The following is a 71,750-nucleotide window of genomic DNA, read 5'->3' as shown; positions in this document are numbered from 1 at the left end:
AGAATAGTAAGTGAGCATTGGCTTCAACTTAAAATCACCTGCTGAGGTAGCCCCTAATAAGAGAGTCAGCCTGTCCCTTAAAGCTTAAAGCCAGACATTGACTTCTCTTCTCCAGCTATTAAAGGTCTAGATGGCATCTTCTACTAGTAGAAAGCTGTTCTGTCTACATTGAAAATCTGTTATTGAATGTAGCCACCTTCATCAATTACCTTAGCAAGATCTTCTGGACGACTTGCTGCAGCTTCCCCATCAGCACTTGCTGCTTCACCTTGCACTTTTATGTTATGGAGATGGCTTCTTTCCTTAAACCTCTGGAATCAAGCTCTGCTAACTTCCAGGTTTTCTTCTGCAGCTTCCTCACCTCTTTCACCTTTTTCTTCTGCAGCTTCCTTCACAGAACTGAAGAGAATTAGGAACTTGCTCTGGATTAGGCTTTGGCATAAGGGAATGCTGTGGCTGGTTTGATCTTTATCCAAACCATTCAAACTTTCTCCATATCAGCAATAGGGCTGTTTTGCTTTCTTATCACTTGTATGTTCATTGGAGTAGCACTTTCAATTTCTCTCAAGAACATTTGGCCAGACGCAGTGGCTCAAGCCTGTAATCCCAGCACTTTGGGAGGCCGAGGCAGGTGGATCGCCTGAGGTCAGGATTTCGAGACCAGCCTGGCCAACATGGCGAAACCCCATCTCTACTAAAAATAGAAAAAATTAGCTGGGCTTAGTGGCCGGGGCCTGTAATCCCAGCTACTTGGGAGGCTGAGGCGGGGAGAATTGCTTGAACCCCGGGAGACGGAGGTTGCAGTGAGCTGAGATCACGCCATTGCACTCCAGCCTGGGCAACAGAGTGAGACTCCGTCTCAAAAACAAACAAACAAAACCATTTCCTTTGCATTCACAACTTGGCTAACTAGTTGGCACAAGAGACCCAGCTTTTGGTCTGTCTCAGCTTTCAGCATGCCTTCCTCACTAAGCTTAAGCATTTCTTGCTTTTGATTGAAAGTGAAAGACCTCTGACTTCCTTTCACTTGAACTCTTTGGGGTGATTATAGTTATTAATTGGCCTAATTCCAATATCATTTTATCTCCGGGAATAGGGAGACCCGAGGAGAGGGAGAGAGATGAGGGAACAGCCAGTCAGTGGAGCAATCAGAACACACACGTTTATTGATTAAGTTCATTGTCATATATGTGCTGTTCATGGTGACTCCAAACAATTACAATAGTAACATGAAAGATCACTGGTCGGCCGGGCGCAGTGGCTCACGCCTGTAATTGCATCACTTTGGGAAGACAAGGTGGGTGGATCACAAGGTCAGGAGTTCAAGACCAGCCTGGCCAAGATGGTGAAACCCCAGCTCTACAAAAATTAGCCAGGCGCAGTGGCAGGTGCCTGTAATCCCAGATACTCGAGAAGCTGAGGCAGGAGAATCACTTGAACCCTGGGCAGCAGAGGTTGCATTGAGCCGAGATCGTATCCCTGCACTCCAGCCTGGGCAACAGAGTGAGACTCCGTTAAAAATAATAATAATAAATAAATAAAATCACTGTCACAGATTACCCTAACAGATATAAAAGTCATGAAAAAGTTTGAAATACTGTGACAATTACCAAAAATGTGACAGAGACCAGAAGTAAGCATATGCTACTGGAAAAATGGTGCCAACGGACTTGCTTGACACAGGGTTACCACCAAACTTCATTTGTAAAATATGCAGTATCTGGAAAGTGCAGTAAGACAAAGCACAGTACGAGGCTAGTACAAGGTGCACTTGTATTAGCCTAATACTGATGCTGAAAATAATGACATACAAAGACAGGGAAAGAGAAGGTACCCCTCAGTTCCTTTTCCTTTCAGTCCTTCCTTACTAAGCCAAAGGTACAGTGATGGTAGGATATGAGCATATTAAGAAGTGAAAAAAAAAGTCAGTGCGGAGGCTCACACCTGTAATCCCAGCACCCTGGGAAGCCGAGGTGGGAGGATCACCTGAGCCCAGGAGTTCGAGACCAGCCTGGGCAACATAGCAAGACCCCATCTCTACAACAATTACAAAAAATTAGTGGGGCTTGATGGAGCATGCCTGTGGTCCTAGCTACTCAAGAGGCTGAGGCAGAAGGATCACTTGAGTCCAAGAGTTCAAGGCTGCAGTGAGCTATGATGGCACCACTGCACTAAGCAACAGAGCAAGACCCCATCTCATAAGAAGAAAAGTGAAGAGGCCCTGCACAGTTGCTCGCACTTGTAATCCTAGCACTTTGGGAGGCCAAGGTGGGCAGATACCTCGAGGTCAGGAGTTCAAGACCAGCCTGGCCAGATGGGGAAAACCTGTCTGTACTAAACGTACAAAATTAGCCAGGCTTGGTGGCACATATCGGTAATCCCAGCTACTCGGGAGGTTGAGGCAGGAGAATCACTTGAACCCGGGAGACGGAGGTTGCAGTGAGCCCCTATCGCACCACTACACTCCAGCCTGGATGACGGAGCAAGACTCCATCTCAAAAAAAAAAAAAGTAAAGAAAAAAAACTTAGTTACTTGTATGTAGTGTTTCCCCTGTTCTAGTAAAAATAAAACATATATCTATGCATAAGCAATGAAATAGAAATTGTGTAATTTAGGTGATTCCGCATCTAAGTTAAATGCGCTTATCTTTCCATTGAAAACTGCTATTGCACAATGTAAAGCCAAGTGGTAAAAATTCATGCGAATAATTTTAAATTGTAGTTTATCTCTACTTAAAACAATTTTAAATAGCCAACAGAAAACACCAAGACAAGTTGGCAGAGAGGAAAAAGACATTTGAGTACCTTTAATGGTACTGTTTTTTGTGTTTTCGGAAGGGGCTATATATGTGTACTTTGCCCTGGGCCCTGTGAATTCCAGAGCTGGCCCAGGGCTGAGCTTAGACACCTGCGTTGTAAAACCACTGCCAGAAGATTCAGGTGCACAACTAGAGCTGGGGATCTTGGGTCTATTTCAAAGGCTTCGGAGTCCTCTACTCCTACCTGCCCGCTTCACTGCACACCTGGCCCCTCTTCACGTTTGCCTAAGGCAGTCCTGAACTCAAAGTATTCTGCCTTGCATAGCGGCAGCTCTCTCTCAAATAAGACTTACCCTATGTGCTTAATTTTTATTTTTTTATTTCTATTTTTTGAGACAGAATCTTGCTCTGTTGCCTAGGTTGGAATGCAGTGGCACAATCTCAGCGCATTGCAACCTCCACCTCCCGGGTTCAAGTGATTCTCCTGCCTCAGCCTCCCAAGTAGCTGGGATTACAGGCACACATCACCACACACAGCTAATTTTTGTATTTTTAGTAGAGATGGGCTTTCACCATGTTGGCCAGGCTGGTCTCGAACTCCTGGCCTCAAGTGATCTGCCCACCTCTGCTTCCCAAAGTGCTGGGATTACAGATGTGAGCCATAGCGCCTGGCCAAATGTGCTTAATATTAAAGCCTACACTTGCCCAGCTGCTCTGAAAGGACAGCTCGGTTTTAAAAGCACCATGTCCTGACTGCAGGTGTTACACATTTTTATTCCTTGAAGTAACAGGCTCTTTTCTCTCGGTTTCCAAATGCTCCTTGACTTCTCAACTAAGTGTACATTGATACAATCACAGTCATTTTCCTAATCAACTCCTAATCAATAACAGGTTTTCCATCCTTGGAGGTCCTTGAGGCTCCCTGAGGTCTTCCCACCTTCTTCCTCCGGTGAAGAACATCACCCTTGGTCTTAGCAGGGCTGGCCTGGCTCCACCCACCAGGCCATGATGCCCCCTCTCTTCCTGCCTCTGTCTCCTCCACCCCTTTCTGTTCACCCTCCCTCTTCTGCCCTGTTCCACCCTGGTGTTCTGCTCTCCACCCTCTGCCCTGGCATCACGGGATGCTTCCTCTTCACATCAATTCCTATTACTTCTACTAAAGCAAAACCCTTAGACCAGACTGTTACTTTCTTTTTCTTTTTCTTTTTTTGGGATGGAGTCTCACTCTGTCTCCCAGGCTGGAGTGCAGTGGTGTGATCTCAGCTTACTGTAACCTCCACCTCCCAGGTTCAAGTGATTCTTCTGCCTCAGCCTCCCAAGTAGCTGGGATTACAAGCATAGGCCACCAGGCATAGGCCACCATGCTCGGCTAATTTTTGTGTGTTTAGTAGAGATGGGGTTTCAACATGTTGGCAAGGCTGGTCTCAAACTCCTGGCATCAAGTGATCCACCGGTCTTGGCCTCCCAAAGTGCTGGGATTGCAGGTGTGAGCTAAGCCACCGTGCTGGCTGACTGTCCTTTTCTCTGGACAGAAATGTCATCCTGAAAGTTTCAAATCACCCTACTGATGGTTTTGCCCAAAGAAACCAATCATTTCATCATTCTGAGATCCCCTCTACTGAACCTTTTTATTTGCATTTTCTTCTATGGCAAACCTTTCACCTAGGCTTAGGATGAGAGGTATCTTACGGAACTTTCACTGATTTCAAATAGCCTACACTGTTACTAGATCTATATGTATTATTTATGTCCTTAGAAAGTTAGAGCTTTCAGAGGCCTAAAATATCATCTAATCCAACTCTATGCTTTATTGGCAAGAAAACTAGCTCAAAGAAGTTAGTTTACTCCTAGCCACCTAGCTAGTATTATGCTGGCCTAGTGTCATAGTTAGGTCTTCTGGAGCTAAGCTCAGTTCTCTTCCTTCTGTATCATGGTGCAGCTTTGGTTACTGCATATCAAAATCACAAAAAGCAGAGTGAAGCTTCTTCAGAGTGTTCTACTTACGTGAGCCCAGAGGGAGAAGGAGAAAGCAGATGAGAGGCTCTGGGTGGTCAGCCCTTTAGTAATTAAGAACTGGTGTTGGGCCGGGTGCGGTGGCTCACGCCTGTAATCCCAGCACTTTGGGAGGCCGAGGCGGGTGGATCAAAAGGTCAGGAGTTTGAGACCAGCCTGGCCAACATGGTGAAACCCCGTCTCTACTGAAGATACAAAAAATTAGCTGGGTGTGGTGGCATACGCCTGTAATCCCAGTTACTCGGGAGGCTGAGGCAGGAGAATCACTTGAATCCAGGAGGTGGAGGTTGCAGTGAGCCGAGATTGCACCACTGCACTCCAGCCTGGGTGACAGGGAGAGACTCTGCCTCAAAAAAAAAAAAAAAAGACCTGGTGTTATTTTCAGCATTATAGGAATGATGCCAGTGGTTAAAAAAATCACACAGCTTAGTTTCAGGGATGATGATGACCTCATCAGCACTATAACAGCCACCGCTATCTCCAGCCTACAGTCCCCGCCTGAAGCCCTCACACTACTTCCTTGTATAACATCATAGGAGAGAAGTAAAGACAGCATTAAGGATCGGGGGAAGGGAACTTTGCTGCTGCTGTTGTAAGAAACGGGAGAAAGGCAGACTAGAGGTGTAGGAAATAGGCGAGGCCAGGACCCAGCAGGACCAGCTCAGAGGCGGACTTGGGGACAATCACCTCCCAGGCGGCAAGTGGAAACCAGAGTCAGAACCTGAGCCAGGTAGATTTGCTCATCTAAGATCCAACAATAACATGCATTTGTAGGTCAATCAGCTTTGCTCTAAAACTCTAAAGAGTTTCTACATTGTTACCTCATTTAATCCTCAACAACCTTGAAATTGAGATATTTGTTTTTTTATATAATGAGAAATGAACAAGCCCAGATTTAGAGATGCCAAATGACTTAAGCAGCTACAGAAGTTCAGTTCTCTTTCCCCTGTTTCCTTAGTGTTTGTTGTTGTTGTTGTTGTTTTTGAGACAAAGTCTCACTGTTGTGCAGGCTGGAGTGCCGTGGCACAATCTCAGCTCACTGCAACCTCCGCCTCCCAGGTAGCAGTGATTCTCATGCCTCAGCCTCCTACTCATGTGTAGCTGGAACTACAGGCATGCGCTACCATGCATGGCTAATTTTTGTATTTTTAGTAGAGACAGGGTTTCACTTTGTTGGCCAGGCTGGTCTTGAATCCTGACCTCAAGTAATCCACCGGCATCGGCCTCCCAGAGTGCTAGAATTACAGGTGTCGGTCACCGTGCCCACCTTCCCAGTGGTTCTAAAATATCTCCCAATGCAATGTAAAAAATACATCAATTTTTTAAAATTCCAAACATGGGAGTGTAAGACTCTGGAGGAGAGTTAAGGGAAATGCAAAGGGAAATAAAGCCCAAGGGCAAATATGAACCTGTCATTGAGAGTAAAAAGGATGAGAGGCCAAGGGCAGTGGCTCATGCCTATAATCCCAGCACTTTGGGAGGCTGAGGCGGGAGGATCGCTTGAGCCCAGGAGTTTGAGACTGGCCTTGGCAACATAGAGAGACCCTGTCTGTACAAATTTTTTTTTTTGAGACGGAGTTTCGCTTTTGTTGCCCAGGCTGGAGTGCAATGATGCGATCTCGGCTCACTGCAACCTCCGCCTCCCGGGTTCAAGCGATTCTCCTGCATCAGCCTCCCGAGTAGCTGAGATCACAGGCACGCACCACCACACCTGGCTGATTTTGTATTTTTAGTAGAGACGGGGTTTCCCCATGTTGGTCAGACTGGTCTTGAACTCCCAACCTCAGGTGGTCCCCACGTCTCGGCCTCCCAAAGTGCTGGGATTACAAGCGTGAGCCACTGTGCCTGGCCTGTACATTTTTTTTTTTAATTAGCCAAGTCTGGTGGTGTGCACCTGTAGTCCCAGCTACTCAGGAGGCTGAGGTGGGAGGATCACTTGAGCCTGGGATAGTGAGGCTGCTGTGAAATATGATTGTCCAGCCTGGACAATAAGTGAAACCTTGTCTCAAAAAAAAAAAAAGGGTAAGAGCTCAACTTTTCAAAAAAATATCCATGCTATCTGACCTAACACCCTGGCTTAGTAAAGGGTATTGCCATTATGTTTCTAGCTCAGATTTCTCAATCCACTGCCAAAGCCCCAGTTACTATCACCCAAACCTGTAACCAAGTGTCATCTTCATGGACAGAATATGTTGCACTTAGCAGCTGCATTATGATAATAGAGTTCCCCGCAACTGAACTGTTGTTACTTCCAGCATTAGACGCAGGCATTAATTTACATATACCTGCAAACACATCACTGGAAACGAGCCTGAGTCCAGATTCTCCTTTTGCAGAGAGATTTGATAGCCCCTGGATGTGGGTGTGGAGCTTCACATCCTGATGCCCGGGATGATCATCCATAATGCACAATGTGGAAAATGCCCTTCCAGGAAACCAGGCTGTTGTGTGTGAACCTAGTGAGCAGGCATAGAAACAGGAAGGCTGAGATTAGAGCCTGCTCTACAGCATTTTGATGTTTCCCGAGCCACTGCTGAGGCTCTGAGAGCTGATCAAAGGTACCTCTGCAGGCTCAAACTAACACAGAATTGGTGAATCAGGCCAGCACCTGCCTGCAAATAGCAGCATATTTCACCAAATCAGGTTAATCTTTTCATCAAGGCAGGAGGTGGCAATCCTTTCATAAAACTTTCACAAGTTAAGTTTATTCTTGTTGTACCTTAGCTTTCTGAAGGAAAAGTAATGAATGGCCTGTTCAATATTCTTCCCTTGGAGGTACATATTTATTTTAAAGCTGATCTTTACCTCATGGTATATACCACTGAAGACCTCCAGCCCTAAAGAACTTGCCTTGTTTCAAAAATGGTGGAGGTTTTGGGGTTGAAAGAGAAGAACGGGAAGGCATTGTCATAAATCTTCACTTTCCTTTTAATGCAGGTGGGATTTGTAACTTCAAGTATTTGTATAAGAGCAGTACCTCACCTGTTTGGGGAAATATAGCTAAAAAGCCATAATTTTTGCAGAGAGAAAGCAGAAAGGCGCAGCACAGAGTAAACTATAGCCACTAGGATAGACCTAAGATTCTAACAGAGCTCAAATAAAAAACAGAAACTTACTTAAAAAAAAAAAAAGGTACTAGCGTAAGGGTGCAGGCTCAGAAAACTGATACCTAGAAAGGGAAATGAAATGCATCGAATAATAGATTAAGTGTTAAGTTAATACTTACGCAGAGAAGCTTCAAAACAGATTTCTTGCCTTGGAGGAGTTCATTATTTCAGGCATTGGCTAGTCATAAGACTTAGGAAACCAAGAGGATGTGTCAGATCCTGCAAGTCTCTCCAAGAAGCAGATGTGGTCACAAGGAAATGGAATGGGGGAGGGGAGGGAGGAATTCGAGAGAGCAGAAAAATAAGTTATTTGGAAAATAGAGCTTGCATATGATCACCTGCCAAAGCAACCCCCAAATTTTTATTGAACAGTATAATAAAAATGGAGACAGTTCCAAGTTGTTTCATCTGGGATAGGGTGTGGAAAGAGTGTGAGCTCATGGAATCACCCCAAGACAGCTGGTAACCACAGACAAGCTGAACTTTGAAGAGTCTGTTTCCTCAGCTACACAATGGTAATAACACGTCCCATTAGGGTTGTGAGGACTAAATATGTATATATGGTATTCAATAAATACAATAATAATATAATAGATAATAATTTAATATAAGGTGTTTGATAAGTATATCTTTTCCTTCTCAAATTAATCCAACACTTTCACTTCAATACTGGGTTTACAGATGATACCAGAAAATAACACTATAATGTAATGGAAAGGGCTATTTTTATTTATCTATTTGTTTTTGAGATGGAGTCTCATTCTTGCCCAGGCTGGAATGCAGTGGCGTGATCTCCTCTCACTGCAACCTCCACCTCCCAAGTCCAGGTGATCCTCCTGCTTCAGCCTCCCAAGTAGCTGGGATTACAGGCATGCACCACCATGCTCTGCTAATATTTGTACTTTTAGTAGAGATGGGCTTTCACCATGTTGGCCAGACTGGTCTCGAACTCCTAGCCTCAAGTGATCTGCCCACCTTGGCCTCTCAAAGCACTGGGATTGCAGGCGTGAGCCATCACGCCTGGCTGGGCTATTTTTTTGTTTGAAGTTTCTTACTTTTATTTTTTCAATTAACAAAAGTATATATTTATGTTATACAACATGGTGTTTTGATACACGCATACATTGTGAAATGACTGAATCAAGCTGTTAATTAGAGAATTTAAAATAAATGATATTCTAGATTGTGTAGATTTATTGTACAAGCAGCCTAGGGGAAAAAATGTTTTGTTTCGTTTTGTTTTGTTTTGAGATGGAGTCTCGCTCTGTCGCCCAGGTTAGAGTGCAGTGGCACGATCTCGGCTCACTGCAAGCTCCGCCTCCCAGGTTCACGCCATTCTCCTGTCTCAGCCTCCTGAGTAGCTGGGACTACAGGTGCCCGCTACTACGCCCAGCCAATTTTTTGTATTTTTAGTAGAGATGGGGTTTCACTGTGTTAACCAGGATAGTCTCAATCTCCTGACCTCGTGATCCACTTGCCTCAGCCTCCCAAAGTGCTGGGATTACAGGCGTGAGCCACCGCGCCTGGCCAATGTTTTGTCTTTTTTTTTTTTTGAGACAGGGCCTTGCTCTCTTGCCCAGGCTGGAGTGCAGTGACGCAACCATGGCTCACTGCAGTCTCAAACTCCTGGGCTCAAGCAATCCTCCTATCTCAGCCTCCCAAGTAGTTGGGACTAAAGGTGCACGACACCACGCCTGGCTAATTTTTAATTTTTTTTTTTTTTTTTTTGAGACGGAGTCTCGCTCTGTCGCCCAGGCTGGAGTGCAGTGGCGCAATCTCGGCTCACTGCAAGCTCCGCCTCCCGGGTTCACGCCATTCTCCTGCCTCAGCCTCTCGAGTAGCTGGGACTACAGGGCCCCCACCACGCCCAGCTAATTTTTTTTTTTTTGTATTTTTAGTAGAGACGGGGTTTCACTGTGGTCTCGATCTCCTGACCTCGTGATCCGCCCGCCTTGGCCTCCCAAAGTGCTGGGATTACAAGCGTGAGCCACCGCGCCTGGCCAATTTTTAATTTTTTGGTAGAGACAAGATCTTGCTATGCTGCCCAGACTGGTAAGCCCCAATGCTCAGCTGGGAAAAGATGTTGACTAATGTAACACACGTTGGCTTTTCACAGAATCATTTAAGTAAATCAAATTTCAAAATGAAAATCAGGCTAGGCACAGTGACTCACACTTGTAATCCCAGCACTCTGGGAAGCCGAGGCAGAAGGATTGCTTGAGCTCAGGAGTTTGGGACCAGCCTGAGCAACACAGCAAGACCTCATCTCTGTTAAAATTTTAAAAGCTAGGCCTGGTGGAGCTTACCTGTAGTCCTAGGTACTCAGGAGGCTGAGGCAGGAGGATCATTTGAGCCCAGGAGTTCTAGATTGCAATGAGCTATGACCACATCACTGCATTCCAGCCTGGGTGACACAGCAAGATCCTATCTCAAAACAATAACCACCACCACCAAAAAATCCCTGAAAATCATTGGAAAGAAATTAAAAGCAACAGCCCAGCGTAGTGGCTCACGCCTGTAATCCCAGCACTTTGGGAGGCCGAGGCGGGTGGATCACGAGGTCAGGAGATCGAGACCATTCTGGCTAACACGGTGAAATCCCGTCTCTACTAAAAATACAAAAAATTAGCCGGGCATCGTGGCGGGCGCCTGTAGTCCCAGCTACTCGGGAGGCTGAGGCAGGAGAATGGCATGAACCCGGGAGGCAGAGCTTGCAGTGAGCTGAAGAGATCGCACCACTGCACTCCAGCCTGGGCAACAGAGCGAGATTCCATCTCAAAAAAAAAAAAAAAAAAGAAATTAAAAGCAACAAAACATTAATAATCAGACTAGGTAAAAAGTCAAAAAGTTGTTTTGACTTGTTAAACAGGATAATTGTTTAAGAGGCATATGTAAAAATTTAAATGTGTTACCTTTTGTTGCATTTCAATATATTTACAGTCTCTGAAAGCCCTATCTTCACATTACAATTTATATGGAGATAATTTATGCCTTTCAAGTATTAAAATATATATTAGCAAAAATCTGAGACAAGATAGGAGAATTGAATTTGTCCTAAGATCATAAGTTAGAATGATCTGATCAAATAAGAATATGTTCAAGTTTCAGTAATTTTCTTTATAAAGAAAATTCTTTATAAAGAAAATAATTTGGAGGTTGGGCATGGTGGCTCATGCCTATAATCCCAACACTTTGGGAGGCCGAGGCGGGTGGATCATTTGAGGTCAGGAGTTCAAGACCAGCCTAGCCAACATGGTGAAACCCTGTGTCTACTAAAAATGCAAAAAAAGAGTGGGACGTGGTGGCACACGCCTGTAATCCCAGCTACTTGGGAGGCTGAGGCAAGAGAATTGCTTGAACCTGGGAGGCGGAGGTTGCAGTGAGTCGAGATTGAGCCACTGCACTCCAGCCTGGGTGACAGAATAAGACCTTAACTCAAGAAAAAAAAAAAAAAAGAAAATAGTTTGGAATATTTTTTAAAAACAAAACAAGCTGACACTTCCTAGAGTAACAATTTGTCTTCTGAAATCCCTCCATAGTTTTATTTTCCTTACCTGTATGTTAAATGTTTGTCTATAAATATGTTCCTTCTAAACCTGAGTAAATTTCCATCATTGGATTTGGTTTCCTTTGTAAGTCACCCACACTGTGCTTCAAAGGTTGCACATTCTATTGATGTCTGTAACACATTTCATTCAAAAACCCCATTTCCTTGATATTTAGTTAAATCCCTGTACTACTTATTATTTTTATTCATTGATTTCTCATGCTTCCTTTCTTTGCCAGCTGTGCTATTGTAACCATCATCCCTAAGTTGCTGCTCTTCTTTCAGCCACAAAGCATTTGTTGAACGTCTCTCTTTTCAGCCTCCGAATCATAAAACTCAGCCCAGAACATAGCCTGTTTTTGGAGGTCACGATTTTTGGAGGTTAAGACTTGACACATTCTCCTGTTAATGAGCTGAATGAGACCTAAAACTGATTTCTAAACATTGCTTTTTGCTCTCTGCCCAGTTTCCAGAGATAAATTTTACTTTTTGATTTAATACAAATGAATATTTTGTATTCCTGCAGTAAGTTTTGGGGTCTATCACTCAGAGGCTTAGCTTTACGTATGGTATAAGCTACGTGTATATAGTGCTAAATATCAAATTTATGCTAAACTATAATTGAACAAGCTGACCTGGGTGACAAAATAATTCTACAAGCAAATTACATTTCTGTAAGACTCTAATTTTCAGTCCTTCTGTCCAAACAAAAGGACTACAGAAACAATTTTTGTTTTGTTTTGTTTTTAGGTCTGGAAAAAGAATGGTCAACTCCCCATGTTCTGGATAAGGAGAGAAACAATGGCTCATTTAAAGAATTATTTAAGGCAATGGTTCTCAATCTTTGGAATCACTAAGAGATCTTCTAAAAATTCCCAACTCGAGGCCACAGTATTTTTTTTTTTTTTTTTTTAGCTTTCTAGGTGATTCCAGTGTTAAGTTTGAGAACCACTGATTTGGAGTTTCAAAGTAACTGTAGTAAAATTCTAGTTTCTAGTAATAGTGGATTTTTTTTTTCCTTTTTCAGACTAATTCCCTCCAGGTAACAATCATAAAGTGTGAATGAACAAAAAGTTAAACAAACAAAAAGCTAGTTGAAGGCCTGAAGAGTAACCAAAAGCAGAAACTGGAGGTTTGTCTCCCCCAAAAGAAGGGAACTTCAAGATGTACAAATGTACCTTTATGCCTGAAGGCAGTCCTCATTCTTCAGAAGGTTAGGGGTGGCAGAAAACTGCAACTTCAGTGGCTTGAGATGTTAAGGACAGAAATGGGGTGGGCAGAGCAGAGCAAAAGTTAAGAAAGTTAGGAGAAGAATTCTGGAAAGAGGGGAACTGAAGAAGGAGCAAATCTCAACCTCTGAATAGAAATTTTGTTCAAATCCCTAGTTGGTTTGTGCAGCAGAGGAGACACCAGTGGGTCCATTGAAAGGCAGCAGCCAGAAGCTGAAAACTGATCAGAGACTTCAGCTGCTATCCATTACGGGATGGTTTGAAGTTTCAGTTCAGGCGAATGAGCTGCTTGAGGACAAAAGTTAACTGTTCTGAGGAATGTAGCCGAATCCATAGTCTTTATTAATGTACCATCCTACTGTCCAGCATATAATAAAAAATCACTAGACAAGAAAAAAAAAAGTGACCCCATATAGAACTGAAATATAATAAATGGAAACTGATTCTGATTAGGACATGTTACAATTAGCAAACAAGTATTTAAGGCAGCTATTATAAATGTTTATAAAGATATATATTCATAATTAGTAATGAGGAATCTCAGAGAATTAGGAATGCTAAAGAATCAAGTGGAAATTTTACATGTGAAAAATACTAGCACTATAGTGAAAGTCCACTGGATGAGTTCATGAGCAGACTGAAGACAGTAGAAGAGTTAGTGAATTGCAAATAAATTACACAAATTATTCAATCTAAAACAGAAACAAGACTGAAGAAAAAAGAGCTTCAGAGACATGCAGGACAACCTCAAGTGATCTAATGTAAATTTGCTGGAGTTCTAGGAGACAGGAAACCAAGAAATAAATTGAAAAAATGGCCAAAATGTCCCCAAGTTTGATTTTAAAATAAATAAAAATAAAAACTTAAGATTTACAGATCCAAAAGCTCAATGAACCCCCAGCTAAATAAGTACAAACAAACCATACCTAGGCACATTTTAGTGACACTGCTGAAATTCAAAAATAAGACAGCCCGAGAAAAAGACATAGTATTTATGAGAATAATGATACAAATGACAGCTGATGTCTCATCAGAAACAATGGAGGCCAAAAGACAATAAATGCCTGCCAAGTGCTGTAAGAAAAAAAGCCATCAACCCAGAATTCCCCATCAGTGAAATGATCCTTCAAAGATTAAAGTGAAATAAAGTCATTTTCCATGAGCTCATTTTCAAAGCGTTTCAATGAGCCTAAACTTGTCACTGGACTACAATTCTCAAAGAAATCATTCAAGCTGAAAAGGAAAGACCTCAGATGTCACTCAAATCTATAGGAGACAATGAAGAACATCAGAAATGGTCAATGTTTGGCAAATATAAAAGATACATACATTCTTTTTTCTCTTAATCATTTAAATGACGCTTGTTTTAAGTGAAAATGATAGCATCATACTGTTGCGTTTATTATGTATGTAGCTGTAATATATGTGAAAAACCAAGGAAGAGAGGAGAGGGAGGGTGAATGGAACTATACTGTTGCAAGGTTCTGTATTTGATGAAGCTGTATCATATTAACCCTAAGTGGATTGTAGTAGGTTAAAGATGTATGTTGTAATACCTAGAAGAACCACTTAAAAAATATGGTGTATAGCTTATAAACCAAAAGAAAAATTAAAACACAAAACTGCACTTGTACCCTCTAAATCTATAAAAATAGGCCGGGCTTGGTGACTCACATCTGTAATCCCAGCATTTTGGGAGTCTGAGGAAGGCAATTCACTTGAGGCCAGGAGTTCAAGACCAAACTGGGCAATATGGCGAAATCCCATCTCTACTAAAAATACAAAAAGATTAGCCCGGCATGGTGGTGCATGCCTGTAATCTCAGCTACTTGGGAGGCTGAGTCACAAGAATCCCTTGAACCCAGGAGGTGGAGGTTGCAGTGAGCCAAGATGATGCCACTACACTCCAGCCTGGGCAATAGAGCGAGACCCTGTCTCAAAAAAAAAGAATACTTTTTTAAAAAGAAAAATTAAAACATAATCAGAGAAAAAGACATTTTATATATGAGAATGGTGATATTCATTATATATCTTAATATGATATATATAATAATGATATGATATATGAGAATAAAAATATTCAACCTGAAAGAAGGCAGGAAAAGAGGAGCAAAGAAAAAAGCCAAATGGTAAACTCAATCTAAGCATATCAATAATTACAGTAAATGTAAATTGACAAATGCTAAGTAAAAGGCAGAGATCATTAGACTAAATAAAAAAGCAAGACCCAAACTATATGCTATGGGATGAACTTCAAAAACACAAACAGGTGAAAAGTAAACAAATTAAAAAGATATATTGCACCATGTAAATTATAAACATAAAAATCATTTCTATTTGGCTTTGATATGAACAGCTTTTTACATTTATCTTTTCAATTAAATGTACCTGTTTTTAAATAATGGATTACATTCATTCAACATCAGCTATTATCCACCACGACCTGTAACAACCTCAATAGGGAAAAAATGAAGCAAAACATAGGGAATTTAAGGTGACTTACAGTTTTTCTTTTAAATGAGTCATATGGCTCCTTTCCTTCCCCTTCCAGTATGAGTGATGAAACACCGTAACAGGGCAAGCCCTTTAGGACTTGCTCATTTCCCTCATCTATACTAAAGCAAAATGTTCAGCCTTTCATCTAGCTGTTGGAGCAAGTAATGATTCTTGATCACCTTTGTGTCATTCATTTTTATTAATGTTTATTTTGTTCCTTGTATTTACTTTACTAGTACTTTTTGGGTTTTTGTCTATTTCTGTGACTCTCTGAGGTGGGGCCAGACCATTCTAAGCTGATGTGCCCTACAAAGCTGCACCCCACAGGCTAGAGCACAACATTCCCTCACCTAATTTTCTTACACCTCTTGGTAGTCATCCAGCAGTTTTCTTCTTTCACTTACAAGAGAAGTCTGACTTTAGCTCTTTCTATAGTAGGGACTTTCTAAAATAGTTTCAAAATTAGACAAATTTGTGAGTATTTTTCTACATTCTTGAAACAATACTGAAGCTCTGATGCTCCCTCACACTTAGACAATTCATAGCTGGGGCAGGGCTGGAAAGAACATGACTGTAACAACAAAGAAAGCTCGTACTAAGCATGACTACAAAGAATGGTTTTGTGGCATGTGACAAATCTGCTCAACCATACAAGTGAAAGGAGCAACACCAATTCCCTTCTGGCCATCTGGGCTTTGTTAAGTGATTGTCTATCCCAACAAACTCCACTTGTACATAGCACCATTTTTTCACAAACCGTGACCTTGGAAAAATACTCACCTAATAAACTAACAATCCCACCATAGACAGAACCCCACTGTTTATTTCATCATTTTAGAAAATATTTTGAGATGTTTTAAAAGGTAATTTCTCTGCAAATACTATGCAATATTGTATTCAAATACTATTTGAATACAAATGCCTTAACTAAATGTACCACTGAACAAAGGTTAAAGGGTAACGTGGAAAAAGGGCAAGAGATTGCTTGCGTTGTTTTTCTTCTGAAAACTTAGCAATAACCGGATGCTTCAAGACTTTTCTTTACAACACAGCCATGTTTTAAACTATGCAGGACAGATCAGTAAGGGATTTAGTGGCTAGCTAAACACTGAAATGATTCATTTCAATTTGCCATGCAGTTTAAGTAAAGCTCTAAGGGCCTACTATGCCTCCTATCAAGAGTAAATATCACACATCCTGTTTATGCAAACTGGTTTGTTGTCCACAGGTTTTCAAAGAGCTGGTGACACCCCCTAACACTGCACCCTACCCCCCCAGCTTCCTGCTCACTGGGGTGCTATATTCCTACTCATTTTTAAGAAGCGCCTCCCTCAACAGAAATACTCTGAATTACAACAATTTTTAAAGAAAATACTTTATTATGTCATGAAAAAAAGGCATCAATCAACTAGATTCATACTTGTTTGAAAAAAAATTGGAAATTTATTAATTAGACAGTATGTGGGCATCCTGTTCCACATGGGAATGAGAAGATGCTATAGGTTCTCTAAGTATTGCACAGTCTGAAAAAATAACAAAAAAGGGGAAGGGGAGGAAAAAAAATCACATGATATTGGGAACCATCTCACATTATGAATAATCTACCAAGAAACATTTAAAAAAGAAAACCCTTTGTTTCTACAGTAGCTTTGAGTTTATAGTTCTTGGAATGACTGTATTCCATTGAAGACATCTCAGTAACAGGAAGCTGTTTTAGCAATCCCATGTGCAAATATTAATAAAAAATATATAAAATAATGCAATTCATCTCTTGCCTTCACCCCGGCAATCATGACATTTCTGAGAACTGTTTTGCTTGAAAATGGGTTAAGCTGTAAGTTTTGCCTGAAGCTCCATCTCTGCAGCCCGTTTGAGTGCAACATCCACTAGAAGCTGAAATCCACTAAAGTCCTGGTTGAGGTCCGGTGGAGTAGGGGGAGGAGTATTGAAAAGACCACTCTGTGTGTTTGTACTTGGTCCAGATTTACACGTGTCCTCTGGGTACATGAGAGAGGTGTCTGTAAAGTTGTTGGCCGCTATCTGCTGTATATCTGTGTTTTGTCCCACACCAACCGACTGACAAAGAGAGAAAGGGACATCTTTTAATGCAGTCACAGTGGTATGGCAGATCACTGATGGACGAGCCAAAACTGATCCCGGGGATGACGGCTTAGGAGACAGTGGCCTCCCTAGGGTTGGGTTTGGCCCAGCTGTACAGGAATGAAACGGGGTCTCCTCTAGAGCTGGCATGAAGTTTTTGATGCCCATCACGGACTCCACAGAGCTCGTTTCAGAAATCTTGGCCCCACGGCGGGAAATTGTGAACTGATTTGGATCTTTGCCATCCTTTCTCAGCATGTCAGGGAGGAGCCTGCGGCGGGCGTTGATGAACCAGTTACAGACCTGAAATCATATCGGTACGCTTTAACACTTTCCTCATTCACTCAGCCAATGGGTTCTGAGAATGTTCTGTGGGGTACCTAATTGATCTTGCTCTCTGTATTAAAGAAAGCATGAAAAGGCTTATCTGAACTTACAATGTTATTTCAAGGTATTTGAGCTCCGCCAAGAAAGCAAGCTACCAAAAAATAAAAAATAAATAAATAAAAGAAAGCAAGCTACCACCTGTCATAAACCTTCTTCTAGTTTCTAATACAAATTTCCTTTTTTGTCTCTTCATACTTAAAACCTTTTCAGGACAAAGAAAAAGATATAAAATCTCAAATGCTTAAAAATGATTTGAGAGAGAGGTTTACCTTTTAACTCTCCCCATTTTAACCTATCACCTACTGCCCCAACATTTAAGTTAATCAACTACAGGAAAACCTCTCCTTATGAAAAGGGCCACTCCTCCCAGTAACTGATTTTTCCCAGTTCAAATGACTATGTCAACAGACATAACATGAATTACCTCACTGAAGTCCTCCTTGTTTAAATATCAAACCAGTTTCCTGGACAATAGAGTAAGGTTTAACCTCCTTTTAATGTCTGTTGCATAAAGGAAGGTTCTTTTGGGCATTAAAGGAAATGCTATCTGATAGGTGACTGTCAAGTGTTTCTGTGTTCTCTAAATAGCTAGTTATTAGCTTTTAACACTATCACATTTACAATAAAAAGATATTCCTTCTGTCTTTGAGTGGCGAGGAGCTTAATGACTTGACACACACAGGAATGCCATAAAATGACTTTGAAAATAAAAATGCATCCGTAAACCTCATGCTCTCTTTCTTTACCTGTAGTGTAGACAGGTGTGTTTGCTGGGACAGCAATGCTTTTTCTTGCTCCGAAGGATAGGCATTGTAACGGTGCTCATACAGCCAATCCCGAAGAATCTGCACAGACTCCTTGGGTAGGTTGCCCCTTCTCCTTCTCTTGCCTGAGCCAGCGGATGAAGAAAGGTCCAAGGGAATGTCCATGCTGTCCTCATCCTCAGTCTCACTGCCAGATGCTGCAACAATACCTAGGAAACGACAAGGGCCAGTTGTCAATTGTTTTATAAGCACAGCAACTATTGCAAAGCTCACTTACACTGACCATTCAATGTAACCATGTTTTCCCAACAACTGAGAGCGAGGAGAAGGAGCAGTGTTTTCTGTCCTGAATTCAGGGTACAAGTAAAAGTAATTTGACTAGCACCACATGGGAGGTTCTCAACCAAACACCAGATGCCTTTTCTCAGCCGCTTTCCTCTAGGATTCATTAACTTCTCACATTCCTTTTGAATGATGCTCAGAAAACTCTTTTGTCTAATCATTGGAGGAGACAAACTGCACCCAAAATGAATAACCTGCCACATTTGAAACAGGAAGGGTGCTGTGGCAGTTGGAATGTGCCTACCAACCGTCTTTCTAAGATCAGTGCTAACTAGGAAAAGCAACCTAACCAGTATCCTAATGTACATTTTAAATGTTACTCTTCCTCCTTCCTCTACTGAAGGTTTGAAAAGGGAGCACTCCTACTTTTTTCACGGATATAAGGAAGGAAAATTACATACTACACTGAACCCCGTTAGTATTCTAAAGGTAAAACACATGTTAAAATTTTCTAACACCATGCATGGTCATTTCTTATTCATTGCTATGTACATTTATTCAAAGTTAGACATCTACTTTAAATGGGCAGTACTAGTCACCTTTTATTAAATACGACCACTGATGTTTTCAGTTTCATCACACAAAAACATTTTTCTACTACTGGTACTTTAGGTAAGGTCAAAAGATGCCTAATACTAAATGAATTAAAAATGTCTCCTAGGCTGGGCGCGGTGGCTCACGCTTGTAATCCCAGCACTTTGGGAGGCCGAGGCGTGCGGATCACGAGGTTAGGAGATCGAGACCATGGTGAAACCCCGTCTCTACTAAAAATACAAAAAATTAGCCGGGCGTGGTGGCGGACGCCTGTAGTCCCAGCTACTCGGAGAGGCGGAGGCAGGAGAATGGCGTGAACCCGGGAGGCGGAGCTTGCAGTGAGCCGAGATAGCGCCACTGCACTCCAGCCTGGGTGACAGAGCGAGACTCCGTCTCAAAAAAAAAAAAAAAAAAAGTCCCCTAAATTTCAGCTACCAGTTTGATCTCAACCTGGAATAGAATACTACATATCAATAAGCAGAGTTTAGTCTTAAATGATTACATGACAAAGGAAACTGAATATGCAAGCCCCAGAGGAAGCTCTTTTGGCTGTAAGTACTTTAATCCTGTCAGAAATTTTAAGAATTCACAAGCCATAGAGAATATTTAAATCACAGATGGACTCGGTTCAATAAAGCTTCAGAACTGGCCTTTACAGATATTTAAACAGCATTCTGAACTTTAAAAAAAATTAAATAACAAACGCTATTAATTCCACCTTTCAAAAACTACAGCAGCCTACTCCGAATGACTAAAGAAATACATTCTTTTGCTTGTAGACAACCTAGAATCTTAAAAACAGAAATGAATTACAAACAATGGCATGCTTGAAAAAAATCAGTACTCTATATTAGGGGAAGTAATTAAAATAACAAAACTGTAAAGGTAAGCATTTTTAGCTTTTATACTTTCTTTCCTCTGTAGTACGTAATTTTGGTTGAAAATATGACTTGACCTTAATTGAGCCAGTTCCCCTTGACAGGAAATAAAAACGGAATATTCCTCTTAAGCTAAAGACCATGTTTTTTAAAGGAATTTTTCCCACCCTTTTAATTGACTCTGACTTGGTGACACATTTTTAGTTTTGGACTGCAGGGGGCAGAAGGTGCTGCAGGGTATTCCTACAAAAGGCAGAACTCTCCAAAGACGAAAGTAAAGCAAGTTCTAACAAAGAGGTGGATGAACTTGCAAATTAACTTTAGCTCACAGCTTAATAAACAGCTACGAATAAACCGCACAAGAATCCTAAGTTTTAACTGCCATGTATTTGAAATTCCCCTCCCCTGATGATTTAAGTTTTTAAAAAGTTTTTCAAAAGTGCCGATTTAAAACTGAAACTACTTTCACTATTGACAACATGAGACTTTCAAAACCCATATTGAAATTTGGGTGAAGAACTATTAATAAAATAGCTTAAAGAAATTATAGCTGAGTTCCCGTCTCACATTGGCTTTAATAATTAAAGAAATCGAACTTTTAAAAAAAGTGTCAAGTTAATTAAATGACTAAAGCAAATTTGAATAAAGCAATTTGTTTAAACTCTCCAACGTCTGAAAAGCCAGACATTCCTCTCAAGGCTATTATCTCCTTCCTTTTTTTAATCTAGAAAAAGTGTGAAAATTTGCTCATTGAACAGTGAATTCCCAACTGTAAATTGGTAATCACAGAGTCTGAAACAAAAAAAGCCCCTGAAGGCTGCCCTTTGATCTGCTTGCCTAGTTTGACAAGAAGCCTGATCTTTCAGAATAGGTTAGTGACACACAAAAGCAGGTTTCAGTTAAGCAACACCAAACTACAGCGCGACTTTACTCTGTTCTCAGTTCATTTAAATAAATGAATGCCAGGCCTCTGGAACTCTTAACAAATATTTCCAATATGTGCACAAAAGCTGAAGTAACAGGAAGTTAAGACTTCAGTGCCTTGGCTACGCCAGCTGATATTTCACTGCAGTAAAACCACGTTTGCTGCTGTCAGGACTGTTTTCATTAAAACTCTCCCTCCTGGTTGTGGCTCAGCTTGGAAAAACAAAGACTTTTTTCCTTCTTACTCATTTCCTATTGTAACAGCGCTTTTGAAAAGTTTCCCGGTTAAGACTTGTTTCCAAACGTCTTGCTTTGCTTACACTTTTAAAAATGTGGCGGTGGGGAGGGTGGGGGCAGAATCACAAGCTTCTTTCACGCTATCCGCATGCAAGGAAATGTTGTGTAGAAAGCCACAACATGGCCTGAGGATCCCGCCGCTCTAAGCAGCGACTTTGTTCCTGCACTTTCTTTTTTTTTTTTTTTGAGACGGAGTTTCCCTCTTGTCACCCAGGCTGGAGTGCAATGCCGCAACCTCGGCTCACTGCAACCTCCGCCTCCCGGGTTCAAGCGATTCTCTTGCCTCAGCCTCCCGAATAGCTGGGATTCCAGGCAAGAGCCACCACGCCCGGCTAATTTTGTGTTTTTAGTAGAGACGGGGTTTCTCCATGTTGGTCAGGCTGGTCTCGAACTCCCGACCTCAGATGATCTGCTCGCCTAGGCCTCCCAAAGTGCTGGGATTACAGGCGTGAACCACCGCGCCCAGCCCTGCACTTTCTTTTCTGAATAGCTCGGTAACATCATGAGACAGGGAGGCAGGGAGACACTGATTGTGAAGTGACTCTAGAAAAAAGATTGCTGGGAAAAGTCGAGATGCACAATTAGGAAAAAGCAAATTAACCCAACAAGTTTCCTGACCAGAAAAGTTCTCCTTTGAGCTGGGAGCAATGTCTCTTGCCTGTAATCCCAGAACTTCAGGAGGCCAAGGCGAGAGGATTTCTTGAGCCCAGGAGTTCGAGACCAGCCTGGGCAACATAGCCGGACCCGGTCTCCAGGAAAAAAAGAAGAAAAAAATCAGTATCTCCTTGGGAGAAGCAACAGGAATCGAACACTCAAACCACCAAATCCAAGGTGTGGTTGGCTACCCCAGCCAAAGAGCAATCCCAAAGAAGGAATTCAACAGTTAAAAACTGGGAGCAAAAAGACTTAGTGGGTTTTCCTTATCAATCTTTCAGATTATTTTTAAGTCATTTTAGGCGATCTTTTGGTGTCACTCTCAGCTTTCTGGGAGGACACACTATTATCACAAACCAGTCTTACCAAACCCCGGGCTCAGGAATGGAGCTGAAAGTGCACTTGTTTTAAGAAAACTTGAATAGATTTGCAGACTTTTATAAGACAAGACAGTAAGGAGGGCCCGATTCCCTCAGGAGTCTTTCCAGAGCCGACGGGGAAGGCTCCCCCGTCCAAGGTAAGTTTTAGAGGAGGACCGCGGAGAAGCACGAGAGGGAGGGGCCCAAGGAGGAAAAGCAAGTAGCTTTTGTTCTTGAGAGTTCCTCGGCCTCAAGTGAAATAGGCCAGCCCGCACACTGCACGAGTTAGCACAAGCAAAGAAACTCCAGGACCCAAGAAACTATAAATGAGGCCGTGAATCCCACTTTCTCAGGGGCCTGCCCACCCCAGACGACTCGCCAGGGAAACCTAAAAGGGAAAAGAAACCCGGGTAACCTCGGCAGCCTCGGCTCCCCTGACAAGCCCTGAACCAGTGGCAGTTTCCCCTTCAGCCCGTCACCTCTCATTGTTTCCATGAGTCGGCGCCGAGGAGCTAGACCCTGTGCGCCCTGGGATGGGGACCGCGGAAGTTCCCACCGATGCGGCCGGCGGGGCCCAGCCTTGGTCCCCAGCTCCGGGGAGAGGGCACGCGGCTGTGGGCGGCGCGCCGGTGGTGGCGGGGCGGGGGGGAGGCAGGAGGACCCCGGGAGTGCAGAGGGGGTCGCCAGGGAGGACCAAGGTGCTGGGGGAAGGTAGGCCAAAGTGCCGCGGGAGAGTCGGGGGGACGCCAGAAAAGCCGTGGAAAAGGAGCACTGGGGATTCCCGGGTTGGGGGGCGGGTCATGGAAAGTAATCAGAGCCGCCCCCGCCAGAGCCCGAACAATGCGGGGAGCCCACCCCGGCGGACGCCCGGCTCTGCGCTAGAACCAGCCTCGAAACACAGAGCCCCTCACTTATTCCGGGGAGGCCCACCACAACAGACAGCGAGTCTCTCTAGACCTGTCAGCCCTCCCAAGGGTCGGCACGGCTTTCACGGGGCGTCTCGGACGCTCCCCGCACGTTTTCTCCCAGAGCCAATTCCCTGTCCCGAGTCCTCCCTCCGTCCCGCGGGGAGGGGTCCTTAGGGCGTTCTACCAACAACGACTACCAGTTGATCCGATTTTCACATTTAATTTCACTCTCGCTGGGAAGGCCTGGCGGCAGAGGGAAGCTCCGCGCGTTTCAGGGCCTTCCACAGAAACGCAGACGAAGGAACGCCGCGGGCCTTGCGGCTATCCCCTAGGAACGCCCCCCAGCGGGCCGGGTCTGAAAGAATGTGGAGTTCCAAACTCCAGGCGGCTCCCGGGCATGCGCAGTAGCGCCGCCCCCGTCCGCTTCCCGAGTGATTAACTTCTGTTTTGAACCACTCCACATAAATCACAACAGAAACGCCATCTCCAGCCCACGGTGGAACACTCGGGGGACCTCCCAGCCAGGGACTCAAAAGTTAACTTCAAAAGGGACTTCACATTCTTTGACCTTTCGGGGTGTTGTGTGTGGTTTCTACACCGCCCGTCCCCCTCCGGTGTATTTTGTTTTTAAACCAAACTGACGGCAAGTTTTAGTTGTAAAGCTTCCAGAACGCTTCGTGGAAACAATGACAGCCTTGCTCTTTGCACTTACAACCAAGCCTGCTTGTCACATTTGGACGCATTTTGACTGCATGTCGCTTGAAGCTGCTGGCCCTGGGTCCTAACTCTTTCTCCTGCCCCAAAATTCATCGTGGGAAAACTTTTAGAGACTGGGAATTTGTAAAAGTCTGGCTTTCCAAAGCTGTTTACACCCGAGGGCGATGAGGGGGTCCAGAATCGCATTCCTTCGATCGTAAAAACACCACATCCCTAAAGAACAGTGCTAGGGCCCGGCTGGGAGTAGGGGGGCGGCGGGGGCGGGGGGAGCCTAGGAGTGGAACTTTCAGACAAAGGCGCGGCGGTCCCGCGGCCCCGGCCGCCTCGGGTCCGGATCGGGAAAAACGAGGTGCTGGGTCCCTCCCTACTCGGACCCCATATCCCCAGCACGCGAGAAAGAGCGAGAAGCCACGCGGCGGCTGGGCCGAGCGTGGGGTGTCGGCGGAGACAATGAAACTTGCAGGCGCACAAACAAGGCGCTGAGCGTGTTTCTTGACAACGTGCCAGCAGCGTGGAGCAGCTCGCCCCACAACAGCCCCTCGTGTTGTGTCTAGCAGGAAAACAACCGCTGCCGTTTCAGACGCAGCCTCAACAAAGAGCACGGCCGCCACTCCAGAATGAGAGCCCCTGGGCGGAAAAGTCCAAGTGACTCCGCGCGGCACGGCCCGGCCAGCACGTTTCCCCGGACTCGCGTCTCCTGGTGCGCGCAGCCCGCGGCCGCCTTACCTTTCTTGCCTTTCATTCTGGATCTCCCCTCCCAGCGCAAGGCAAGGCTGGGGTCTGGAGGGGCCAGGAGCGGGGACACAGGGGACAAGCGAACGTCTCCTTCACAGCCGACTCTCCCGTAACTTGTAGGACGTGCTCCAGCCGTTATTGCTAAACAGGGCGCTCTGATCCCAGGCGCCCGCTCCTTGGGTGGAATTCAAGTGACACTTGGGCTTCCTCCCGCCGGGATCTTCTGGCAGCCGGCCGGGGGCTCTCCCTCGCCCAACTCTCTCCCCTCCCCTCTCCGCTCCTTTGTTCCCTGCTCCTGCTCGGCGCACCTCGGCGCTGTCAGAGTGAGAGAGGCGAGGAGGGAAGGTACAGGAGGTCCTGCCTCCGCCCCCAGCCGCCCGCCCCGTCCCCCTCCCGCCGCTCCTCCGCCCCTCCCCCGCACCTTCCAGCCGGGAAGACTGGACCGAGCGCGGCGGCCGCTGTCACTCGTCCCTCGGGGGCAGCGGCGCGGACGCGGGGGGTGGCCGGGTCCAGAAACACGATCCTTTCCGCCTGCCGCGCACTGACCGCCCGCATCCCTCGCCCGGCGGTGGGGGCACAGCCGAGCGCCCCAGGTTTCTCCCTTGGGCCTTTCTTCCCGGGGCTGGCGAGGGTGCATTTTGTTCGGAAACTGCAACAGATGGAAAACGGGACACCTCCCTCCTTCCCTCCTCCACCCCAGGGAAGAAAAGTTTCCCCGTCTCGTTTTTGACAGCTGCCCCGAACTCTCCTGTCCCTGCTCTAGCCGCACAAGACAGCCGCCTCTGATTCAAGGGGCGGGGCACGGGAGGAAAAGTATTCGAGACAAGAACCAACTTCTTCCAGAATGCGCGGCTGCCATTGACACGCGGGCGCGGCGCGGCGCACCCTTCTCCTCCCGGGGCTCTTCCTCCAGCAGCAACAGTGGGAGGTCGGCGGGGGTGGGGGGGGGAGATGATGAGACACAGCCTAAGCGAACGTCTGTTCCCCCGGGCTAAAGCTGCGAGTTCCGGACTGGATTGCAAGGCAGTTTCGAAATCTGACACGTTGCGGACAGACACTTGTCATGCTCACATGCTCTTTAAACGTCTCTGCCTGGGGACGGCCGGGCGCGCGCCCGCCTCGCCAAGACTCCGCCTGACACCCCGAGTCGCCGGACCCCGGCAGCGGCCACTTTATAGCTAAGGGGTGACCACGCCGTGGCTGCTTATCTGTTTCGGTCGACAGTGTCTACTTTTAGGACTGGAACCCTGCTAGGGGATCCCTCCTCCCCTGCGGTATTTCAAACAGAAACTAGCCATTAAGTAAACACCCGTTCCTGCTGACTTATTTTGGTCCACAGTTAGGAGGGATCCAACAGGAGTTTCTTGATGAAATTGCGCTTTCAAAGACCAGATGCTGTTTGACTGACTTAAAGAAACGCATGCCCCCTCCTCTGGTTCTAGTTTTCGCGTGGTTACGTCCTGTTGTTTTGAAGCAAACCAACTGTCACATGCCACACAATGAGACTTCCCCCACCACTAAAAAAAGGAAAAAAAAGCCCCAAACGTAAATAAGCCTAGCAGAGACAGCGCCCGGGTCTGCCTCCAGTCTGGGCTCTGTGCTGTTTTTGTTCGGTAACCTCGGTGGAGATCCCGGCAGAAGAAACTCTGTGGAAATAAGATTAAACTCGAGGAATACTAAGACGGCCAAGGGATAACTAACTCGACTTCGGAGCGTCTGTTTCAGGATTACGCCGAAAATTAGAGCTAGCCTGCCACCCTCCCTCAAAAAAAAAAAAAAGACACCCCCGCCCCTAGAATGCGTGGAGGCCAGAGTTTAAAAAGCCTGGCTGGTTTTTCCAATTACAGGACTAAAATGAATCAACAGGGAAAAAAAGCGTCTCTCTAAGAAGGCAGCAACCTTATGATTTTTTTTTCTGTGGTTTGCTGACTGCTGGGCACAGAAGAGAACACACATCTAAAACGGCTCGCGGGGAACGTGGTCCTGGGGAGAAGCCACCCGCCCCGACGCTGCCCTGCAACTGCCGGGAGCACAGTTCCTTCCCGGACCTGGCTGCAGATGAATCAGCTGCTGCGCCCGGTGCGGGGCAGATGTGGCGCAGGGAGGGGGCCAGCGCCCCTGCCGCCCGTTAGAGGGCCGCCTCGCTATTTCGTTTGAAGGGTTGTTTGTGGCTGGGATTGGTGGCTCATATCCGCTGGGGAGCCGGGAGCGGAGGGAGGAGAGACGCCGGGAGGAGGAGCCGGGGGCTGGGCGACGCTGCGACTCCGCGGCCTGAGTGGCAGGAGCCTCGTCTGGAACCGGGCGGTTACTGGGGAGACGCTTTGTTTGCTAACTTCGAAAGCGGCTTCGGCTGCCTCGGCCGCTTTCGAGGCCACTCCACAAAACACGCCTTCGGTCGGTTGAACCCTGCCACCCCCCGCCCGCTTTAGCCAGCTCGAGACAAAAATGTTTCCCTCTTCCCCGTGGTTCTCCTTGGCCACGCGGTGGCTCTCATTATGTACACAAAGGTAGCTTTGCTTTCGTCCAAGCGGACTTGGCTAATGACTGCGATTCTCAGGCAACCAAGATGGAAACTGAGAATTAGAAAGGGTTCATAGCTTGAAAACAAACTTTCCAGGGGAAGGGGGGAGCGGCGGAGACAATTAAAAGCCTCTTTTAATGGAGGTGTGAACTCACCTTGGCTAGAAGTCAGGCTTGATCGGGCCAATGCACACCTTTTGCCCGAGCAAGTCATATCCAAACAGTTATTAAAGCTGGCGAGGCACTCCAAAGAGAAACACTGGCCCAATTCTGTGATGCAGCGAAAGCTTATTATAGCTCAACCGCCCCCGTAGATGCACCCCCACTGCCTCCCCCCCACCAACGCTGATCCCAAACTTGGAGTTTTGGATTCTTGGTGCATTCTGGGAAGAAAGTGCCTAGGGTCGGCGCAACGTAACAAAGGGAACAGCCTCAAAAAAGTGGGCTTTAGATACCAGCAATTGCTTAGGGGTATTTTTTGTTGATTCGTTTTTCTGGAGGTGGAAAAACAAGTTTCAGTTCTAGCTCTGTCAGTCCCTTCCAGTCTCAGGGCCTTGCTATAAAACGGATTCAATGACTTTTAAGATTCTTTCCAGTGCCTTTAAAAAAAAAAAAGCATATAGATTCAAATTTGCTACATATTATTTGCTGATTCATATGAATGTTAATTGAGTTGGGAAATTGCTTGAGTAAAATTGAGGCGTTGCTTGGTGCTGGCGGAGGCTGCTGATAAACATTTTTCACCATTATTTTTTTTTCTCTCCAGGCACACATAGTTCCTTTTGGTGTCTTATCTTCTGAAGCTGCCTCAAGGCCAAGCAAAGAAAGTTGTTAAAAAGTTAAGTTACTTTTCACAGCCTGCAAACCCTTCAAAGGCAAGAACTCGAATAGAAACTTGGAAAGGCAGATAAGCCAGAAAAGTGTACTAATAAGTGCACTTAATATGATTATTTTTTGATGCCAGGTCCACCAAGTGAAGATTGGAGGATGTATTTGTTTCTTCTACTCAACAACAATTGATGAAGCATGATTTCCATCAAGGACTGTGTTCTAGGTGGAGAAAGGATGACTCACCCAGTCATTGGATCTCTTTTACTTCCAGTCTCTGGAAGGCAGGTATCTTTATAAAATATGCAGACAGCTAGGTTCTAAACACTGGACAAGAGGTCTGTAATCATCCAGTCACATCTCAGGTCAGAGGGTCTTGGACTGCTTAAGAAAGAGCTGACCATTGTCTTAAGAGCCTGGGGCTGGCCTAGAGCCATCTTGAGGTGATTTTATCAGCCCCATCAGGATAATTCTCCTCATCTTCCTTGCATGAATAATGTAACTGGTGCTACTACTTTTGTTTTTAGTCAGTTTTCCTAGCCTGCACTTCCCTTCCCAGCCCTCGTTTCTCCTCTGTAGCCAAGTCATCACTTCTCTTTACCCAAATGAGTTTTGGAATCCAGGGGATAAAACGGAAAGATAGGCTAGGCGCTGTGGCTCACGCCTGTAATCCTAGCACTTTGGGAGGCCGAGGTGGGTGGATCACCTGAGGTCAGGAGTTTGAGACCAGCCTGACCATTATGGTGAAACCCCATCTCTACTAAAAATACAAAAATTAGCTGGGCGTGGTGGCGTGCGACTGTAGTCCCAGCTACTTGGGAGGCTGAGACAGGAGGGTTGCTTGAACCTGGGAGACACAGGTTGCAGTAAGCTGAGATCGCGCCATTGCACTCCAGCCTGGGTGACAGAGCAAGACTGTGTCTCAAAAACAAAAACAAAAAAATGGAAAGATAATTCCTTGAGCACAGGCTTCACTCTCCTTATTCTCAACATCTGTGTCTATATTATTCTTTACAGTTTATGAAACACTTATTTAATCTCACTTAATGCCCAAACTAGTGATGTTAGTTATTTTTTTAAAAAGTCAAGATCACTTAACACATCCAAATATAATAAAGTTAAAAGGCATAAAACTGGGTACCGAACATAAATTATCTGATTATAAATCAAGTGGTCTCTGGGAAATCTTGTCATTTCAGAAGGTCAGATGGATGTGGAGGGCAGAAACTGACCTCAGATTATGCCAGGGACGCCAGGGCCTCCTGAACACTGCGGGGTGGGGGGGGGTGTTGTGCTCTGAAATCCAGTTTTACAAGAAGCTCTCTTCCAATCTGTCTGCGTTTTTTTTTTTTTTTGCTTTTCTTCTCATTTTTTAACTACAAAAAAATTTCTCAAAAATTGAAGCAAGAAAGAATATACTAAGTGAGACATGGCCGACCTGGTAACTGCCCCCTTCCATTCTTCATTTAGGCATTTGTATATTATGCACAAATGTAATGGGTTTTCCGTTGTTATTTGTTCCCACATCCCCTCTGCCCCGATGGTCCTTCACGGTTTGTTGCTCCTCTGGCAGTTTCTCACCAGTCAAGGCTAGGCCTAAATGTTACTTCTTAGAGGAGTCTTCGCTGATCACCTGACCTAAATTAGGTAGCCCCACTGCCATCGTGTAGCTCAGAGGTTCTCAACCATAGCTCTATTGACATTTGGGGCTGTATCATTCTTTCTTGTGGGGCTGTCCTGTGCATTGTAGGATATTTAGCAACATCCCTGGACACTAACCAGTGTGTGCCAGTAGCATCCTTCCCCCAAGTTGTGACAAACACAGATGTCTCCACATGTTGGCAGATGTTCCATGGGGATAGAAATGGGGGAGGGAGATCACCCCTGGTTCAGAACCACAAATCTAGCTCAATCCTTCATTTCTTCCATAACATCACAGTTTTCAATTATTTTGCTTATTTGGCTGTTGGCTTGGTTTTTTCCCTCTGACCTCCCACTCAAATGTATGTTCATTATTAAATCTTTTTTTTAATTTTTTTTATTTAAAAAAAATTTTCATTATTAAATATTTATGCACTTAAGTGAACCGAGATCGCACCACTGCACTCAAGCCTGGGTGACAGAGTGAGACTCCGTCTCAAAAACAACAACAAAAAACAAAAACAAACAAACAAAACCTTTATGCACTTAACACAGTGCCTAATACATCATAGGTACCCAATATTTATCAAATGAATAATGCATGAAAGTGAGACTATATGGGAGCTAAATGATAAGAACTTACGAACACAAAGAGGGAAACATCAGACACTGGGGTTTACTTGAGTGAGGAGGGTGGGAGAAGGGAGAGGAGCAGAAATTTTGGGTACTGGGCTTAATATCTGGATGATGAAATAATATGTACAACAAACCCTGTGACATGTTTTCTTATTTAAGAAAACTTCACATGTACCACCAAATGTAAATTAAAGTTAAAAAATTATTAAAAAGACACTAAAAAAAAAAAAGAAAAGAAAATGAGACTATAAGAATAATTAAAAATAAGAATATAGGCTGAGTGTGATGGTTCATGCCTGTAATCCCAGCATTTTGGGAGGCCAACGCAGGTGGATCACGAGGTCAGGACCTCGAGACCAGCCTGGCCCATATGGTGAAACCTGTCTCTACTAAAAATACAAAAATTAGCAGGGCATGGTGGCACAGTGGTGGCACGCGCCTGTAGTCCCAGCTGCTCGGTAGGCTGAGGCAGGAGAATCGTTTGAACCCGGGAGGTGGAGGTTGCAGTGAGATCGTGCCACTGCACTCTAGCCTGGGCGACAGAGCAAGACTCCCTCTCAAAAAAAAAAAAAAAAGAAAGAATATAATCATTTATTGTATACAGCATGCCAGGCAGTATGCAAATACTTTCCTTCTTTTATTTTATTTACTCCTTAAAACAACCCTAAGAAGTACTCATGGCCAGGTGTAGTGGCTCATGCCTGTAATCCCAGCACTTTGGGAGGCCAAGGTGGGCAGATCATCTGAGGTCAGGAGTTCGAGACCAGCCTGGCCAACATGGTGAAACCCCATCTCTACTAAAAATACAAAAATTAGCCGGACGTGGTGGTGGGAGCCTGTAATCCCAGCTACTCGGGAGGCTGAGGCACGAGAATTCACTTGAACCTGGGAGGTGGAGTGAGCCGAGATTGCGCCATTGCACTCCAGCCTGGGTAACAGAACGAAATTACATCTCAAAAAAAAAGTACTCATTATTATTATTTTCATATTACATTGGCTGGGCTTGGTGGTATACACCTGTAGTGCATAGAGTTAGAGCCCGCAGAGCCTGGAAGTTCAAGGCTGCAGTGAGCTATATTGCACCACTGTTCTCCAGTCATGGGAGACAGAGCGAAACCCCATCTGGAAAAAAAAAAAAAGTATTATTATCCCTATCTTACAGATGAAGAAGTTGACGTCTGTGGGAGTTAATTAATTTATCCTGCCAGTATAACCCGTGGGCCAATAATCTAAACAATACTAATATTCTGCAATTTGCTTTTTCATTTATTTTCTTAGTAATGAGCATTTAATTGTTTCCAATGTGTAACTCAGCACAAAAAGATAGTGCAATTATATTTGAAATATTTAACAACTGATAGAATATGTGCATCAACCAATTAGACGAGCCCCTTCTGATTGTGTACTGGGGCATACTGATAATGAACCAGCTGGGCCCAACAGAATGTTAGTTTGCATACAGACCTTTTGGGGCTTCTGTGAGCATATCTGTAGGAGTTTCTGGGAGGTGGAATAGCTGCATCAAAACGTGTTTCATTCAGAATTTTGAGAGATATTGCCAAATGGCCTCCAAATGATCTTACCTATTTAAAATCTCACCAAAGTTATGTGAGATCTCTTTCTTTGTGCCCTCACTAACGCTGAATATTATCAATTTCCTATTTGTCTATCTCCCAGGTAAGTAAATGGAACCAAATGTTTTTATTGTTCACATTTCTTTGAGAGGGTGAGCCCATTTTTGTGTATGTATTAGTCATTTTTATTTCTTCTTCTTGCTTATTCATAACATTATTTTTAAAATATTTTTTATTTATTTAATAAAAGTAGAGATGCGGTCTCACTATGTTGCCCAGGCTGGTCTTGAACTCCTTGGTTTCAAGGGATCCTTCCGCCTCAGTCTCCCAAAGTGCTTGGATTACAAGTTGAGCCACTGCACAATCCTGTTCATAACTTTTGCCAAATTTTCTATTGTATTGATTTTTTAAATATTTTTTCTTTTCTTTTTAAAATGATAAGTAAGAGACAGCCTGTTTTTGTATTAGCTCAGAAGCTCATCTGACAAAGAGCAAAAAGCAGTGAACTAATATAAATGCAAGAAGGCAATGTGTCCCCATTTGTTTTAAAAAAATCATTGGTCTAAGTACTATGTTTATACTATAAAAGACCTTCAGAATACTGTACCAGTTTTTAACTTATTCCTTTTCTTTCCATTAAAGGGTTAATTCATCCACGTTTCCATTTATCACAGTTACTTCTTCCCAAAGCTCTAGAGTAGCCATTTATAATAGCAATAAAATGATGAAATATCTAGGAATAAAATTGACAAGAAATTTGTGCAAGTTTTATAAAGAAAACTTTAAAACCCTACTGAGAGACATAAAGGAAGACAAGTAAAATAAAAGACAACTTATTCTTTCTAGCAAGACCCAATAGTGAAAGTTATATAAAGATGTTTATTCTCCCCAAATCAGTCTTTAAATTCAAAGTGATTTTTATTAAAATACCAACAGGGCTTTCTTTTTCTTTTTAATTGATGAAACAATGCCACAGTTCATTGAAATTAGAACCTCACAGCAGCTGGGGAAATTCTGAAAGAGAAGAGCTGGTATAGGGGAACACTGGGGAAGCCTTCCAAATATTAAAGCATATTTTGAAGTTTATAATTTAAATGTAAAAGTTTTATGTTGGAGAAGTAATAAAGAGGAAACAATAAAGAGGCAGATTAGAATATAATGGGGATTTAGATTTTGGCAAAGGTGGCTTTTCATATCAAAGATAAATTGAATTGGGATAATTGACTACCTTTGGTTCAAAAAATAAAGCTAAATCTCCATTTCACTCCCTTAACATAAGTACAATTCATCTGAATGAAATGTAAAAGTAATTTAAAATGCACCTATGTATATTCTAGAATAGTGGTTCTCAAAGCAGGGTTTGTGTGTGGCAATTTTCCCTTCCAGGGAACATTTGACAATGTCGGGAGACATGTTTGGTGACTGCAACTGGAGAGGAGGTGTTGCTACTGGCATCTAGTGGATAGAGACCAGGGATGCTGCTCAACATTCTACCTCGCACACCACAGCCCCCACAACAAGAATTCTCCTGTTCAAAATGTCAGTAGTGCCAAGGGTGAAACACACACTTCCAGAAGAAAGCATGAGTAAATATATGATCTTGGAGTGGGGAAGGCCTTTCTAATCAGAGCACAAAATCAAGAAATGATAAGAGATATAAATGTTTGTAAGTATTTTGTTTCTTAGAAAGAATTTATGTTTAAGGAAAAATTGTATAAAATTTTCAAAAGCTAAGAAACTTGGAAAAATAGTTGTAGCACATGTCAGGCATAAGCCCAATTGACTTAATTCATGAAGAGCTTATACAAACCATAGGAAAGAAAAACTGTGTTTAAAAAGCTGGACAGCCTGTAGATTCGTATTTTAACTAAAAAGGAATCCAGATAACCAAAAAACATGGTGTGGAGGTCGGAGGGGGGGACATGAAAACTTTGTTTTTCTGTCATTGCAACAATAAAGTAAATCAGATTTAATTGATATGGAAAGATTATTAATAGATGTTAAGTTGTTTTATTTAAAAGCAAGGTATACAACTCTACAATATTATCCCTTTTGCATAAAATTTTTGTATGCCTGTATTTTTCTGGAATGATAAGTATAGAAAGACTTACAGTTACTACCTTTGGAGTGATATAAATTTGGAGAGGAAGACACCAGCCCAATCTTAGGCTGACTCGGGGAGGCTACATCCATTTTTAACAACTAAATAATAGTCCATTGTAACTATGGATATGATTTATGTACCAATGCCCAATTATTGGACATTTAGGTTTGGTTCTCATTTGTATTAAAGGAGATTTTTCACAAATCTTGTGCAAAAACCTGAGCAAGGATCTGAAATGGGACACAGTTGTGTTTAGAGTAGGGAAGACCTTTCTAATTGGGGTAGAAAGTGGTAAGTTGAAGTCTGTCCCTGGAGTCCAAGAGCCATTGGTGGTTAATCATCAGCAAATGTGAATAACCCCTAATGACACTCTGGGAGCCAATTATTCATTGTCTTTTACAAGAAATAAGAGCAAACACTGTCAAACCATTTACCAACCCAAATGGCTTTGGATTTGGATGACCAAATCTGCAAAATTGTAAATGTTAATCCTGATGCAGGTAATTTTTTTTTTTTTTTGGAGTAAGATTCTTGCTCTGTCATCCAGGCTGGAGTGCAGTGGCATGATATCAGCTCACTTGCAACCTCTGCCTCCCAGGTTCAAGCGATTCTTCTGCCTCAGCCTCCCAAGTAACGAGGAATACAGGCATGCACCACCATGCTTGGCTAATTGTCGTATTTTTAGTAGAGACCGGGTTTTGCCATGTTGGCCAGGCTGGTCTCAAACTTCTGACCTCAAGTGATCTTCTCTCCTCAGCCTCCCAAAGTGCGGGGTTACAGAGTAGATTAGTAGAACTCCTCTTCAAGGGTGAAATAAATGTCTAAATCAGTATTTTTTTTTTTTTTTTTTTGAGACAGGGTCTTCCTCTGTTGCCCAAGCTGGAGTGCAGTGGTTCCATCTTGGCTCACTGCAACCTCCACCTCCCGGGCTCAGGTGATTCTCTCACCTCAGCCTCCCTAATAGCTGGGACCAAAGGCGCCCACCACAACGCCTGGCTGATTTTTCTATTTTTTTTTAGAGACTGGGTTTCACTACGTTGCCCAGTCTGGTCTTGAACTCCTGGGCTCAATCGATCCGCCCACCTCGGCTTCCCCAAGTGCTGGGATTATAGGCATGAGGTGCCACGCCTGGCCCCGTCCATATTTTTCTTTTCTCCTTTCCCTGAGACTGGCAGTAATTCACACACGTCTACTAGTCCTGAATAAATTTTATTAAAAAAAAAATCTTTAGAGCTGGGCACGATGGCTCATTCCTGTAATCCAAGCACTTTGGGAGGCTGAGGTGGGCGAATCACCTGAGGTTGGGAGTTCAAGACCAGCCTGACCAAAATGGAGAAACCCCGTCTCTACTAAAAATACAAAATTAGCCAGGCATGGTGGCGCATGCTGGTAATCCCAGCTAATTGGGTGGCTGAGGCAGGAGAATAGCTTGAACCCAGGAGGAGGTTGCGGTAAGCCGAGATCTGCCACTGCACTCCAGCCTGGGCAATAGAGCAAGACTGTCTCAAAAAAAAAAAAAAAAAAAAAAAATTAAAATAGTGAGGTGACTTCAGAAACAAGGACTCTGTTGTGTCCAGAGTGTTTTTGTTTGTTTTGCTTTTTTTACTTTTGATTATGGAAAATTTTAAATACATACAATAGTGAGGAGATCCTAGTGTAATAAATCCCCAAAGAACCATCACCCAGCTTCAACAATGATCAATTCATGACCCATCTGGTGTCGCCTTCTCCCTTACACACTTCCTCTTCACCTATATTACTTTAAAGCAAATTCCAGACACCATAAGTCTTCTGGATAAACTCTCATAGTGAATGATCCGGCTTGCCTGATCAGTAACTTCTTATTCCTTGGTCTAAGTGATTTGTTTACTAATGGGGCCAAGTAGTCCCAGAATTATGCTCTATTGTCTTTTTCTTTCTAGCTATTTATATTCCTATGTTTATACAATTTCTTCTTGTCAGACAGAACAATTCCATTTTATTTTTAGATGGAACTTTAATGCTTTTAGTTCTACTAGCTTATTTTAGACCAATCACAGAGGGAAAACTTCTCTTTTGGACAGTCCTACTCTCAAATATTTATTTCCACTTCTGTTTGCACCGGTCAGCCTACGCGCCTTGATTTTTTTGGTTCAGGAAACATGTTCACCAAATCAGTATCTCACTTTGAGATCTCCAGGAACATTGTTTTACTTTATTGACTAGACAAAATTAATTTTTAGAAAAAGTAATGGGTAATGATTTCCTTCTCGTGCGCGCGCGTGTGTGTGTGTGTGTTTGTGTGTATGAAATGATGGGTATGGAAGATGGGGGAGTGAAGTCTAGAAGGACTTGATACATCCAACATGGAGCTGTTTTTAGCTAGCACAGCCAGATGGTGACATAGAAACACAAGCAGCCATATTACAAAATTTTAAAACATAACATTCTGACCTTTAGGTTTGAAAAAAGTAGGAGAATTTCAGGTAACTTATCTGAATGCTTGTCCTCCCTCCCTCCCCTCCTCTCTCTTCTCCCATCTCTCATAACTCTTGCACACATGACCCTCCACTGGAAGTCACACATCTGTAATTTGTGACTAAATTTTTTTTGCTTCACGAGAATCCCATTTGGTTTTAAAAACTAAACCAACTTTTTCAAAAGCAGGGTCTAAATTGCTTGACTTAAGTTCATTTTGCTTTCAACTAATAAAATGATATATTGATTCTGTCAGCTTCTTTATGGAAAAAAATACAGCAACAACCTACACTAACTTATATTTGATTAGTCACTTATCACTTTTTTTTTTTTTTTGAGACGGTGTTTTGCTCTTGTCACCCAGGCTGGAGTGCAATGGTGTGATCTCGGCTCACTGCAACCTCTGCCTCCCGGGTTCAAGCCATTCTCCTGCCTCAGGCTCCCAAGTGGCTGGGATTACAAGCGTGCACCACCACACCCGGCTAATTTTTGTATTTTTAGTAGAGATGGGGTTTCACCATGTTGGCCAGGCTGGTCTCGAACTCCTGACCTCAGGTGATCCGCCTGCCTCAGCCTCCCAAAGTGCTGGGATTACAGGCATGAGCCACCGTGCCCGGCCACTTGTCACTTCCTGTCTGATCGCAAAGTGCATTTTCCAAAGGGATTAGTGATTCTATAACCGTATGTGCTTTGCCTTCTGTCATCATTTTGCTGAGTTTCCAAGAAGCATTTCTTTGAACCACCACCCCCAGCCAGAAATACAAGCCCTTCTGTGTAGCTTTGAAATACAATTAACAAATAACCTCTGTTTTTCATACTAAAATTGCTGTTTAGAAAAAAGCTTTCTCTCTAATATAACTTCAATATACACTTTCCGTTCCCATTTCTCCCTCACCCACTCCCAAAATGCATCACTTATTATTTTGCAAATGATAATCATTGAAAATGCAAAATAAATTTTAGACCAGGAAAAAAATAACATAAATTATGTATTGTTGGACTTCAAGATAGGTAAAGGTTTAATTAATTTACTGCTAGGAAATCCTTATCTGGTAACAGGTGGCCTAACCTAGAAACAAGAAAACGTATACTGGAATGGGATGTTTACACTCATTCCTCATTGATTATCTGCAGGATAAGAATGCAGATCCCCCATGCTCGCACACCTCCACACACAGAGAAGTCATGTCAACTGTCAATTGTTCTTGAAAAATACAGTTGAGAAGATTTGGAGGATATGCAAAAAGAGTTGGCACTCTTTTTTCTGGGTAAATAAAATTGAGAGTTTATTTTATTTTATTATTATTATTATTTTTGAGATGGAGTCTTGCGCTGTCACCCAGGCTGGAGTGCAGTGGCACGATCTTGGCTCACTGCAACTTCTGCCTCCCGGGGTCAAGCCATTCTCGTGCCTCAGCCTCCCGAGTAGCTGGGATTACAGGCATGAGCCACCAGGCCTGGCTAATTTTTGTATTTTTAGTAGAGATGGAGTTTCACCATGTTGGCCAGGCTGGTCTTGAACTCCTGAACTGGAATGATCCACCCACCTCGGCCTCCCAGAGTGCTGGAATTACAGGTGTGAGCCACCAAACCCAGCCGTCTTTTTTTGAGTCTCCCTCTATCTCCCAGGCTGGAGTGCAGTGGCACGATCTTGGCTCACTGGAACCTCCACTTCCCGGGTTCAAGAGATTCTCCTGCCTCAGCCTCCTGGGTAGCTGGGACTACAGGAGTGCGACACCACACCTGGCTAATTTTTATATTTTTAGTAGAGATGGGCTTTCACCATGTTGGCCAGGCTGGTCTCGAACTCCTGACCTCAGGTGATCCACCTGCGTCGGCCTCCCAAAGTGCTGGAAATACAGGCATGAGCCACCATGCCTGGCTACATTCAGGGCTTCTTTTATTTAATCTGGGGGCCTCTAGATTTACACTCTAACCTACATCCACTGCAGACATTATTTGAATGTTCATAGAAACAAAGCAAAACACAAATTAAAATTTTGTGCCCCTCTTCTGGGATTCAGCTTCATCTGCTGGATAAAGTTTGACTATTTGTCAGCCAAAATGTAAATAATGCTTATGCCCAAGTTGTGGGGTTATGGCTCTTCACTGTTTTCAGTCTTTTGCAAGTTTTCTGCAATTAGCTGGTACTGTCTTACTTTTATCATCATAAAAAGCAATAGGCATTATTTTTTAAGTTAATAAAAAAAGTTGCTGAAATAGTGATATTCGCACTTGACAAATATTGACAAATATTCCTGAGGGCTCACTATGTGTGAAGTATTAACCTGGCTGATGTGAAAATAAGTAAACAAAGAATAATAGAGGAATGTGCTCAGGCGTTCAGAGGAAGAGAAAAAATGAGTAGCTTGGGAACTTCAAAAATTGAAGGAAGGCCAGGTGCACTGACTCACACCTGTAATCCCCGAAACTCAGGAGGCAGGGACAGGAAGATCGCTTGAGCCCAGGAGTTCGAGGCTGTTATGATCTATGATCATGCCACTGCACTCCAGCCTGGGTGACAGAGTGAGACATTGTCCCTAAATATATATGCATATATATTTAGTCCTCCTTTATCCCAAACCCTTTCCAAAAAGCTTGGGGAAAAGGAGACCTTTTGTTCACAGCTAGTGAGAGAGCAACTCATCAATGCATATGCAAAATTTTGAAAATGCCTACAGTCTGTGGCCCAGCAATTATTGGGGATTTATTCTAAAGTTTGGGGGTCTAACTTGACAGCTACAGAAGGAATAGCAAAAGGGAAACCTCAAAAGATACACTGAGGTCAAGTTACTAGATTGAGGTGGGATCAGTGCCTTAATCTGTAAGAAATGATGACTATGTGGCAACAGTTGAGGAAGATGAAGTTTGCAATTTTCTCCAGAATCAATTAGAGACAGAGTCTGGTTAATAGGGTTTTAAGGCCGAGAGCAGTGGCTCACACCTGTAATCCTAGCACTTTGGGAGGCCGAGGTGGGCGGATTGCCTGAGCTCAGGAGTTCGAGACCAGCCTGGGCAACAACGGTGAAACCCCATCCCTACTAAAATACAAAAAATTAGCCGGACGTGGCAGCATGTGCCTGTAATCCCAGCTACTCGGGAGGCTGAGGCAAGAAGGAGAGTCGCTTGAACCCGGGAGGCGGAGGTTGCAGTGAGCCGAGATCACACCACTGCACTCCAGGCTGGGCAACAGAGCGAGACTCCGTCTCAAAAAAAAAAAAAAAATAGGGTTTTAAAAGATTAAAGTCCTGAAATTTCATTGTGCCTTTGAAAATGGAAATGAGTTTTTCACTTGGTACTTTAAGTTTTTAAAAATAAGACAAGATTGACTATGCCTTGGTATTTGACGCTTACAGGCAAATTACTACAGACACTTAGAGCATAAAAGACACTTTACCATTGCTTATACTGTAAAAAAGCAATGAGTAACCTTAATGAGAAGTGAACCCACTTCAGGCCAGGTCCATGCCAGAATTAAGACTGTATAAGTCAGCTATTTTACTTGGCTTTATTTTTCCTGTTCACACTGCAGAGGTCAAAGGGTATGAAAGGGAAGAACTTGCAAAATGCTTGGTTCCTGAGGGTCATGGGTCACCAAGCATGCTTGGGAAGTGTTATCATGAAGTCGTCGCTGTTGTCTAATTACTGTAGTGTTTACCTCCTGAGCCTGCTCATAACTATATTTATTTATTTATTTTTGTTTTTTGAGACAGCCTCACTCTGTCGCCCAAACTGGAGTGCAGTGGTGCAATCTCAGCTCACTGCAGCCTGCGCTTCCTGGGTTCAAGCGATTCTCCTGCCTCAGCCTCCCGAGTAGCTGGGATTACAGGTGCATGCCACCACGCCTGGCTAATTTTATTTATTTATTTATTTATTTTTTTGAGACATAGTTTAGCTCTTGTTGCCCAGGCTGGAGTGCAATGGCATGATCTTGCCTCACTGCAACCTCTGTCTCCTGGGTTTAAGCGATTCTCCTGCCTCAGCCTCCCAAGTAGCAGGGATTACAGGCATGCACCACCACGCCCAGGTAATTTTGTATTTTTTGTAGAGACGAGGGTTTCTTTTTTTTTTTTTTTTTTTGAGACGGAGTCTCGCTCTGTCACCCAGGCTGGAGTGCAGTGGCGCGGTCTCGGCTCAGTGCAAGCTCCGCCTCCCGGGTTCACGCCATTCTCCTGCCTCAGCCTTTCCGAGTAGCTGGGACTACAGGCGCCCGCCACCACGCCTGGCTAATTTTTTGTATTTTTAGTAGAGATGGGGTTTCACCGTGGTCTCGATCTCCTGACCTCGTGATCCGCCCGCCTCGGCCTCCCAAAGTGCTGGGATTACAAGCGTGAGCCACCGCGCCCGGCCTGAGACGGGGTTTCTACATGTTGGTCAGGCTGGTCTCGAACTCCTGACCTCAGGTAATCCACCCATCTCGGCCTCCCAATGTGCTGAGATTGCAGGCATAAGTCACCGTGCCCTGCCCAAGGCCCAGCTAATTTTTACATTTTTAGTAGACATGTGGTTTCACCATGTTGGCCAGGGTGGTCTCAAACTTCTGACTTTAAGTGCTCCACCTGCCTCAGCCTCCCAAAGTGCTGGGATTATAGGCGTAAGCCAGCGCATCTGGCCCGTAACTATTATTTAAATGGGCTGTTTCTCACTTCGATTGGCAAGATGGTACAAGATCTCTGGTAGGGAAGGAGGCTCTTCCTTAAATGTTTTTACAGAACGAAACTGCATTTTGTAATCAGTTCTGGGGAAGACGTGCCAATATTGTAGTCAAAGTATAAACCTGGGACTGTCAACCCTCATTTACTTTTTTTGTATACGTGGTATAATATACGTAACATAAAATATACCATTTTGACCATTTTTAAGTGTACAGTTCAGTGGCATTAAGTATATTCACTTGGCTGTGCAACCATCATGACTATCCATTTTCAGAACTCTTTTCATCTGACAAAACTGAAACTCTTCAAGGTTACATTGAGCTATTATTACACCAAAGCACTCCGGACTGGGTGATGGAGCTAGACCCTGTCTCTAATATAAAAAATAACCTCTTTACCCATTAAACACTAAGTCATCGTTCTCTCCTCCCCACAGTCCCTAGTAACTTCTCTTCTGTATTCTAGTTCATTCTAAAATGGAGGCTTTCCGTCTTAACCTCCATGAATTTGACTATTCTAGGTTCTTCATAAAAGTAGAATCACAGTATTTGTCCGTGTCTGGCTTATTTCACTTAGCATAGTGTCTTCAACCTTCAGCCATGTTATAGAATATATCAGAATTGTATTATTTTTGCATTTACTTTTGTCTTGTAATTTTTAATCTTAAAGTGATTTTAGCCTTATAGAAAATTGATAAGGGCTGGGCATGGTGGCTGACGCCTGTAATCCTAGCACTTTGGGAGGCTGACGCGGGCGGATCACGTGAGGCCAGGAGTTGGAGACCAGCCTGGCCAACATGGGAAAATCCCGTCTCTACCAAAAATACAAAAATCAGCCTAGCATGGTGGCAAGTGCCTGTAATCCTAGCTACTTGGGAGGCTGAAGCGAAAGAAGTGCTTGAGCCCGGGAGGTGGAGGCTGCAGTGAGCTGAGATTGCCCCACTGCACTCAAGCCTGGGTGACAGAGTGAGAATCAGAATCAGTCTCAAAAAAAAAAAAAAAAAAAAAAAGGAAGGCCAGGCGCAGTGGCTCACGCCAGGAATCCCAGCACTTTGGGAGGCCAAGCTGGGCGGATGACCTGAGGTCGGGAGTTCGAGACCAGCCTGACCAACGTGGAGAAACCCCATCTCTACTAAAAATACAAAATTAGCCGGGCTTGGTGGCACATGCCTGTAATCCTAGCTCCTCCGGAGGCTGAGGCAGGAGAATCGCTTGAACCCAGGAGGTGGAGATTGTGGTGAGCCAAGAGATTGGACCACTGCACTCCAGCCTGGGGAACAAGTGCAAACTCCATCTCCAAAAAAAAAAAGAAAAGTCTTAAGAATGGTATAAAGAAATCTCATATACTCTTCACCATCCAGATTCTCCAGATTTGATCCATTATTTTCCATATAGACAAACATAAGCGCACACACTACATATCATCATTTCCCATATATGTTTTTTATTCCTGAATCATTTGAGAGCAAATTGCAGATATGTTGCCCTTTGTGCCCTAAATACTTCAGTGTGTACTTCCTGAGAACAAGGACATTCTCTTATACATAAAAGAATGTATTACAATTATCAAAATCAGGAAATTAACATTGATATAATGCTATTACCTAGTATACTGACCATATTCATATTTTTTGTTGTCAAATAATGTCCTTCATAAGAAAGCAAAAATTTTCAGACTAAGATCCAATCTAGGATCACGCACTGTATTGAGTAGGCATATCTCTTTAGTCTCCTTTAATGTAGAATGGTCTATATTTGTCATTCATGACCTTGGCATTTTTGAAAGTAAAGGCCTGTTATTTTATAGCACATCCCTCACTTTGGCAGTCCCATGTTTCCTCATGATTAGATTGAGGCTGTGCATTTTTGACAGATATATCACAAAATTGATATTATGCCTTCCTTAGCTTTCTTAGTGCTTTTTTTTTTTTTTTTTTTGACAGCGTTTTGTTCTGTTGCCCAGGTTGGAGTGCAATGACACGATCTTGGCTCACTGTAATCTCCACCTCCTGGGTTCAAGCGATTCTCCTGCCTCAGCCTCCCGAGTAGCTGGGACTACAGGTGCGTACCACCATGCCCAGCTAATTTTTGTATTTTAGTAGAGATGGGGTTTCACCAGGTTGGCCAGGATAGTCTCGACCTCTTGATCTCATGATCTGCCTGCCTCGGCCTCCCAAAGAGCTGGGATTACAGGCGTGAGCTACACAGCACCCGGCCCTTAGTACATTTTATTAGGTGGCACGTGATTTTAATGTGGGCTTGTCCCCTTACTGGTAATGTTAACTTTGATGATTAACTTTGATGACTTGGTTAAGGTGGTGTTGGCCAGGCCTCTCCATCTGAAATAATAATAAAATTATTATTTCTCCCTATTTTGAAACAAGATAGATGTCCTATTCCTCAAACTTTTACCCTTTAGTTTTATCATCTATCATTTCTTCTACATTTATTTGTTGGTTTTCTACTCTATGGAAAAGCTTTTCCTTCTCCATTTGTTTGTTTGCTTATTTGTATCGGTATGGATTTGTGGAGCCCTATTTTATTCCCTAGGTTAAAAATCCATTACTATTATTTATTTATTTATTTATGATTTAATTATTTTATTTTAGTTTTAGTTTTAGTTTTTATTTTTTTTGAGACAGAGTCTCGCTCCTGTCACCCAGGCTGGAGTACAACGGCACAATCTTGGCTCACTACAACCTCCACCTCCCGGGTTCAAGCCTTAGCCTCATGAATAGCTGGGATTACCAGCACCCACCACTACACCCGACTAATTCTTATATTTTTACTAGAGATGGAGTTTCACTATGTTGGCCAGGCTGGTCTTGAACTCCTGACCTCAGGTTATCCGCCTGCCTCGGCCTCCCAAAGTGCTGGGATTAAAGGTGCGAGCCACCATGCCTGGCCTCCTATTATTATTTATTTCAGTGCTCAGATAATCTTGGATTTGGCCAGTGGGAGCTCCTCAAATTGGGTGACTTATCCTTTCGACTTGCCTCCATCACTCCTTGATGGTTTTTTATTTTCTGGCATAACAAAATGTTCCAGGTTCATATCGTATTCTCCCTGCCCCAGCCCTGGAATCAGTCATTTCAGATCATACAGACGTGTATATTTGTTATTATACAATAAGTAGTAAGTCTCAGATTGTTTTAGGCTCAGGACCTTTTCACCCTATTAAAAGCTACTAAAGAGCCAAAAAACTTTTGTTTATGTGGACTATATCTATTTACCACATTAGACACTAAAACTAGCCGGGTGCAGTGGCTCGAGCCTGTAATCCCAGCACTTTGGGAGGCTGAGGCAGGAGGATAAGTTGAGCTCAGAAGTTTGATAACAGCCTGGGCAACATGGCGAGACCCTATCTCTACCAAAAAAAAAAAATTAGCCGAGTGTGGTGGCATGGGCCTGTAGTCCCAGCTACTCGGGAGGCTGAGGTGGGAGGATTGCTTGAGTCTGTGTCAGGTGGAGGCTGCAGTGAACTAAGATCGCACCACTGCACTCCAGCCTGGGTGACGGAGCAAGACTTCGTCTCAAAAAAAGAAAAAACAAAACAAAACTAAACCAAAACTGAGAAATTGTAAAAATACATATTTATTAAATACATATAAAATAATAATATAAATTCATGACATGTAAATATAAGTAACATTTCACATTTTTATGAATAAAAACTCCATTTTATCAAATAAAAATATATAAAGAAGGATAGCATTGTTTTATATTTCTGCAAATCTCTTTAATGCCTGGTTTAATAGAAGACAGTTGGATTCTCATATCTGATTCCTCTAGTAATCTCTTAAAATATGTTGTTTTGGTAAAAGCTTCTAAAGAAAACTGGGCATCAAACAGATATGTAGTTGGATAAAGGACGAGTATTTTCACAGTCTTTTCTCTTTTGTTGAGACAGAGTCTTGCTCTGTCACCCAGCTGGAGTGCAATGGCACGATCTCAGCTCACTGCAATCTCTGCCTCCCATTTCAAGCAGTTCTCCTGCCTCGGCCTCCCGAGTATCTGGGATTACAGGTGCCCACCACCACGCCTGGCTAATTTTTTGTATTTTTAGTAGAGAAGGGGTTTTGCCATGTTGGCTAGGCTGGTCTCCAACTCCTGACCTCAGGTGATCCACCCACCTTGGCCTCCCAAAGTGTTGGGATTACAGGCACGAGCCACCGTGCCCAGCCTCAGCCATTTCAGGTACGTTGGCCAGGATGGTCTCGATCTCCTGACCTCATGATCTGTTCGCCTCGGCCTCCTAAAGTGCTGGGATTACAGGCATGAGCTGCCACCATACCCGGCCAAAATAATTTTTAAAAATAAAAAACAATTTTAATTAAAAAATTAAAAATGATGTTCATGAAAAAATGGCTACCTCATCCTGCAACTCAAACAACTGCAGAAACAGTGTTCCAAAAGATCACCATCATACGCCATGCACATCGGAAGTGCTCTTGTGAACCTCCCATTTGGTCACACAGTATAGTACAAAGATGTGAACTCAGGGTCAAGTTTTGATAAAATTACCAATTTTTACTGCTTCATCAAGGAAATTCTTAAGTAAAACTGTCTCTCCCTCCCCCCAGCCTCCAGAGTGTGTGGCAGTGGAGAGCTTGCCATGGCCTTGATTTGTGAAGGGCTAACAGTTTTATGTGCATCCGTTCCACATCAACAATGCAAATGTCAGCACAGTGAAAAAGGCAAACAATGCATTATTTGGAAAATAGTTTTAACCTCATGGGCCACCTGAAAGTTTTAACCTCATGGGCCACCTGAAAGTGCCTCAGGTACCCCCAGGGGTGTGGGCACCACGTTTTGAGAATGGCAGCCATAGATTGTTTTTGACATTTTCCTTTTTTCACTTAAGAATATATTCTGAGGCTGGGTGCGGTGGTTCACGCCTATAATCCCAGCACTTTGGGAGGCAGTGGCAGGCGGGTCGCTGGAGGTCAGGAGTTTGAGACCAGCCTAGACAACACGGTGAAACACTGTCTCTATACAAAACACAAAAATCAGCCAGGTATGGTGGTGTGCATCTGTAGTCCCAGCAACTTGGGAGGCTGAGGTGTGAGAATTGCTTGAGCCCAGGAGGAGGACGTTGCAGTGAGCCAAGATTGTGTCACTGCATTCCAGCCTGGGCAACAGAGCAAGACCCTGTTTCAAAGAAAAAAGAGGACCCTAGCCAGAATTGGGCCTGAGATTAGGGCCAAGGTCTTAGTATATCTCAGGAAATTCCAAGTTGGGGACTGCTCACTTATACATGGCCATATACCAAACAAAATAGATAAAAGGATATATGTAAAAACACTTTCTCCTACTATACTCTCACAACATAGGATGCTGCTGTGACCAAATATGGGGCGGGGGCAGGGCAGGGCAGGGGGAGGGTGCGGGTTTCCTCACACACCAAGCAAGCAATCAACTCTGCAACAGATGCTCCAGCACACACCAGTTGGATGTCCTTGTAACTGCCTAATGGGTTCTTCCTGCACAGACCCAATCCACTGAGCCCACGGCATTGCAGTCAAGAAAGAGTTCAGTTGACACGATACTGGCACTATGCAGGAGACAGTTATCACCCAAATCAATATCCCAGAATGCCTGGAGGTTAGGGGTTTTTCAAGGATAGTTTGGTAGGCAGGAGGCTAGGGAAGGGGCCATGCGGATTGGCTGGGGATGCAATCATAGGGGTGTGGAACACAGTCCTTGTATGCTGAGTTGGCTTCTGGGTGGGGCCCACCAGAGGAGTCACTGGTCTGGGTGGGGCCATCCAGTACTTAGACATGCAAAAGCCTGAAAAGACATCCCAAAAGGCCAAATCTTAGGCTCTACAATAATGATGTTATTTACTTACAGGATTAGTTGAGGAAGTTGCAAATCTTGTAACTTTCTGAATAATGGCTGGTAATTATTTAACTACTCCCACATCTTAGTAGAATTCAGGCCCCTCTCATCCTCCTAACTTCATGCTGTTCATCAGTTTTACAAGCGTAGTTTAGTTTTTGGAAAGAGCCGTCATCACATAAACTATAAACTGAATTTCTCCTGTGGTTAGCTTGGCCTATGCCCAGGTGTGAGCAAGGACAGCCAGTCTATGAGGATAGAAGCAAGATGGAGTTAGCCATGTCACATTTGCTGTCATAATTTTGCAAAGGCAGTTTCATCCTCTAGAATTCAGTTCAATTCTGACACCATCTACCTGAAGGTAGCATCAGACCTCACGGGTTGAGAGTTCAGTCCCACAAGACTGCCCTTCTTCAGACATCACAAGTAGTAAGTAGGTTGTAACCAATACTTCTGACCAACTGGCTATACATCAGGGTTCCCATACCCCTTCCACAGGTTTGATTAATTTGCTAGAGCAGCTCACAGACCTTTGGGAAACATTTACTTATGTTTACCTGTTTATTATAAAGGATATTAGGATACAGATGAACAGCCAGACGGAAGAGATGCATAGGGCAAGGTATGGGGAAGGGGTGCAGAGCTTCCGTGCCTGCTCCAGGCATATCACCCTCCCAACACCTCCAAGTGTTAAGCAACTCAGAAGCTCTCCAACCTCTATCCTTTGGGGGTTTTATGGAGGGGTCATTAAGTAGGCATGATTGATTACATCATTGGCCATTGGTGAACAACTCAAACTTCAGCTACTCTCTCCTCCCCGAGGCTGGGGGTGGGGCTGAAAGTTCCTACCCTGTAATCATGTGGCAACCACTATCCTGGGGCTATCCAGTAGCCCCTAGCCACCCACCCAAAGGTCAACTCATTAGCACACAAGGAGATTCCAAGGATTTTAGAAGTTGCTTGCCAGGAAATGGGTAGAAGACCAAGTTGTATTTCACAATATCACACGAGAGAATTCTGGTTTGCAGAAGCTGATGTGAGAATGACCTCAGTTACTGATGGCTTCTCTATTTCCTGTTTCAGATCCTGCAAGGTGTGGCTGAACTTCCCACCCTTGGATTACAGTAAAAACTTAACTGCATGTGATCCTTTGTAGTTAATAACATGATGATTGTGTTTTCACACTCTCGTGTGAGATATGCCTCCCTCAAATGTTGGCACATCACCCATCTGACATTAAAAAAAAAAACTTACTTTGCTGATATTATTACTGATGATTACTTATAATAAAATAATCATAATTAGAAAAATAGCTACAATACCATGAGATATGTACTTGATCATAAACCTACATTAATTAGGTCGCAGCTTGAGTTGCTCTCACATAGACCCAAATAAACATGAAAGAATTTGACTTGTCTCTGTGTCACAGTGTGAACATAAGCACTCCAGGGCTGCGGAAGCTCCACAATGTTGGTGATGCAGACCACTTCTGTATTGTCACTCCATCGTGGCTGCCCTCTTTAGTTTAAGATAGCTGCTTTAGTTCTCTCTACCTCTCAACCTTTAGGCCACTGGAAAGAGAGGAAGAAACTAGGGCAGGTGTGCCTTTTTTTGTTTTGTTGTTTTTGAGACAGAGCACTGCTCTGTCACCCAGGCTGGAGTGCAGTGGTGTGATCATAGCTCACTACAGCGTTGGCCTCCTGGGCTCTATTGATCCTCCTGCCTCAGTCTCCCGAGTAGCTGGGATTGCAAGTGTGCACCACCACACCCAGCTAATTTTTAAAACTCTTTTTTTTTTTTGAGATGGGAGTCTTGCTCTGTTGTGCAGGCCGGAGTGCAGTGGCACGATCTCGGCTCACGGCAAGCTCCGCCTCCTCGGTTCACGCCATTCTCCTGCCTCAGTAGCTCCTGAGTAGCGGGACCACAGGCGCCTGCCATCAAGCCCGGCTAATTTTTTGTATTTTTTTAGTAGAGACGGGGTTTCACCGTGTTAGCCAGGATGGTCTCGATGTCCTGACCTCGTGATCTGCCCGCCCTGGCCTCCCAAAGTGCTGGGATTACAAGCGTGAGCCACTGCACTCAGCCTTAAAACTTTTTTTTGTAGAGACAGGGTCTCACTATGTGCCCAGGCTGGTTGAGAACTCTGGGCTCAAGGTACCCTCCTGCCACGGCTTCCCAAAGTGCTGGGATTAGAGGCCTGAGCCACCACGCCCAGCCATGCCTATTTTTTCAATAGTACAATATGTGATATACATCAACGACGGGGAGACATTCTGAGAAATGTGTCTTCAGGTGTCAGGCGTGTACTTAGACAAACTTAGAGCCGACTACATGCATTAGGCATATAGTATGGCCTATTGCTCCTATGCTACTAGGAGTGATGTAACCATATGAGTACTGTAGGTGATTGCAACACAATGGTAAGTATTGATCTATCTAAACCTAGAAAATGTGTAGTAAAAATATGGCATAAAAGACAAAAAAAGGCTGGGCGCGGTGGCTCACGCCTATAATCCCAGCACTTTGGGAGGCCGATGCAGGCGGATCATGAGGTCAGGAGACAGAGACCATCCTGGATAACACAGTGAAACCGCGTCTCTACTAAAATACAAAAAACTAGCCAGGCGTGGTGGTGGGCGCCTGTAGTCCCAGCTACTCGGGAGGCTGAGGCAGGAGAATGGCGTGAACCCAGGAGGCGGAGCTTGCAGTGAGCCGAGATCGCGCCACTGCACTCCGGCCTGGGCGACAGAGCCAGACTCCGTCTCAAAACAAACAAACAAAAAGACAAAAAAAGGCACACCTATATAGGGCACTTAACATGAATGGAGCCTGCAGGACTGAATGTTGCTTTCTGTGAGTCGGTGAGTGAGTGGTGAGTGAATTCGGGAAGGCCTACAAAATATTACTGTACACTATTGTAGACTTTATAAATGATATACACTTTGGCTACACTTTATTTTTTAAAATTTCTTTCTTCAGTAATAAATTAACTTTACCTTACTATAACTTTTTTACTTTATAAAGTTTTAAATTTTTAAAAACTTTTTGACTTTTGTCACAACACTAAGCCTAAAAACAAGCACACTGTACAGCTCTATGAAAATGTATTCTTTCTTCATGTCCATATTCTATAAGCTTTTTCTATCAATTTTTTTTTTTTTTTTTTTTTTACTTTTTAAACTTTTTGTTAAAAACTGAAACACAAACACACACATTAGCCTAGGCCTACACAGGGTCAGGATCATCAACATCACTGTTTTTTTTTTTTTTTGACGGTGTCTCACTCTGTCGCCCAGGCTGGAGTGCAGTGGCGCCATCTCTGCTCACTGCAATCTCCGCCTCCCAGGTTCAAGCGATTCTCCTGCCTCAGCCTCCTGAGTAGCTAGGATTACAGGTGACCACCTTCATGCCCAATTAATTTTTGTATTTTTAGTAGAGACGGGGTTTCACAATGTTGGCCAGGCTAGTCTCGAACTCCTGACCACAACTGATCTGCTCAACTCGGCATCGAAAAGTGTTGGGATTACAGGTGTGAGCCACTGTGCCCGGCCAATATCACTGTCTTTCACCTTTATATCTTTCCCACTGAGAGGTCTTTGGGGCAGTAACACTTATGGAGTGTTCGACTTCTATGGTAACAATGCCGTCTTTTGCAATACCTCTTGAAGGACCTGCCAGAGGTTGCTTTACAGTTAATTTTTTTTTAATAAACAGAAAGAGTACACTCTAAAATAACAATTAAAAATATAGTATAGACGGGCGTGGTGGCTCATGCCTGTAATCCCAACACTTTAGGAGGCCGAGACAGGTGGATCACCTGAGGTCGGGAGTTCGAGACCAGCCTGGCCAATATGGAGAAACCCTGTCTCTACTAAAAATACAAAATTAGCTGGGCTTGGTAGTGCATGCCTGTAATCTCAGCTACTCGGGAGGCTGAGGCAGGAGAATCACCTGAATCTGGGAGGTTGAGGTTGAGGTTGCGGTGAGCCAAGATCACGCCATTGCACTCCAGCCTGGGGCAACAAGATGCAAACTCCGTCTCAAAAAAAAAAAGAAAAAATATATATATATATATGTATATACATAGTATAGTAAATTCATAAACACGTAACTTATTTATTATCAAGTACTAGTACCATCAAATACAGTAGATTTGTTTACACCAGCATCAGCGTCACCACAAACATGTGAATAATGTGTTGCACCACAAAGTTAGGATAGCTTTGACGTCACAAGGCAACAGGAATTTTTCAGCTCCCTTATAATCTTATGGGACCACCATCATATACGTAGTCTGTCTTTGACCAAAATGTTATGAGGTACATGACTGTGTATAATTTCTCCTCACATCCCATTGACTAGAACCAAGCCACACTGTCAAACTCACCTGCTAAGGAGTGTAAGAAATATAGCCTTTGGGCTGGGCGCGGTGGCTCATGCCTGTAATCCCAGCACTTTGGGAGGCTGAGGCAGGCAGATCATTTGAGGTCAGGAGTTTGAGACTAGCCTGGCCAACATGGTGAAACCCCGTCTCTACTAAAAATACAAAAATTAGAAGAGCATGGTGGCGGGTGCCTGTAATCCCAGCTACTCGGGAGGTTGAGGCAAGATAATTTCTTGAACGTGGGAGGTGGAGGTTGCAGTGAGCCAAGATTGCACCATTGCACTCCAGTCTGGGTGACAAGAGTGAGATTCCATCTCAAAAATAATAATAATAATAAAAGAAATATAGCCTTTGGTTGAATAGCCATGTGCTAGAGAAAAAGAGAGCACATGTGAGACAACAAGTAGTCCCTGTTACAGTCCACTCCTTGTTACCCAAATATTCATGCTCCTCCTTCTTTTTTCTATATATAAAACATACTTTTCTCCCTTCCAAGTAAAATAATGCAGTGTTCCATCCAGCTACTGCCTTCAGTTCAAAATCTAGGACCTCAGTGATATTAAGTCCTCTTCATCAGGACCACCGATGACTCAGGCGAGCATCTTCTAAAAGACAAGTTATCTTTCTTCCTACCTCCACCCACCAAAAAGATAGTGGTGAATCAGGAATGGCTTAATAAAAGCCCTCTTTCAGGAAAGAAAAGAAACGGAGGGAAAGAACAATCACTGGACTACTGCAATGATAAAATTCCTACTGAGATTAAATTGCAGATTTCCCAACGTACTATTGCCAAGTACATTTGATGTTGATTCTGTCAAGGAATCTCCTTGCTCATTGTCCTTTCTGTCTCTTGGCTTTGCCTCTGAAAGGTTCTTCCATTAGTTATCCTCCATAGCCACATCTAAAGTGACATTAAAGAGTATGCTCTTGTGTAGGTTCTGTTTGGGTGGCTCCAGGGGATGCTTTAGAACTTGGAGAGCTACAGATTATTAAAGGCCAGTCTTGTGCATTCTCAATCTATTTCTGATGTATTTTCTTCCATTCAGTTATTTGGGCAAGTAAAGTAAACACAGCCATAGATCTTTTCTGGAAAGAGTGCTTTTTTTTTTTTTTTTTTTGAGACAGACTCTCGCTCTGTCGCCCAGGCTGGAGTGCAGTGGCGCAATCTCTGCTCACTGCAACCTCCGCCTCCCAGATTCAAGCGATTCTCCTGCCTCAGCCTCCTAAGTAGCTGGGATTACAGGCGTGCACCAACACACCCAGCTAATTTTTGTATTTTTAGTAGAGATGGGCTTTCACCATGTTGGTCAGGCTGGTCTCAAACTCCTGACCTTGTGATCCACCCACCTTGGCCTCGCAAAGTGCTGGGATTACAGGCATGAACCACCACACCCAGCCTTGGAAAGAGTTCTTAAGGCTGAAGACTTTCCTCTTTTACTCACTAGCTGGTATGTGGCATAAACTCCACACTTGCAATATTATGATGGATACTCTGAGGCTGTATAAAGCAATATCCTTGGGCTGGAAGGCAACTTTACTATTCTGGCTGGCTCTCATTGTCTGGTTTGGTAAAGAACACTCGAGAAGCCTTTACAAACTCTCCTGTGAGGAAATGTATTCCATTCTAGTATGCTTTCCAACTGGCTAATTCTTGCCTTGGTTCATTGGTCTCACAGAACTTGCCTAAAAGCAAAAAGCAGTCAAAATACATAAACATTGATATTTCTTAAACACCCCTCCTAGAACTAAGGGCTAAGGGCCTGACTGACATGTGAACTGTCTTCCAAGATATTGCAGGAGATAATTTGTCTGAAATTAACATAGCTACCATAGCTTTCTTTTGATTAGTGTTAGTGTGGCATATCTGTATTCATCCTTTTACTTTTCACCTGTGCCTGCATATTTAAAGTGAGTTTCTTGTAAACAACATATAGTTTGGTGTTGTTATTTTATCCACTCTGATAGTCTCTGTCTTTTAATTAGTGTATTTAGATCATTCACATTCAAAGTGATCATTGATATAGTTGGATTAACATGCACCTTAACTGTAGTGTATTTTATTTCATTGCTCTTATTCTTTGTTTCCTTTTTGTTTTCCACTCTTTTTCTTTCTTGTTTGGTTTTATTAATACTATTTTTTTTTTTGAGAGGGAGTCTTACTCTGTTGCCCAGGCTGGAGTGCAGTGGCATGATCTCGGCTCACTGCAACCCCCACCTCCTGGATTCAAGTGATTTTTCTGCCTCAGCTTCCTCTGAGTAGCTGGGATGACAGGCACCCACTATCAAGCATGACTAATTTTTGTATTTTTAGTAGAGATGGGGTTTCACCATGTTGGCCAGGATGGTCTCAAACTCTGCCTGACCTCCAGTGATCCACCCACCTTGTCCTCCCAAAGTGCTGGAATTACAGGCTTGAGCCACCATGCCTGGCCACTTGTTTGATTTTAATTGAGCATTTACATGATTCCATTTTTTCTTATTTCTTTGTATATCAATTATACTTTAAAAATGTTTTCAGTCTTTGTCCTAGATTTTGCAATATATATTTACATATATGTCCACTTTCAAATAACATTCTACAAATTCATGGATGGTACAGGTACCTTATAACATAGTATTTCCAGTTCTTCTCTCCCATCCCTTATAATGTTGTTGTCATATATTTCACTAATCCATAAGCTATAATCATCCAATATATTGTTGCTATTATTTTGAACAGACTGTTTTTTTGTTAGATCAGTTAAGAATACCAAAACAAAAATATGTTATTTTACTTTCATTTCTCAATGCTTTATTTCTCAAATACTTTTTTTTTTTTGAGACAGAGTCTCACTCAGTCACCCAGGCTGGAGTGCAATGGCATGATCTCAGCTCACTCTAACCTCCACCTCCCGAGTTCCAGCAATTCTCCTCCCTCAGCCTCCCAAGTAGTTGGGATTAAAGGCTCCTGCCACCACACCCTGCTAATTTTTTGTATTTTTAGTAGAGATGGGGTTTCATCATGTTGGCCAGGAGGGTCTTGAACTCCTGACTTCAGGTGATCCACCCGCCTCAGCCTCCCAAAGTGCTGGGATTACAGGCGTGAGCCACTGCACCAGCCCTCAAACACTTCTTTTTACACAGATGCAAGTTTCTGACCTATAACAGTTTCCTTCTCTCTGAAGAACTTCTTTTAGCATTTCTTGCAAGGCAAATCTATGGGAGATACATTTCCTCAATTTGTATTTGTCTGAGAAAGTTTTTATTTCTCCTTCACTTTTGAAGGATAATTTTACTGTATACAGAATTCTAGGTTGCTGGTTTTTCTCTTTCAATGCTTTAAATATTTTATTCTATTCTCTTCTTGCTTGCATGATTTCTGAAGAGAAGGCCAATGCAATTCTTGTCCTTTTTTTTTTGTTTTTTGCTCCTGTGGCCCAGGCTGAAGTGCAATGGTGTGATCCTGGCTCACTGCAACCGCCACGTCCCCGGTTCCAGCAATTCTCCTGCCTCAGCCTCCTGAGTAGCTGGGATTACAGGTGCATACCACCACACCTGGCCAATTTTTGTATTTTTAATAGAGATGGAGTTTCACTATGTTGGCCAGGCTGGTCTCAAACTCCTGACCTCAAGTGATTTGCCCACCTTGGCCTCCCAAAGTGCTGGGGTTACAGGTGTAAGCCACTGTGCCGGCTGCAATTTTTATTCTTATTCCTCTATACATAAAGTGGTTTTCCTCACCCTCTGGCTTCTTTCTAGACTTTCTTCTTGTCTTTGGCTTTATGTAGTTTGAATATGATACACCCAGGTGCAGAATTTTTGTTGTTTGTCCTGCATGGTATTATCTTAACTTCTTGGACCCGTGATTTAGTGTCTTTTGTTAATTTTGGAAAATTTTTAGCTATTATTACTTAAAAAATTTCTTTTGTTTCTCCTTCAGGAAGTCCAAGTGTGCATATGTTACACCTTTTGTAATTATCCCACAGTTCTTGGATATCCTGCAGTGGTGTGATCATAGCTCATTGTAGCCACAAACTCCCAGGCTCAAGTGATCCTCCCACCTCAGCCTCCCAAGTAGCTGGGACTACAGATGAATGCCACCTTGCCCAGGTAATTAAAAAAAAATGTAGAGATTAGGTCTCAGTTTGTTGCCCAGCCTAGTCTCAAACTTTTTAAAAAATTGTAGTAAAAAATGCATATAACATTTACAATCTTAACTATTTTTAAGTGTATAGTTCTGTAGCATTAATTACATTCAGGGATCTCTGCAATTTTTAATCTTGCAAAATTGAAACTTTATACCTATTAAACAACAATTCCTTATTTCTACCTCTATTTTACTTTGTGTCTAGTAAACCACTATTTTACTTTGTGTCGCTATAAATTTGACTATTTTAAATACATTATGTAAGTTAAATCATATAGGACTTGTCTTTTTGTGACTGGCTTATTTCACTTAGAATAATATCCTCAAGATTTATCCATGTTATAGCATGTGACAGGATTTCCTTCTTTTTAAGACTGAATAAGATTCCATTATATATTTACACCATTTTGTTTATCCATTAATCCATTGACGAACATTTGGGTTGCTTCCACCCCTTGGCTATGGTGAATAATGCTGCTATGAGCATGGGTGTGCAAATATCTCTTTGAGGCCCTGCTTTCATTCTTTTAGATATATACCTAGAAGTGGAATTGCTAGATTACATGGTAATTCTATTTTTATTAATTTTTTGAAGAACCACCATACTGTTTTCTATAGTGGCTGCACCACTTTACCTTCCCACCACCAATGCATAGGGCTTCCAATTTCTTTACATCCTCATCAACACTTATTTTATTTATGTATGTATGTATGTATTTTTTTTTTTTTTTGAGACAGAGTCTCACTCTGTTTCCCAGGCTGAAGTGCAGTGGCGTGATCTTGGCTCACTGCAGCCTCTGCCTCCCAGGTTCAAGCAATTCTTTCACTTCAGCCTCCTGAGTTGCTGGGATTACAGGGGCGCACCACCATGCCTGGCTATTTTTTGCATTTTTAGTATTTTAGTAGAGACAGGGTTTCACCATGTTGGCCAAGCTGGTCTCAAACTCCTGACCTCAGGCAATCCTCCTGCCTCAGCCTCCCAAAGCTGGGATTACAGGAGTAAGCCGGTCCTTATTTATGTATTTATTTATTTTGATAGTAGTTATTCTAATGGGTGTGAGGTGGAATCTGATTGTGGTTTTGATTTGCATTTCTCTAATGATTATTGATATTAAACATCTTTTTATGTTTCTTGGCCATTTGTATTTCATTTTTGGAGAAACGTCAAGTCCTTTAACCGTGTTTAAATCAGGTTATTTTCTTTTTCTTCTTTTTTTTTTTTTGAGATGGAGTCTTGCTCCGTTGCCCAGGTTGGAGTGCAATGGCACGATCTCGGTTCACTGCAACCTCTGCCTCCTGGGTTCAAGTGATTCTCCTGCCTCAGCCTCCTGAGTAGCTGGGATTACAGGCAGGCGCCACCATGCCCAGCTAATTTTTGTATTTTTAGTACAGGAGTGGTTTCACCATGTTGGCCAGGCTGGTCTTGAACACCTGACCTCAGGTGATCCACCCGCCTTGGCCTCCCAGTGCTGGGATTACAGGCATGAGCCACTGTGCCCAGCCTGCTTTTTTCTTGTTGAGTTAGAGACTAATTTTTATATGGAGCATATAGAATCAGATACACACCTAGAGTAGTCCAGTGATAGGAATTAGAAGTCATTATGTGGATTATTAGTTTTGTGCATTTTATCTATCAATAAAGAAGATTAACAAAAAGAAGATCAACATAAAAAAGACTGCTTCATAAGAAAGGACAGAAAAAACCAACTAGCCAACCAGCTAACCAACAAAAACACAAAAATAGAAAGCATTCTCCTGACCTAATATAAGCATGGTGTCTCCTATATGTGGTGTATGGTTTGCAGTTCTGGTTGCTGAAGGTCAAGGAAAAGATAATTATTGTCAATAAGATCCAGAAATCTGTAGAATGGGAAACCAACTGAAGCAGGGGTCATAATCTCGTTGCCATTTTCATCTATATTTCCCTACAGAAAGTTAAGTCTTCATGTGGAATGAATTTTGTCATTTAATCTAACTTTGTTTTTTCCAAATGGTTTTCCAATTCTCTCAACATTGTTGAGTTTATTTTCCTCCATCTTAATTTATATGCTTTAATCTTATATGAATTCCAGTATATTTATGGTTGTCCTAGTCTTTTTATTTATTCCTGTGCCAGAATCACAGTCTTATAACTATTGTACATTTTTATTTATTTTTAAATTTTTTTTGAGATGGAGTTTTGCTCTTGTCACCCAAGCTAGAGTGTAATGGCACGATCTCGGCTCAATGCAACCTTGGCCTCCCATGTTTAAGAGATTCTCCTACCTCAGCCTTCTGAGTAGATGGGATTACAGGCATCTGCCATCACGCCCATCTAATTGTTGTATTTTTAGTAGAGATGAGTTTTCACCATGTTGGCCAGGCTGGTCTCAAACTCTGGACCTCAGGTGATCCGCCTGCCTTGGTGTCCCAAAGTACTGGGATTACAGGCATGAGCCACCACGCCCAGCCTAGATTTTTAATATCTAAATAAGAGTCCAATGAGTCCATCTCTCACTATTCCTAGTCATCTTTAGTAATAATCCCTTCCCCCTAAATTTTAGCTGAATACACACACACACACACACACACACACACACACACACAGTTGGCCCTCGGTTTCCATGGGTTCTGTATGTGCAGATTCAACCAACTGTGGATAGAAAATGTAGTTAGGCCTACTGTAGTTGCATCTGTACTGAACAATATAGTATAACAACTATTTATATAGCATTCGCATTGTATTAGATATTATAAGTAATCTAAAGATGATTACAAGTATGCAGGTGGGTATGCACAGGTTATATGCAAATACTATGCCATTTTATATAATGAACTTGAGCATTTGCACATTTTAGTTTCTGAGGTAGCATCCTGGAACCAATCCCCCGTGGATACCAAGGGACAGCTGTACATGGCTGACAGCCGGAGACTATAGATCCCAGCCTGCCTTCTTGACTGATGTGGTCACATGACTAGGTTCAAGCCAATGGTGAATGAAAATGAAGTGTGCAACTTCCAGGTCATCCCCTTAAAGAAATATCTACTTACCTTGGATTTTCCCTTGGGCTGGAATGTGGAAGTGGAAGTTAGCCAGCTTCTACCACGAGGAAAAGACACCAACCTAGATAACAGCAGCACAAAACCAGGATCTCTGAGTAACTTTGTGGAGTACAGCTTCATTGTAACACTGGGCCCTTTCACCGATAGACAATTTGGGGAGAGGAAAAAAAAACCAACTTCGATCATATGTAAGCCCTATATTTTTTGTCTCTCTGCCTTTAGCTTAACTAACAAAAAGCTGTTAAGAATAACTCCCCACTTTTTTTTGTAGAGATGGGGTCTTGTTATGTTGCCCAGGCTGGTCTTGAACTCCTGGGCTCAAGGGATCTTCCTACCTTGGTCTCCCAAAGTGCTAGGATTACAGGCATGAGCCACTGCACCCAGCCAGAGTAACCATTTTACTATTCCAAAAGTGATATATGTCAATTGTAGAAAATTCAGAAAACAGTGAACAAAAAGAAGAAATATAACATATTTCTTAATAATTCCATTATTGAGAAATGAATATTTGGAAATATCTATTTTTTGTTTTGTGTGATCTCAATAATGATAGATATATACACGAATAGGTAGCTAAATTTACAATAACAGTTATATAGACAAAAATAGATATAGTTATATAAACACAAATGGGATTATACTTTACATGTTGAGTTGTGATATACTTTTTTAATCTAACAGTGTATCACAAACGTTTCCACGTAATGAAATATTTCTCTGGTTGTAGTAGAATTTATTTAACAAACAGGGCTGCGGCAGTGGCTCATGCCTGTAATCCCAGCACTTTGGGAGGCTGAGGCAGGCGGATCACCTGAGGTCAGGAGTTCGAGATCAGCCTGCCCAACATGGCGAAACCCCATCTCTACTAAAAATACAAAAATTAGCCAGACTCGGTGGCTCGTGCCTGTAGTCCCAGCTACTTGGGAGGCTGAGGCTGGAGAATAGCTTGAACCCTGGAAGTGGAGGTTGCAGTGAGCTGAGATTGCACCACTGCACTCCAGACCAGGCCACAGCACGAGACTCCTACTCAAAACAAACAATGAACAACAAAAAACAACAACAACAACAAAAAACAAACAAAACCTTGCTGGACATCTAGAGTGCTACAAAATTTTAACCACTATAGATAGTATTTAAATAAACATCTTTGTAAAAATATATTTGTGCTTATCCATAATGATTTACTTAGGATAAATTCAGAGTGAGATTTCTATTTTTAAAAAGAGTATCAAATTTTATTTGATTTTATTATAAATCTTTTTGTTGTTGTTGTTGTTTCGATACAAAGTCTTGCTTTGTCGCCCAAGCTGGAGTGCAATGGGACGATCTTGGCTCACTGTAGCTTCTGCTTCCTGGGTTCAAGCGATTCTCCTGCCTCAGCCTCCTGAGTAGTTGGATTACAGGGGTGCGACACCACACCCAGCTAATTTTTGTATTTTTAGTAGAGACAGGGTTTCACCATGTTGGCCAGGCTGGTCTCGAACTCCTGACCTCAGGTTATCTGCCCCCCCCTTAGCCTCCCAAAGTGCTGGGATTACAGGTGTGAGCCACCCAGCTCGACCTTATTATAAATCTTAAGCCATTTATTGACCACTCACTTTTCTTAAAAAATGCAAACATGAGAATAAACTAAATACACCCCAGACTCACTAGCCCTTGCAGGACAGGAGAGGCCCTGGACAGAGAGCCTGCAAATGCTTTTCTTTTGTTTTTTTGAGACAGAATCTTGTTCTGTCGCCCAGGCTGGAGTGCAGTGGTGTGATCTCGGCTCACTGCAACCTCTGCCTCCTGGGTTCAAGCGATTCTCCTGCCTCAGCCTCTGTAGCTGGGATTACAGGCGCGTGCCATAACACCCTGCTGATTTTTGTATTTTTAGTTGAGATGGAGTTTCATCATGTTGTCCAGCTGGTCTCAAACTCCTGACCTCAGGCAATCCACCCACCTTGGCCTCCCAAAGTGCTGGGATCACAGGCGTGAGCCACTGTGCCTAGCTGCAAATGTTTTTCTTTATACCTAACGTCCGAGCTTCCTCACACATTCTAGGGTTCCATGTTTTGTCACCTCTTACAAGGGTAAGAAAACTGGCTAGAAAATTCATGTACAAGAAGGTCATAACAACTTTCTAGATATCTGATGCTAGTGGTTTCTACATTCCAGTTTGCAACTCTGAGAAACAATATCGAATAAGCACCGTCAAATACCTACTCCCGGCTGTCCTTTATATTGTTACTGTTCTTTGAAATTATCTTTGGGACTAGTTACGTTCTCTCAAACTGTAGCTTTGGTGTATTCCAGAGTACAAACACTAAAGTCCACACAGAGTCTCCATGTTCAAGTATAAAAATCTGTTTTAGGACAATCCCAGGTACTATAGTGTTTCTTTATCTCTCTGTAGTGTCTACCGGGTGTTGTATCCTTGGACAGGCTGGCCAAATGGCAGCATAATGCAGGGGACAAATTGGTCAACATTCCCACTGCCAAACTTGCTCACCATTCAAACTGGACACTGCCCACAGCCAAGGCTGAAATCTTGAAATCAGTGAGACCTTGGCCTATCTTCATTCTGAAGTTGCACTCTTATGTAACCAAAGTCACTTCTTCACCAATAATTAAATAGAGCTTTCAAAAGGGGTTGGGCATGTTCCTGAGAACCGCCCTGGGCTGGAGCTGGAGGATCCTGGTCTGCGGGCTCTAAAGGGGGCGCTGGCACCGTTGCTGTCTTCTGGGCACCCAGGAACTCTTGATTTGCTTGTTCCATTGGTGGCCTGAGGATGTGGTATAATTTTGGATCCTCTGCCTGAGAAATAACCCTGTCTTCTCCAGCTTCCAATGTCCCTGACTGAACCTCACTCTGCCTCTGACCATTTTGCAATAGGCTTTTGCGCATCATAAGATTCTAGTCCTGCTCATCCAGGTGTGTGGACACCGAACGCTCAGCTTTCCGCCTCCGGTTTTGGTAAGCTGGCTTGGTGTCCACAGGGGCCAGGCAGCATCGACAGAAGCTGCCAAACAGGCCTGGCTCTTGAGCTGCTCCAGGATGAGAGCAATGAGCTCCGGGTCACCGGAAGGCAGAGCCAGGATCATGGTGCCCGCGTTGCCTCTGTCTCACCCATTGAGGGAGACAAAATATGGCTTCTTCTCCAGGACAGGGGTGGTGACAGGGGCAGAGGAGAAGGAGACCAATAAGTAAGATTTCTGAGTCAAGGAATATGCAAAATTTTTTACATGCATTGTCAAATTGCCCTTTAAAAAGAATTTAGAAGTGTAGTGTAGAAAAGTATCACTTTCTCCTTGATCTTTCTGACATTGGACATCGGGGCTTTCAATATTTTTATTTTTTAGAGAAATGGGGAGGAGAGGTCTCTTTACTTTTCCCAGGCTGGCCTTGAACTCCTGGGTTCAAGTGATCCTCTGATCTCAGCCTCAGAGTAGCTTGGACTACAGCTGTGCACCACCATGCTGGCATAGATATTAGGGGGTTTTGATGAATAAAAATTCTTGAAATTCCTTATTTTCTGTTTTCAAAGATATTTGAAAGGAATGTTGAGAGAGACTTCATCTGTTGGTAAAAGGAAACTGGACTTATATAGGATGGGGTTCTGAGGTCTAGAGAGGACACAGATGGGTCACCTCTTTATTTAAGTTCACTGGGTAGAGCCAAGGGATCATTACTAGAAGTATGTCATAAGAAAGTACCAGATTAGATTCATGGTAAACAGGATCACCCAACCTAACTGGGGCTAGACTTAGAGATGAACTCTGGCTACAAAGCCAGAAAACTGAAGGGAGGTGGTGGAGAAGGTTTGAAACATGTGGATCATGCTAGAGTGGCCTGGAACATGCTATAATAAGGCACAGCAGCTCTTGAATTAGTTGTGTAATTGAGAATATGAATTCTAGACTCAGACTGCCTGGGTTCACAGTAAGTGTTAGGGATTATTGTGATCATTATTTCCATTGACAACAGCATCATATACTCATATCCACTGAATGGAAAAGGGTTTAGAAGTATTTAAGTGAGAATAATTACTTAACATTATAATATAATTATGACCAGTTCAGTTAAGTGTAGAACAAAAATTGAACACATAGCCTTTGGGAAGAGGAGGCAAAATTGTCATGTTGTATAAATGATACAATTGTGTATCTAGAAAACCTAAGAGAATTAATTAGTGCTTAGTAATGAACTCTGTGACCTTAGGCAAATTATGTCATCTCACTGGGCTTGTTTTTTCATCTACACATTAGGATAATAACTATAATTAATTTATAGGATTAATGTGAAGATTTGCTGAGAAAATACATTTAAAACTCAAGACATAGTGCCTGCCATTTGGCAACTGCTCAATACTGTAAGATACAACTGTACTTTTTGTATCACTCTTGTTATTTTTATTATGGCAGCTGTAGGATGAATTTGTAAAAATAATTCCCTTCAGAGAGATTTATTTAGAATCATTAAAGTTTCTCCCCCCAAAATCTCCCCCCTATATCTTCTATAAACAGTTAAAACCATGAAGGAGAGAAAAGTTTCATTTGTAATCAGAAAAACAATTTTTTTAATTGAAAAAATTATAGAGATGTCTCCCCCTGTTGCCCACGCTGGTCTTGAACTCCTCAGTTCAAGTGATTCTCCCATCTTGGCCTCCCAAAGTGCTAGGATTACAGGCGTGAGCCACCGTCCATGCCAAAAAAACCTTATAAAATTCTCAAGAATAATCTTTATAAAGAAGGCCGGGCGCGGTGGCTCACGCCTGTAATCCCAGCACTTTGGGAGGCCGAGGCGGGTGGATCATGAGGTCAGGAGATCGAGACTATCCTGGTTAACACGGTGAAACCCCGTCTCTACTAAAAATACAAAAAATTAGCCGGGCATGGTGGCGGGCGCCTGTAGTCCCAGCTACTAGGGAGGCTGAGGCAGGAGAATGGCGTGAACCCGGGAGGCGGAGCTTGCAGTGAGCCGAGATCGCGCCACTGCACTCTAGCCTGGGCGAAAGAGCAAGACTCCGTCTCAAAAAAAAAAAAAAAAAAAAAAAAAAGAATACTAGACCCTATGACGAGAACTCCAAAATCTACTCAGAGAAAAACAACAACTCGAATAAGCAAAGGAAACTATCATTTTCCTGAAAGTTTCAATATTATAAAGATGTCAGGTTTAATAAAATTCGAATCAAATCTCAACCTAATTTTGGGGGGAGAAACTTTAATGATTCTAAATAAATCTCTCTGGATTAATGAGTGGCAAATGAGATAATGGTAGTTAGCAAACTTTATTGTACAAGGGCAGGGCCAAGAAGAATAAAAATATTCATAAGCCATGTTTCCCTCCTTTAACATAAAAACAGTTCCACGAATTTAATTTTTTAAAAATCTTCATTCTTTTTTACTCTATTAAATGAAAGAATGCTAACGAGACAATGAGCATTTCTTTGTAGACATTACACTATTAATAATCCGGATGTATTTGAGAGTTACATATATTTTATCCCCAGCATTTCTGAATTCACCAAGGGACATTCAGTATATTATCTCACACCTGGAAGAGCCTTGTGAGGTTTTTGGTTTTTGGGGACAGAGCCTCGTTTTGTTACCCAGGCTGGAGTGCAGTGACGCCATCACAGCTCACTGCAGCCTTGAACTCTTGGGCTCAAGATATCCTCCTGTCTCAGCCTCCCAAGTAGATAGGACTACAGGCGTGTGACGCCACACTCAGCTAATATTTTATTTTCTTATTTTTTGTAGAGACAGGGTCTCCCTGTGTTGCCCTGGCTAGGTAAGTCTGTTTTGTCATCAGCTCTAACGAGAAAGGGAAAAACCGACTCAGGCAAGGAAACTTGACAAGGGCAAAGAATGAGTCAACGGCAAAGGCCGGAATGCAGTCATGCCACTCAGTACAGGGAACCATAGCCTGTGCCAGGTCCTGGGGGATACAGGAAGGATGCGGCCTACCTGGGTTTCTCTATGAGGAGCTCCTGCGGTAAGGAGGGGGCCCCGCGCAGCACCGAGCATGCGCAGGCCTCGGGATCGCGGCGGGACTGTAACCGCAGGCTCGGGTCTCTGGCTCCCTGCGGCGCTCGGCGAAGGCTGGGCTCTTCCGTCAGGACTGGCCTTTGCCCCGCTGAGGCAAATCACTGTTGTCCTGGAGGTTTCTTTCCCTCTTGTAACAGATATGTTTTTGAAAGATACCCGACCATGCTTCCTTAAGATAAGCTGGTCTGTGTTTCCTGAACCCTTCCCACCCTGAGATGCGGGCGGGAGTCACTCCGGGAGGGAGGAGCGTAGGATGGAGGCTCTTCCAGGCTGGAAGAGGACAGACAACTCCCGCCCCTTCTGCTGGGGTCCCTGCAGGTAGCCAAAAAGAGCAGGGGAACGGGATGGATGGTCAGATGTTCCCAATGGCTGTTTTTGGGCTGAGATGAGGTCATGCAGCGTGGCTGGGGCGGAGTAGGATGGTCTTGGTCCCCAACAAATGTCACCAGGCTCGGAAGCTCCTGCAGGTCTTTTGGATGGAGGAAGACACAGAGGTGGCTGACTTGAGGATCAGGGGCCCTATGGGTCCCCAGAGGGCAAGAGCGAGAGGGCTTGACAGCAGGAGCTTGTGTGGTTCCAATAGGGGAGAGTTTTGGTGGGGGTTGTGGCATAGGCTCAGAGGGAGTGACTTTACTGGAGACAGCCCACTGGGCACTGACCAAGCCACGAATGATCCCAGCAGCAAATTTCACCCCCAACAGCAGCAGAGCAAACAGTAATTAGGCAGGCATGGGGCATTGCCTCTGAGACCAGAGGAGGCCTGAGACAACATACCACTCAGGAACCCTTTTATCCTACAGACATCACAAGGATATAGTAAGTCCTGCCCTTTCTACCAGGTCAAGGAAGAGGAAGAAGAGACTAAATGTGAGAGATAGAGTATTTTACCTGAAAACATTTACTTAACCAGGTAAAGATTTTCATTAGCCCTAGGGGGAAGTTGAACTTCGAATGGACCAAATGTTTACACTGAAACAAGCCTGTATAAATGGGAAGAAATGGAAATATTGTAATGAGATTAAATCTAGCCTTTCCCCTGCTACCTGGGAGGTGAAGAGGAGCAGGTGTGCTTCTAAATGAGCAAGCATAGGGAAAATGCACTCTAAATTCTTTGCACATCTGGGAGGTGGTATGAGTAATTTTTCTAGCTTGCTGCATCCTATCTTCTGTGTGTTGTATGAAGTGAAAGACTGCATTTAAGATTAAGTGGGCTGGCCGGGCACGGAGGCTCACACCTGTAATCCCAGCGCTTTGGGAGGCCGAGGTGGGCAGATCACTTGAGGTCAGGAGTTCCAGACCAGTCTGGCCAACATGGCAAAACCCCATCTCTACTAAAAATACAGAAAAAAAATATTAGTTGTGCATGGTGGCGGACACCTGTAATCCCAGCTACTCAGGAGGCTGACACATGAGAGTTGCTTGAACCTAGGAGGCGGAGGTTGCAGGGAGCCGAGATCGTGCCACTGCACGCCAGCCTGGGCAACAGAGTAAGACTCTGTCTCAAAAAAAAAAAAAAAAAAAAAGAGCTACTCTGATTCAAGTGAGGTAGGATCCAGGGTCCAGACCAATCCCTGGGACATTTCCATGAAAGTATCTTTGTAGCACACCAAAGTGCCACCGGAAATGATCTGAAAACTATTACCTTACATGTCACTCCACTCCCAAACCACTTCAACCTCCCCCATTTCCACCCATAATTACTTGGTGTTGAAAGCAGAGAGTCTGACATCAGCTTTTGGGTACAGAGTAAATCACAAACAGGACAGTATGGTAGGAGGAAACATATCAGCTAAATGTAAAGACATAGACATGGTTTAATTGATCTTCTTACAACATACTAACTACTATTACTGTTTGAACAAGTGCTTTGGGGCCAATGATTGTTGAAATATTATGACTTTCCATGATGTGAACATTCAGCCTCCTGGTCAAAACTGAGAGGCTAATGAGGAGGATTCTCCGGGTGAAAACATCCATTACCCATTAAGGCTGTGTGTTGGACATCTGAATGAGAGAGCAGGGTGGTCGAGACGAAATTCTACAAGAGGTGACAGCAGCAAGCCTGCCAACAGACTGCTCTGAGCTGTTCCCATTCACCCGGTACAGCTGTCTAGAGGATTATGCCAATGAGGAGAGGGCCTTTTGTCAGAAACCCTGTCCCATCCGACCATTTGTAAAGCTGCCTCATGAGACAGGGCTGGCGGAGGCTCTGCAAACATTCTGGTGACCCCCTCCTGGACAAAGCAGACCTTCACAAAGAGACTCTCAGAGCGGGAGGACTCTGCCCCACCTTGTGTATAGCCCCTATGAAAGCATAATTTTTCAATGGTTCATTATAAGCATACATGCCCTAGGTTAAAAAAAAATTAAACAGTACAGAAGGATTTATAATGAAAATCAACAGCTCTCCTCTCACAGTCCCCATCCCAAAAGGGAAAATTCTTTTTAACTAGTTGAATCGTCTCTGTTTTTATTCTTATGGTGATTGCCTCATATCCTTAAATAATATGCTAACGCAGGTATTATTTTGCTTTGGTTTTTGTTTTTGTGAGACAGGGTCTTGCTCTATCACCAAGGCTGGAGTGAAGTGGCACCATCTTGGCTCAATGCAGCCTTGGCCTTTCTGGCTCAAACAGTCTTTCCACCTCAGCCTCCTGAGCAGCTGAGACTACAGCTGCGTGCCTCCATGCCTGGCTAATTTTTGTATTTTTTTGTAGAGATCAGGTTTCATCATGTTGCCCAGGCGGGTCTCAAACTCCTGAGCTCGAGTGATCCACCTGCCTTGGCCTCCCAGAATGCCGGGATTACAGGCATGAGTCACCGTGCCTGGCAGTTGTTTCTTGATACAGTATTTTATAGTTTTGTTTGTTTTGTTTTGTTTTTAGAGACAGGATCTTATTCTGTCACGCAGGCTAGAGTGCACAATCAGCACTCACTGTGACTTTGAGATTCTTGAGCTCAATCCATCTTCCCACCTCAGCCTGATGAGAGGTTACAAGCATCCGTCATCACACCTGGTTAATTTAAAAAATAATAATAATTTTTTTGGCTGGGCACGGTGGCTCACGCCTGTAATCCCAGCACTTTGGGAGGTTGAGGTGGGTGGATCACCTGAGGTTAGAAGTTCGAGACCAACTTGGCCAACATGGTGAAACCCCATCTCTACTGAAAAAAATACAAAAAAATTAGCCAGACCTGGTGACTCATGCCTGTAGTCCCAGCTACTTGGGAGGCTGAGGCAGTAGAATTGCTTGAACCCGGGAGGGGGAGGTTGCCTCGAGCTGATACTGTGCCTCTACACTCCAGCCTGGGCGACAGAGTAAGACTCCATCTCAAAATAATTAATTAAGCAATTAATTTTTTTTTTTTTTTTTTTTTTTAGAAATGGTGGTCTCATTATGTTGCCTCCAGGCCTCAAACAATCCTTTTGCCTCAAGCCTCCCACAGTCTTGGGACTAGAGGCATGCACCACCTTGTTTGGCCTTAATATAGTATTTTCGGGAACTATCTATTGACTTTCTTTTTATGCAAAATGAAGATTTAGTGCACCTTTACCCAGCCCCTTCTAACAATATAATTATATTCTTATTTTGAATTCCTCTTTCCTTGCATTTATGATTTTAAATTAGCACCTTCATTTCTCATGATGTCGCCTATTGACATTATCTCTTCCCATTTTCTTTCATCTCTTCTCTTTTTAAGTTTCTTTTTTCTTTTCTTTTATTTATTTATTTTGAGACAGGGTCTCACTTTGTCTCAAACAAAACAAAACAAAACAAAACAAAAAACAGGTTGCTGGGATCCATTCACAGGCATTCCAATTCAGTAGGTCTGGGGCAAGACCCAAGAATGTACATTTCCAACAAGCTCCTGGGTGATGCTGGTGCTCTCAGTATGGGAATCATACTTTGAGAACCATTGGTCTAAGGGAAGCATGGCCACTGCAGTAATCGGGATATTGCTTTGGCTACTTTAGGAAGTTTCTGGGTTTTTTTGTTGTTTTGTTTTGTTTCGTTTTGTTTTTTGAGACAAAGTTTCACTCTGTTGCCTAGGCTGGAGTGCAGTGGTGCGATCTTGGCTCACTGCAACCTCCGCCTCCTGGATTCAAGCAATTCTCATGCCTCAGCCTCCCAAGTAGCTGGGATTACAGGCGCCTGCCACCACACCTGGCTAATTTTTGTATTTTTAGTAGAGACAGGATTTCACCATGTTGGCCAGGCTGGTCTCGAACTCCCGACCTCAGGTGATCCACCCGCCTTGGCCTCCCAAAGTGATGGGATTACAGACATGAGCCACAGCACCCGCCACTACTTTATTTATTTATTTATGAGACAGAGTCTCACTGTGTCACCTAAGATGGAGTGCAATGGCATAATCTCGGCTCACTGCAAACTTCATCTCTCAGGTTCAAGCGATTCTCATGTCTCAGCCTCTTGAGAGCTGGGATTACAGGCGCCTGTCACCACACCAGGCTAATTTTTGTATTTTTAGTAGAGATGGGGTTTCACCATGTTGACCAGTCTGGTCTCAAACTCCCGACCTCAAGTGATCTGCCTGCTTCAGCCTCCCAAAGTGGTGGGATTACAGGCATAAGCCATCACGCCCAGCCTAATTTCTTTACTATCATTTTAATGGGGTCACAGAAGGATGACCACATAAATAATGTGTCATTCCCCCATATTGAATGACAAGTTTTATCCCTTTCTAATGAGACTAATACATAATTCAGACTTTGAAACTGAGTCATTAAGTTGGATAATTCACATTACACTACTCTTGGAAAGACTATCATTTTACTATTTCTAAAAATATATATTTTTAGCATATAATTAAAGGAATAAACTTTTTATAGGGAGTTTTCATCCATCACATCTCTTGTGTGGGCTACTTCCTTTCCAGAGTGTTCTTTAAACTAGGGGACTAGAGTTTCTTTGACTGAACAGAACTGTAGAGCACATAAATAAAATGGTTGTCTAGTTCCCATTAACTATGAATAATTCATTTTTTTATCATTACTGACAAAAATGTTACTGAACATCCAGGTCACTAGAAGTTCAGATTTATAGACACTATTTTTTTTTAATTATTGAGAAGAAAAAAAAGCTCTTAATTTCCATGACCACATAAAATAATATTAACGGACCACTTAAATGAGCTCATATATACAGGTTGTAAATTAGTATTTTTTGAGAACCTATGTGCCCCATAACTTTCATATATTCACCAATCACCAATTGATGCCTTCAACAATACTTTTTTTTTTTTTTTGAGATGGAATCTTGCTATGTTGCTCAGGTTGGTCCTAACTCCTGGGCTCAAATTATCCTCCTGCCTCAGCCTCCTGAATAGCTGGGATCATAGGCATGCACCACCATGCCTGTATCTTATGAAGATCTTATTTCTATCATGTTGCTGAGGAAATAGGCTACCCTAATTACCCTGTGTAAAGTCACATAGGAAAGAATTGACTGGGTTGGGGTTAATTTCCATTTCTGCTGGACCCCAAAGCCTATGCCCTTTGTACTACTTCATAGACCTAAAGACAGCTGGGTACAGCTGTTCCCATCTGTTTTTATTCCCCAGGGTTGTGATAGCAAAATATCACAGCTGGGTGGCTTCAGAACACCGAAATTGATCATCTCATACTTCTGGAGGCTGGAAGTCTGAAATTAATGCATTGGTAGGGCCATGCTCTCTCAAAGGCTCTAGGGAGAATCTGTTCCATGCCTTTCTCTTAGCTTCTGGTGTCACAAGCAGTGCTTGGCTTGTAGCTGCATAACTCTAATCACTGCCTCTGTGGTCACATGACATTCTTCCTGTGTGTGTCTGTCTTCACATGGTTATCATCCTGTACCAGTCATAGTGGATTAGGAGGCCTCCCCGTTCCAGTATGATCTCATGTTAACTAATTAGATCTTCAATGATCCTATTTCCAAATAAGGTCACATTCTGAGGTTCTGGAGATTAGGATTTCAACATATGTTTTTTGAGGGGACACAGTTCAACCACCACACCATCTTAATTGGGTTTCCTTGTCTAAAAGGACTCAATTTCAATCACTTACTGATGAATAAATGTATAAATAGCTAAAAATTCTCAAAATTAACTTATATAAATGCCTACACAATTTCCTAAAAGGAGAGTAAAATTCCTTTTGAAGGAAACCTGATGTTTTCATCTTGAATCTGTATTGGAATCATGTCATTGAAATATTTCACACTAGTGGATGGTTTTTATTTTGAGTTAAAATTTTGCAAAGATTGAAATGTACCCAGAAGTTACTGTTATCACATTAGAAGTAACAGAATCACATTCATTCCTAAAAAGCATAGTCTCACAGAAAGTAGTTTTAGAGTATTAAACAATGCATCATGATAAAAATTAGATCTTTTTAGAATGTAAAGATTTTTTTGGAGTACTTCCTTTTTTTTTTTTTTTTGAGATGGAGTCTCGCTCTGTCACCCAGGCTGGAGTGCAGTGGCGCAATCTTGGCTCACTGCAAGCTCCGCCTCCCGGGTTCACGCCATTCTCCTGCCTCAGCCTCTCCGAGTAGCTGGGACTACAGGCGCCTGCCACCACGCCCGGCTAATTTTTTGTATTTTTAGTAGAGATAGGGTTTCACCGTGGTCTCGATCTCCTGACCTCGTGATCCGCCCGCCTCGGCCTCCCAAAGTGCTGGGATTACAAGCGTGAGCCACCGCGCCCGGCCAAGGAGTACTTCCTTCTTTGTAGAATCTGAAAAAAAACAATAACTAAAATCAGTGTGGAGTTCACCTCAATGCTGAGTTTAATTATTGTCTTGCAAATATTTACAATACTATTGTTTTATTGCAGATGGCTCTTCCAGAAATGTTGAGCTGCCCATTATGACTGGATGTACATACTGTATACTAATATTTTCTTTCTGTTAACAGATAGCAGATTATTTCAAATATACAAACAGGATTATTTCATATATGTAAATAATTACAGGCTGTTTTTTGTTACTCAGATATCTACTGTATTCCTTATAAAAATGAATGTCAATAGAACCTGAATTCCCCTGGTCGAAACAGTGATCTCTCTGGGCTATAGCACAGGGCCCCTCTCAGATGTCTAAAACCATTAGGAGTGACAAAGTTGTACTTTCAAAAAGGCACATATTTACATATGGCTTGAAT

General features: G+C 43.2%; 1 protein-coding gene, 1 long non-coding RNA gene and 1 pseudogene across 7 annotated transcripts in view; 1 reads left to right on the top strand and 2 right to left on the bottom strand.

The window, feature by feature from the left end:
* The window catches only part of LOC100590730, a 12,704-nt gene extending 4,598 nt beyond the window's left edge, over positions 1-8,106 (bottom strand). Inside the window, exons 1-2 of the long non-coding RNA XR_178141.2 lie at positions 7,999-8,106; positions 7,058-7,228 (exon numbers count right to left, since the gene is read on the bottom strand). This is a non-coding gene — a long non-coding RNA (uncharacterized LOC100590730). The remainder of the gene's footprint in view (positions 1-7,057; positions 7,229-7,998) is intronic.
* An 8,404-nt stretch (positions 8,107-16,510) lies between these two features.
* Positions 16,511-64,820, bottom strand: TGIF1 (TGFB induced factor homeobox 1). Of its 6 annotated transcripts, XM_012506395.2 has the most exons (4): positions 64,510-64,820; positions 58,549-58,621; positions 18,385-18,611; positions 16,511-17,554 (listed from the first exon to the last, which is right to left on the bottom strand). In XM_012506395.2, exons 3-4 carry the CDS (start codon positions 18,565-18,567, stop codon positions 16,979-16,981), a joined length of 759 nt encoding a protein of 252 aa, XP_012361849.1. In that variant the 5' UTR covers positions 18,568-18,611; positions 58,549-58,621; positions 64,510-64,820; the 3' UTR covers positions 16,511-16,978. The 6 variants fall into 6 exon arrangements, with proteins under 6 accessions (XP_012361849.1, XP_003262088.1, XP_003262090.1 ...); XM_003262040.3 differs by lacking the exons at positions 58,549-58,621; positions 64,510-64,820 and adding an exon at positions 27,427-27,681; XM_003262042.4 differs by lacking the exons at positions 58,549-58,621; positions 64,510-64,820 and adding an exon at positions 25,172-25,590.
* LOC115834997 lies at positions 48,151-48,241 on the top strand (annotated as a pseudogene).
* Positions 64,821-71,750: the final 6,930 nt, after the last annotated feature.

This window comes from Nomascus leucogenys, chromosome 4, assembly GCF_006542625.1.
Source record: "Nomascus leucogenys isolate Asia chromosome 4, Asia_NLE_v1, whole genome shotgun sequence".
NCBI lineage: Eukaryota > Metazoa > Chordata > Mammalia > Primates > Hylobatidae > Nomascus > Nomascus leucogenys.
This window is presented reverse-complemented; position numbering and strand designations above follow the sequence as displayed.

Excerpts from the sequence above, each read along its gene's own strand:
- TGIF1 (XM_003262040.3), bottom strand. The coding sequence starts at position 27,484 with ATGACTTGCTCGGGCAAAAGGTGTGCATTGGCCCGATCAAGCCTGACT. Across the intron at positions 18,612-27,426 it reads AAGCCTGACTTCTAGCCAAG|GTATTGTTGCAGCATCTGGC; the intron begins GTGAGTTCACAC and ends GTCGTTTCCTAG. Across the intron at positions 17,555-18,384 it reads CACACCTGTCTACACTACAG|GTCTGTAACTGGTTCATCAA; the intron begins GTAAAGAAAGAG and ends ATATGATTTCAG.